The sequence below is a fragment of the Camellia sinensis genome, chromosome 1 (assembly GCF_055761805.1).
Source record: "Camellia sinensis isolate YWXY chromosome 1, ASM5576180v1, whole genome shotgun sequence".
NCBI classification, from domain to species: domain Eukaryota; kingdom Viridiplantae; phylum Streptophyta; class Magnoliopsida; order Ericales; family Theaceae; genus Camellia; species Camellia sinensis.
Window position 1 is genome coordinate 46,641,401 of NC_138961.1, and position 72,089 is coordinate 46,713,489.

The 72,089-nt window shown below is 35.5% G+C and overlaps 2 protein-coding genes and 3 long non-coding RNA genes across 6 annotated transcripts; 1 reads left to right on the plus strand and 4 right to left on the minus strand.

The window, feature by feature from the left end:
* Positions 1–14,290: 14,290 nt before the first annotated feature.
* LOC145795080 (uncharacterized) lies at positions 14,291–18,796 on the minus strand. Its single transcript, XM_082877885.1, has 5 exons — positions 17,729–18,796; positions 17,421–17,645; positions 15,623–15,961; positions 14,480–14,565; positions 14,291–14,396 (listed from the first exon to the last, which is right to left on the minus strand). The coding sequence occupies exons 1-5, from the start codon at positions 17,837–17,839 to the stop codon at positions 14,291–14,293; spliced, it is 867 nt and encodes a 288-aa protein (XP_082734011.1). The 5' UTR covers positions 17,840–18,796.
* Positions 18,797–18,992: 196 nt separating this feature from the next.
* On the minus strand, positions 18,993–19,344 carry LOC145793874 (uncharacterized). Its single transcript, XR_014333940.1, has 2 exons — positions 19,270–19,344; positions 18,993–19,165 (listed from the first exon to the last, which is right to left on the minus strand). It is a non-coding gene; the product is annotated as an uncharacterized LOC145793874 (long non-coding RNA).
* Positions 19,345–20,699: 1,355 nt separating this feature from the next.
* LOC145793879 (uncharacterized) lies at positions 20,700–22,213 on the minus strand. Its single transcript, XR_014333941.1, has 2 exons — positions 22,075–22,213; positions 20,700–20,949 (listed from the first exon to the last, which is right to left on the minus strand). It is a non-coding gene; the product is annotated as an uncharacterized LOC145793879 (long non-coding RNA).
* A 1,121-nt stretch (positions 22,214–23,334) lies between these two features.
* LOC145793884 (uncharacterized) lies at positions 23,335–24,485 on the minus strand. Its single transcript, XR_014333942.1, has 3 exons — positions 24,239–24,485; positions 23,807–23,864; positions 23,335–23,519 (listed from the first exon to the last, which is right to left on the minus strand). It is a non-coding gene; the product is annotated as an uncharacterized LOC145793884 (long non-coding RNA).
* A 13,277-nt stretch (positions 24,486–37,762) lies between these two features.
* LOC114291987 (xylan O-acetyltransferase 1) lies at positions 37,763–43,476 on the plus strand. 2 transcript variants are annotated; one of them, XM_028235880.2, is made up of 6 exons: positions 37,763–37,954; positions 38,065–38,594; positions 38,705–38,876; positions 41,013–41,212; positions 41,854–42,012; positions 42,774–43,476. In XM_028235880.2, exons 2-6 carry the CDS (start codon positions 38,110–38,112, stop codon positions 43,120–43,122), a joined length of 1,365 nt encoding a protein of 454 aa, XP_028091681.2. In that variant the 5' UTR covers positions 37,763–37,954; positions 38,065–38,109; the 3' UTR covers positions 43,123–43,476. The 2 variants fall into 2 exon arrangements, with proteins under 2 accessions (XP_028091681.2, XP_028091678.2); XM_028235877.2 differs by lacking the exon at positions 37,763–37,954 and having other exon boundaries at positions 38,012–38,594.
* The last annotated feature ends 28,613 nt before the right edge of the window (positions 43,477–72,089 follow it).

Here is a 72,089-nt window from a genome sequence, read left to right on the forward strand (position 1 = left end):
TGATGTTTTATTAATAAAAATTTAGTTACGCTTGTTTGAAATAGTCAGACTAATTATGTCTTTAAATTGCATACTTGTAATTAAAAATGGCACTTTTTAGACTGTTCCAAATTCGGAGGCTTTTATTGATTATCTAAATTGAAGCAAATCAATCAATGTAGAGCAAACAAATAATATGGGTAACATCTTGTATCATTGATTGTACATATGCAAAGTAATATACATTTGAGATTAAAAAAGAAAAGAATCGACACTAATAATAAAATTTACAAAAATGGGTTAAATTCCAAGGCCGGGGTAACCTTTTGTCGTTCATGTCTACAAAGTGATATGCCCCTGCCTCGGCGATGGAATCAATCTGATAAGGGCCGTCCCAATTGGGGCTGAACTTTCCATCGGCAGGATTTTTGCTGGCAGGTAGTACTTTCTTTAGGACCAACTCACCAGGGGTGTATCGACGAAGTTACACCCATTAGTTGTAGGACTTCGCCAACTACTGCTGGTATTGTGTCATCTTTACAAGGGCCTAATCATGAAATTCCTCAATTAAATCCATATTAAGGGCAAACATCATGTCATTTCGTCCAAGATCGAACGCCCTTGATCAAAGAGTCGGCAATCTGATTTCTAGTAGTACGATTGCCTTATTGTTGAGGCATAAGGTGAACGGTGTTTCCCCGGTGGATCGTCTCAGCGTAGTTCGATGCGCCCACAATACACTTGGCACTTCATCAACCCATTTGCCCTTTGCTTTCTTGATCTATTTCTTAATATTGTCCAGGACCACTTTATTAGAAGCCTCCGCCTGTCCGTTGCTCTATGGATAAGCTGGAGAGGAAAAGTAGGGCAGAATTCTATACATGTCGCACAACTCCCAATAAAGGCCATAATCGAACTGAGTGCTATTATCCGAGATGAGTGCTCTTGGAATGCCGAATCGAGTTATAAAGTTTTTCCAAATAAAACACTTTATATCGGTATCCTAGATATGCGCCAATGGTTCTGTCTTAACCCACCTAGTGAAGTAATCTGTGGCAATGAGAAGAAATCGTTTATTACCTAGGGCTCTTGACAGAGGTCCCTCGATATCTAGCCCCTACTAAGCAAAAGACCAAGGGCTAGTCAAGGAGTTCAGTTTTTTGACTGGCAGATGTATTAATGGTGAGAATTTTTGGCACCGCTCATACTTTTTGACATAGTTTTCAGCATCAGTGCACATAGTCGGCCACCAGTATCCTCGAGTGACGGCCCAGTGAGCGAGTGATCGCCCCCTGGATGAGCACCACAACTTCCCTCATGTATTTCAGCCAAGAAGTCCTCAATCTTATCAAGATGGACATACTCTAAGTAAGGTACTGGCAGAGATTTTTTGTATAGCTTTCCCTCGGGGGCCAAATAATACCTCATGGCCTTATTTTGAAACTTATGGGCTTCTTTCTTATCCTCTAGTAATTGCTTTGAATTCAAGAAATCAGCGATGGGGTCCATCCAACTCGGTCTCCTATGAATGATATACATAACAGGATTAACTTCGAGGATACTAATACATGACTTAGGGATGAAACCCATTTCAATGGTTCGTTAGTTTAAAGTCTGAATTGATGGCCGAGGCTAAACAGGCTATGGCATTAGCGTGAGAGTTTTGATCACGAACGATTTGATTAAGCTCATGTCTATCAACTTTGTCCAGCAAAGACTTAGTTATCTTCACATAGGCTGCCATGCGATCGTTCTTAGTGGCGTATTTCCCCTTTAGCTGGTTAATCACTAATTTTGAGTCACAAAAGACATGCAACCGTTTGGCTCCCAGCGAGCTATATAGGCTGACAAGAAGGGATTCATACTTGATCTCGTTGTTAGATACGCCAAAGCCATGTTTGATAGATTGTTCAACTACTACCCCCTCGGGAGTCATGATAATTACTCCTACCCCAATACCTCATTGGTTGGACGATCCATCACAATATAGTTGCTAGATGTCCCCTACATACATTTGCCATTTCGGGTGAGGTTGGAGGCTAATTGGTCTAGCAAAATGATTTCGACATCGCCTACTAGCCTAGTGAATTTGGCAATGAAGTCAGCCAAAACCTGTCCTCTGATGGTCGTTCTGGGTGAGAATTGGAGATTGTACTGTCCGAGTTCCAAGGCCCACTTAGAGACTTTTCTTGAAGATTTTGATCAGCGCATCACCGAACGAAAGGGGTGATCTGTTAGCACCTTAATAGTGTAGGCTTGAAAATAGTGCATTAGCTTCTTGGCTGCCACCACAAGGGCCAGAATCAATTTTTCCAAGAGTAAATATCGAGTCTCCGTGTCGACCATGAATTTGCTCTTATAAAAAATGGGTTTTTACTTGCCAAGTTCATCACGAATAAGAGTGTAAAAATGGTCTTTGGTCCATAGGCGACCCGAAGCCCGCCCACTGCTTGGGTTGGGCCCGCCCTGATTAGGCTTAGGCCCGAGTCCAGTCTGAGACCATGGGCCTGGATTTGGGCCTAGGCCATTATTTTGAAGCCTAGCCTGGACAGTGGGCGCAACCCGCTCATGGCCCACTCAAAACCCAGCCTAAGGCTGGACCTGTCTGAGGCCCAGTGTTAGTTTTGATAGAAAAAAAATAAATTTTTGGTGAAAAGGATAGAAAAAAAATTAATAAAAATGTTCAAGCCCTATTCAAGCTCGAGCTTAGGCCCAAGCCCACTGGCCCAGACTGAGGCCTAAATACCCCTTAGGCCTAGGCCTGGGCCTAATTTTCTAGCCCATGGGCTGGCCCAACCTGGCCCAAATTTTGGCAGGAGCTCGCAAGGCTCGACATGGGCCGGGTCGGGCCAAATTTACACCACTAATCACGTATCAGAACGACGCTTACAGCATGAGTAGATACCACAAACTATAGGATGAGAATGTAACTCAGCACAAGAGTAGAAGAGGAATGGAGCCGAGGTATGTTTTCAGTCCTTCCAGGGCCAATTGACATTTCAAAGTCCACTTGAATGATTTCCTTTGTCGAAGTGTCTGAAAGAACGGCCTATATCGGTTAGAAGATCGGCTGATGAATTTGTTGAGCATCGTAGCCATGTCTATTAACTTTTAAACTTGTTTAATGGATCTGGGAGAGCTGAGTTTTATAATAGTCTTGATCTGTTTGGGATTAGCTTCTATCCCATGATGGTTGACAATGTAACCAAGGAATTTGCCCGACCTAATGCCAAATGTCTACTTTGAGGCGTTGAGCCTCATTTTGTATTTTCGAAGGACATCAAAAGTTGCCTTGAGATCGGCTAAATGGGTATGTTTTTCCTTAGACTTCACCACCATGTCATCGATGTAAACCTCCATAATCTTGCCGATTTGATTTTTGAACATGATCGTGACCAATCTCTAATAAGTTGTCCCGACATTTTTCAGTCCAAAATGCATGACCTTGTAGCAATAGGTTTTCCTTGGAGTGAGAAATGTTGTATTGTTCTGGTCGGCAAGATCCATGGCAATTTGATGATATTCCCGGTACGCATCTAGGAAACTCATGCTTTGATGGGGAGTTATAGCATCCACCAGTTGATCAATTCGGGGTAAGGGGAAGTAGTCTTTGGGACAAGTCTTGTTTAAATCTGTGAAATCGATGTACACACGCTATGTTTCTGTTTTCTTTTTCACCACAACAGTATTGGACAACCAACTGAGTAGGTGATTCCCGAATTGCCCTAGCCTCCAATAATTTGTCTATTTCTTTAATTACGGCGGAGGCATGCTTGGTAGCTGAATGGTGGCTCCTCTACACAACTGGCTTGGCCTTGGGATCGACATTGAGGCAGTGTATGGCCACTTCCGAATCTACCCCGAGCATATCATACGAGGTCCAACCAGAAACATTGATGCTGTTAAGTAATAAGGTCATTGGCTCCTGTCATTCGGCTACATTGAGGCTAGTGCCGATCATAAAAAACTTCTCAAGATCATTAGGTATGACGACTCGATCCAAATCTTCCATCACCATTTCGGCTAGAACTTTTCCTACGCCATCAAGGCCTTCTTGATCTAGAATTTTGATCGAATTGACCTCGAGCTCTTTTGGTCTCTTTCCCAAGGCTATCATATAACAATTCTTCATCGACATCTGCGATCCATGAATTTGTTCGATGCGATATTGAGTCAAAAAGTGAAGAAATAGACGATAAGTGCCTGATTTCATTGCATAGAGCCATGTTCGGTCTATAATCATGTTATAGGAGAAGGGAAGCTTGACCACTAGGAATTTTACATCTAGTGTCCGAGTGCTAGCTCACACTGGTAGCACGATCTTCTCTAGGGGGTATTCTAGGTTGGCATTAAAGCTAGAAAGAGGGTATTTAGCTGCTGCGAGATCTTCATCCTTGAAGCCCGAGCTTGTGAAATGTCTTATAATACATAATTTCGAAAGTACTTCCTTGATCAACCAAGATACGTTCAACGAGAATTTATTCACCTGCAATTCAATAACCAGAGCATCATCGTGGGTAGGGCCAAACCCTCTAAATCGGCGTCAGAAAAACTAATTTCATTAGTTGGCGCTAGCCGTTGCCGCTTTGGCTGCCCAATAGATTGTAAACTGGACTATGATGATTCTGTTGTCGGATACAACTGAATTGTATTTACCCTATTCAACGATGGAAGATTGTAAATCATGTGGATCTGGCCGAGTAGAAGACTTGGGCCCTATGATTAACGCATTGGTCGGGGCAGCCTTCTTTGGGAGATAATTGGCCAGGTGACCTTCCCGCACCAATTCTTTTAAATGATCTCTCAATGCGCAACACTTGTAAGTCGTGTGGTCATGATCTTTATGGTAATCGCATCTTTAGTCTCTCATCTTTATGTCCGGTGGTCTAGGCATCTTAAGCAGGCCATTTGAAGAATGTACAGTGCTGAATTTTCAACAAGACCTGGCTAATCAGCTTAGATAACTTCGTATATTTCTTATATGACCTCCGTGGATGTTTGTTGTTCAATTGATATTGCTCGCGACACTGGTGTGAATTTCTGTAATTATCGCTTCTTGGCCTCCCACATGGCTCTAGGCTCATTCTCGGCGATGTTGTTTTGTTTGGAGGCATAGCAGCCAACGGTTGTGTCCAAATTAGAGTTGCTGAGTCAGTAATTTGAAGCGTAGCTTGAACTCAGAGTGTGTCATCCTCCACCTTGCAATATCCTTTCACTTTCTTCATTAAAGCCCAAATTGTCTTTGGTGGTTTGCGAGTCAGAGTGCTTCGAAGTGGGCTGTTCGGCTTTAATCCCATTTTAAAGGCTGTGACTGCCATTGAATCGTTACAATCATCATTTACTAGGTTGAAACATTCCAAGTACTGCGCCGAGTATTCGCGCAAGGTCTCATTTGGTCCAATCTTCATTAACCACGGGGAATCAACTTGTTTAGGTTGTACCTCTTTGGTGATGAATTTGGACCGAAAAGACTTTTGGTGCTGATGGAAACTCTTAATCAAGGACGGTTCAAGCTTACAATACCACCTAACTACCAGATGTCCTAAGCTGCTAGGGAAGATTCAATCCATGAGAGCCTTATTATCTGTATGCAACGTCATAGCTTGTTTGTAATGACAAACATGATCGGCGGGATCTGACTTGCCGTCATAAAGGGTGAATGTCTATGCCTTAAAATTTTTAGGAAAGACGACCTTTGTTATACGTCGTTTGAAAGGATCATGCTTGTGTTCTGAATTCGAATCATCATCTCTCTTTTTACGCATGCGTAGTGCTTATGGAGAAATTCCTCCATTTGATGAACTAGACTCCTCAAGTCGACCTCAATTTCTAGGCTCCTCCTAAAAGAAGTCTGATGTACTACTACTATCATCATGCCTCTGGGGTTGACGTTGCTGCTTCGTTTTCCTCCTACTCCGTGGTGGCATTTGCTGTGATTTTGCCATTTCTTGGCGTAGGTGCTCATTGTCAGCCACCATATTTTCCAAATGCTACTCATTCCGCTTTGCTTGGCTTATCAAGGTTTGCATGGCGTCTTCTGCTGATGTTGAAAGCAAAGAAGGGGTTATGGATCGAAGTTTAAGGACCTTCGTACAGGAGTATCTTTCGGACCGAAAATCATTCTAGTTACAACATTGTCGTTTCCAATGATTGTAGGATCTTGAGTTGGGTTTGTCGTGGATGAGTTTGAATATTCCCATAGATGGCACCAATTATGGGGAGTGGTTTGAGATGCTACCTGAAACAGAAGAAGATCTCCGGTCGGCAATGCTGAAATTAGCACTTCGACGAGCAAGTTAGTTTCTTTCAAAAAAGAATATTTAGTTTCTTAGAGTTCAAGTTTTTTAGAACATACCTCTTTTCTCTGCCTTCTCCCTCTTTTATAGAGTCATTCTTCTTGATATTTTCTTCTGATTTTCTCTTGTAACTCAGTCTTTCATCATCACAATGTCAGGGCCCATCTCTCTACTATACTTTTTAGAAAAGGACAACCTGGGTCCACCTAATGAGGTCATGTCGACTTAGCCGATATACTTAGCTCAAACGCATGACCTAGGTGCCCTTTACTCAGCCTGCGTTTCAGCACATCTACATTTACTCAGCAATGAATTGTTTGTATCACGATTTGCTCTCCATACCCAAGGGTTAAGCATCGTGATGGCCAGTAACTGAATTTACCTCCGGCCAATTCTTGAACAAATTAATAAATGCGAGCGGAAATAATATTTAAGTGAGGGTACCAAAATAATCATCGGAGCTTCTACTTTTATTATAAAATTTATTGACCAAAAATGCCAATATTTACATATAAAAATATTGTAAAAGTGTTGTGTGTGTCTATTCTGCAGCCTCGCATCTAAGACTTTCCAAAAGCTATTTCTAAATTGCATTGTTTCCTGAAAATTGATAAACAGCTATAAGCATATGGAAGAGTGAGAAATATTATGTCAAGAGTATAAGAGACACAAAATAATCATGAATAGTTATGTAACTAAAATATTTAAGATAACTTAGTTTGAACAAATAATCATTTAAGTAACAAAACAGAGATTATGTAAATAAATAACCATAACCACAGTACTGAACAGAACAGAACAGAGGTCGCAGGAGTGACAGTCAGAATAGAGGTACGGATTCAATAGGTGGCACGTACGGATTGTAGAGGTGGCTCCCACAATAGTGTAGCACTTATTTCCGCACAGCACTTTGCTCCGCACAGAACAGAGGTCAATAGATCCATGACAATAGAGGGCCACGAAGAGACCAAAGAGAAGCCAATGGTTATTTTAAGTCCCCCAAGGCATTGGACTCCCGTGGTATAGCGATCCCGGTTGTCCCTTTACTGTTTTGTTGCGTTCCGGACTTGGGTTCCTTGATGTTGGTGGTGGTATACCTTGTTGTCATCCTTTAATTCCGCTTGAATGAGTTTTAGGATGTATTGGGCAGAGTTGTTACAGGTTAGTTGGGCTTTGGTTTCAATTCGTTGTTGCTCAGTTTTTAGAAGGTCCGCTCGAGCGGGTCTTCTTGCGCTCGAGCGGAGATTGCACGCTCCCAGTATTTTGGTGTTCTGCAGAACTTCTGCAAACATGTTTTTCACGCTCGAGCGGGTTTCTTTGCGCTCGAGCGGTGGCGCTCGAGCGGGTAGTACTTTTGGTGTAAGTTCTGGGAGGGAGAAATCTACGCTCGAGCGGACTGGTTTTCGCGCTCGAGCGGATGTACTTTATTCTTGTGTCTTGGCGCTCGAGCGGGCCTTCTTGCGCTCGAGCGGGCCTAGTTTTTCATTCTTGACGCTCGAGCGTTGTGTTCTCCGCTCGAGCGGGAATGTCGTATATCAGTTGGCAGCTGGGCGTTTTAAATTCACTTTTTACATTCTCTCTCTCTCTCTCTTACTTTCTAAAAAGACATTTTGAGAGTTCCTCTATCTAGAAACTCCATTCTCTCTAGGCTTTGATCTAGTTAGAGAGTTTCCTTTTCCTTCGGCCTTTGTAAGAGTTGGGTTGATCGTCGAGGGCTACACTTTAATCCGAGAATATTGGGTTTTGGAGCACGTTGAGTTTCTTCACCTTCTTTCTTTGAGCTCCGAATTTGAGGTAGGAATTCTTACTCACTCTTATGGTCTTTGACATAGATTTTTGGTTATTTTGATAAAGTGTTGAAGTTGGGTAATTTTGGGTCTTAGGATTTCGAAATGTTAGAAGAGGGTTTTGTTATTTTGATTCCAAGAATGTGTATTATGAGTTTCAAAATAATGATATTGTTGTTGGTTGTTGATATATAGACCATTGGGTCAATATTGGGAAATGGGGTAGAAAACCCTAATTGGTCATATAAATTAATTGGTATGATTAATTTGAGAAAATGGTGGTTATATGGAATTGAGTTGGAAATAATGAAATTGACTCATTATATAGTAGAATAGTGGAGTTGGATTTGTTAATCGCTCACTTTTGAAAACATTGATATTTTATCTGTTGGAGCTTTTTTTATCTGTTTAGAAATAATTGCTTGGACTACCGGTGGAGGGTAGTTTTGATTGTTATAGACAATGCATGATGATTAGGCAAACTAAAACTAATCAATTGGATATGTCATAGAGTATGACAGTTGATAGAATACATTAACGTTATGTATTGATTGATTGTGTATATGACCTTTGTCTATATACGTTGTGTGTGCGGGAGGAGATAAAGGATGTACTCCACGGTTTAGGGGAAGATAGGGGATGAACCTCTAAACCGGATGTTGTTTGGCAGAAGATAGGGGATGGACTCCACTAATACAGCTCATATGCTTGTCAGATGATGTGTTGATATAGCTTATATGCTTATCTATGGAAGTGTTGATACAACTCATATGCTTATCTTTGGAAGTGTTGATATAGCTAATATGCATATCTGTTGGAATGTGGATACAGCTTGTATGCTTATCTGTTGAAATGCTGATACAACTAGTATGTTTATCTATTGCAAAATGGGAAATGTCTAATATGAGTCACTGTCTCATATAAGTGGTTGGCTAGGTTCTGAGCCGTTGATGTAAATTGTGAAATTGATAAGAAATGGAAACTGAAATGAAACATGAACATAACGGTCATAAAATGGAAATGGATTATGAATTGATTTATGGAACTTGAACATTTATCAATTGCTAATGTCTTAGTTATTACTCATACTGTGTTTAGCATATTTCTACTGGGCGTTGGCTCACCCTATATGGGACATCATTTTCAGGTACAGGTAGTATGCTACCTCCAAGGACATAGCTTGGATGATGATGAGAGTTGAAGACTCTTTTGTTTATTTTGTTTGTATTACATGTATATCAAGCCAATGGCTTATTTTGTATAGAGTTAGTACTCTTCTTTTATGTAACCAGGTGTTGACTTGAAAATATGGTATTTGATTTTATTGTTAACTTGTAATACTATTGTAAGAACTACTCTAATGAATATAAATAGTTGGTTTCTTTTATATAATTGCTTGTCTAGTGATGGGTTTTATGCATTATTTTGAGGATGTTACGGTACTTACAAAACATAATTGTTTATAAGGTCATAGTCAAATATTCTTTAAAATATAAACAAACATATCCATGAGTTTCATTTTAACAAATAGGGTTCAAAAAATAATCCACGTAATTAAAATATTAGTATAATTTATAATAATTTATAAAACATAACTTGTATAAAATAAATATAGTAAGTTAAAACATACGTAAAATATATTTTGATGACTCAAGGTATAATATAACTTACCTTAAAAGTAATACCTTATTCTTTCTTTCCAATACCAAAAATTCTTTCGACTTCCATTATTTTCTTTCCCTTCATTTCTTTCTTTCTTTCCCTTTCTTTTTTTTCCTTCTTTCTTCCTTCCTTTCTTTCTTTCTGAGTTGAACACTCCTTCCTATTTATAAGGAGGTAAGGAGCTAAGAGTATTCGTACATTAATTATATAGATTCATACTTCTCTTTAATAAATATTTAAGATAATTATATTTTAGTCTAATTTTTTAATATAATTATATAAATAAATTAATCCTTAATTAAATTATACTTTATCGTATACTAACAGTAAATTAATTATTTATTTTACTTCCACACCCATTATTATTATTATTATTATTATTATTATTATTATTTATTCTTACTTTTATATTTATTTATTTATTATCTTTAACTTTAATTTGGCCCAACTAGTATTATGATTCTATATTTCTATTAATTTGGTCCCAAATAATAATCCCTAATTAATCTCATATTTGATAATCCAATGCCAAATTAGATTCTGTATTTATTATTATTTATTTAATAATATATTATCACATACAACCATAATACTAGTATAAACTTTAAGGGACAACTCAAATTTGAGTCCAATAGGCTTTGACTAAATCTAGTTCATCAAAGATGGGTTTAGATGTGCCCTGTTTGCCATTTAGATGTTAAATTTACTTGACTCCCGCAATATACTTCGAAAATATTTTATAATTTTCCTATACCATTACCAAAATTAATTAAATAAATAAATATAAACATATGGAGTTGGCAAAAATAAGATGTATAGCAGATGTGATAATGCTATTTTAGGTATGGATGAGACATTGCAAAAGGTTTGTCACAAAACCTTAATGACACTCGAACCACTTTGCTATCTCTCTCTCATTAGCTTAATACCTTTGATTTCTCACCTCAAGATTGGTTGAAATCCCTCATATCCTCAACATTTCACATGAGTTCGCAAGTATGGAAATTTGAACATAAAATCCGTAGAAGTGATAGCATAGAGATAGGTTGGTGGCCTAGGTTTGTCGTAGTTGATAAAAAATTATTAGATATTTTTAAAGTAACATGTAATATTGTTTACATAGTATTATTAATTAATATGAAATCACAATACAAATTAAATGAATTATCATTTATCTATTAAATTACTCAACAAATGTGAGTCGGTAAAAATTTTCACTATTTAATTAGTTTAAAATACTATGTAAAACAATATCACGTAGTATTGCAATATCGCGTAACATTTATGTAAATTGATATCTCACTTTCAGAAAGTAATTGACCGAAGCATAGTTTCTGTGGTTTCATCTTTTACCTAATTGGAAAGAATCCACATATTTTGATTGCAAAATTGGTAGCTAGTCAGAAAATTGGATAGGAAGCTAATAGCATAGTGTGAACTTTATTTCTTGAAGTATTGTTGATGGCAGTTTGAAAAGTTGCCGTCACTTGGAAAAAAAGCAAATGTGTCAATGCTCATCAAGCCAAACACCAAAAAGAAGTGAAATGATAGTGATGAAGTACATGGATAATGTTTTGACCTAATCACAACAACAACAACAACAACAACAACATAATAATAATAATAATAATAATAATAATTAAAACAAAAAAAGTACATGGATAATGTTTTGACCTAATCACAACAACAACAACAACAACAACAACAACAACAACAACATAATAATAATAATAATTAAAACAAAAAAAGTACATGGATAATGTTTTGACCCAATAACTACAAAAAAAAAAAAAAAAAAAAAAAAAGTCTTTTTTTTTTTTTCTCAATCAAAAAGCGAACCACAATTCATACACTCAAAAAATTATTCAGAATTTAACTAAAATTTAAATATGTAGATAAAGTTTATTTTGCATATGAGGTAAAACTCTAATTAAGTTTTCATAGTATGTAAATTTTTTATCTACTTTGTCTTTTAAACAAATCATAGTTAAGAGCCTTAACAAGGATTTTTTGATAAAATAAAAATTGAAAACTAAAAATTAAGACTTCTAGTATTCATGTTTATAATTTTTATTTATTTATTTATGCTTATAAAAAATTTTAAAATTAAAAACGAAAGTTTATTTGGTGTCTACTTTTGTTTTAAAAAATATATATAAGCAATTTATAAAATTTACTAAATTCTAGCAAATATATATATATATATATATATATATATTCACTTATTTTGGAAAACAAGTTTTCATAGTTCCTCACTGCAGGAAATGGGTGATTTAACAGCTTTTTTTGAACGCCACGTTTTCTAATATTTAAAGACGTTTTATAAACGTTGCATTTTGATTTAATTAAAACAGTACCATTTAACTACTAGAAGTCGTTTAAAAATGCCTTCAAATGTTGTCCCACTCTCACGCACTCTCTCTCCTTCTTCAAGCCCTCATTCTAAATCTGAGAAACCCTTTTTCTCACTCTCACTCTCACTCTCACTCACTCAAATCTGAGAAACACAAATGTATAAATCTCTCTCACTCGCTTGCTCGCTCTCTCTCTTTAAACCCTTTAGGGATTACAATTCAACCTCAAAGTGAACCTCGCTCGCTCTCTCTCTCTCTCTCTAAACCCTTAAAGTGATTTCGATTTAGTAGAGCAAAATCAATTTCGTAGGGCGGAATCGATTTCAATTTCGATTTGGAAGATACAATTCTACCTTCTTTAGCTCGGTGATTTTGAAGTTCTCCCTCTCTCTCTCTCTCTCTTTCCCTCAGTTTCAAAGCTCCACCACCACCGCCATTTGCATCGTTTACTAAGACAAGCACTACTGTCTACAATCTCGATTTCGATGTCAAAGTTCTCTCTCTTTCTTTCAAGTTCTTTATTTTGTTGATTCTTCTCCCAGGGTTTACAATATTGAATCTCCTTCTAGGGTTTGGATCAACTCTCCTCTTGCCTGACTTGCCCCTTACGATTTCAAGCGGTAAATTCTCTCTCTAATCTTGAAGTTCTTATTTAATTATAAATTTGTTGTGAGAGATTTGAAGTTGAATCCGTGTGTTCATTTGATTCGAATTTGAATATGAATTTATAGTTATCAAATCCTGAAATTCAATATTTGATGCTATGATGCTGAACTTGAGTGATTGCTTCCTCATGAATTTACTTGAGTATTGTGTACTTATCATCTCTAAGTTTATATTGCAAGGCTTCTAGTAGTTCTTGATATCATTGCCAATTATAAGAAACTATAATTGACCACCTGCGCTTGATGGGAATAACTTCCATATAGAAGAAGAAGAAGAAGAAGAAGAAGAAGACCTTATTTGTCTCTAAGCTTATCTCTATGCATTAACAGCTGTGTAAGTGAGTTTTGGTTTTAGATCTAAACTTGTCATGCATGCACCATAATTGTCAAAATATAGCAGAATCTTATAACAACACTGCTGGAAAATTCACTTTTAGCGGCGTTTAAAAAACGCCGCTAAAAGTATTAAAAACGTCGTTAATTTTTTTTGTGGCGTTTAGTACCAAACGTCGAGTACGCGGCCGTCGCTATAACTTTATGGCGTTTAAAAAACGTCGTTATATTAGTATAGGCGGCGTTTTCAAAAACGCCGCCAAATGTCCTACCCTAACTGTACTGTGACGTCACTCTGACATTTAGCGACGTTTTTGAAAACGCCGTCATAGACATTTATTCATTTTAAAATCTAGCCGTTGGGATGGGATATAGTGACGTTTTTTAAACGCCACCATAGCCTTTTTTTAAGTTTTAGATTGTGTTAATTTTATATGGTTGAACAAAAAAAAACCTGGCAAACAATTATTAAGAACTAATAATTAATGTTTATTAAAATAATAAATAAACTAAGCTTGAAAACAAAATTAAAAATAAAAAACAATGCATTACATACCTAAGAATAGAAACAATTCAGACTTTAAATACATCAATTAAAATCAAAATGGTCTATATGCTTGTCTAATAACTTATCCTGGTAAAGTCAAAACCATGCTGTGAAGAAATTACAAGAATTGCTTCCTTTTGAGGCTTATGATTCAACCTCACATGGACATGAAAATAATATTTATGGCTACAACCTTATCCCTACTCCATAGGAAAAGATAGACCATGCAATACAAAAAGGCAGTTAACCGCATTTCAATATCTAAAATCAGGAAAATGGAGGTAATCAATTTTAAATGTTCAACTAGGGCTAAGAACTTTCTATGAATTGCCATTAGACCATTGATAGAAGACATATATGTTCAAAACATGGTTCAACTACCATACACTATGCTTCTTGAAGAAAGAATTCAGTTAACCATTTTTGCATAAGCAGTTAATTCCCACTGTTTACATACCCATAAGACGAGAATTCAGTTAACCCTTTTTGCATAAGCAGTTAATTCCCACTGTTTACATACCCATAAGACGCTTGTAAGTTTCATTTTTTCCCAACAAAATATTAGAGTTGGCTTCTTGCTTCTCATGTTTGGCTATAATAACCTTTTTCTGAAAATCCAATGGTATATCCTTAGGTAGCTGTGCTTGCAATTTGTCTTTGTCTGCATTTATTGATAGTTCCACACATTTTGGATCTTTACTGATGCTTCAACTCTCGTTCTTGATAGTCTCTGCATCCTAAGCCATAGAACATCTAAGGTTTTCTCTAACATCCTGCACAGATTAAATCATGAGACACCAATCATACCATAGAAAGCATAACTTAATTAAGTACTTACATTCGGAAAGGCGGTTACTTGCTCCATAAAAGCATCAAGAAAACCTTCCATTGATGCTCGTAAGCTGCAACAGAAGTAAATCGAATTAGCACATGGAGAGCGTTCTGACAATTATGTAAAAACTGAAAACAAATTAATTATACATATACTTTGGAAAATACCAAAGGAGCTATATTTGACCATCACCAGCAAAACATCTATAATTGGTTCATACCTTACTTTTAATGCCTTTGGTATGCTGTGGAAAGGTGCATGATTTTATAGATATCCATAAAAGTAGATTAGAATTAGTAATCACCAAAAATTGGCAGAACAGCTTATGCTTTCTTTATTCCATTTGTTTATAAACGAGTGATATAGGATTTCAGCAGCTAATATGCAACTCAAAACTCTAGAAGAAAGCTCAAATCTCTACCATTTGGGGTTGAATTCTAGTTAATAGTGATATAGGATTTCAGCAGCAAAGAAAACAAATAGATCCTGAAGTGTGCATACCCACTTCCTATTATCATCCTAGAAGAAAACAAGCTCACATTCAGCAATTCGATGGATAAAACTTAGCCCAGCTACTAATTATGGGGCAGTCTTCTACCTGGAAAAGAGAAAACGGATCCACACACACGACATAACTGATCAGAGTACTTGGTTTGCTTAAGAAATTTGAATAAATAACCAAAATCTTCTAAAGCATATGAATACCTACATCTTTCACCTTTATGTGCTTACAGGACTATATAAGAAATTGAATAGAATCGTATATATCTTACAACACTGCAATCAAAATTCAACAAAGGGCCTTCCAAGCAACAATAGTCCAATCCGATCAATTAGGGTTTTTTCTTTTTTAGGTATAGTTTAAATACATGCAAAACATCACTTATTGTAACATAACAATTAAAAATCAATCTGAACTACACTCACTGACTGATTAAGAAAGAAACACAAAAAAATGGGTTCTAGTAGCAGCATATTAATAGGATTACTCCATATTTTTTAACAACAGTTCCTACCAAACTGCTTAGTATTGATCAAAATCTCCAAATACATCACACCAAACTCCTTATACTAAGTACAAAGATCAAACCCACCTATCACATATCACCCTCTAAATCAAATTCATTGATAGAAAACTCCCAAAAGCAAAAACAATTAAAATCAAACAATGTTTTCTACAACATTTAATTGAGTTCTACAACAATAATGTTTGAAGAAAGATAAAAAGCAGAGTGAAGAAAGATAAAAAGCAGAGTGAACAAAGAACTGAGGCGGTACAATAAGAGACAGTACCATTTTAAGCTCTTCATCAGTGTTAGTTGAGACCAGTCTTTGCTGCTTTCCCAGTAAGAGATTGGCCACCTTCTTAGGAGTAGTATTATTATTGTTTTTGATGGGTTTTGATAAGTCCAAGAACAACCCAAAAATGAAACCAATGACTAGACCTGGAATGAAATTCTCTGGCTTGAAACTCACTGCAAACCATTCTCTTTCCTGTTTCTGCTGCTGTGAGTGAAAAAGATATACAGAAAACAACTAATTAGTAAAATTGAAAACAAGAAAATCAAGAAAACAAACAAACAAACAAACAAAAACAAAAACATGAATGAGATTACCTTGTTTGAGAGCTGAGAAGGGTTTTGAAGCGAACCCAACATTGGGGAAGAAGAAGAAGAAGAAGAAGAAGAAGAAGAAGAAGAAGAAGAAGAAGAAGAAGAAGAAGAAGAAGAAGAAGAAGAAGAAGAAGAAGAGGAGGAGTCGATGTGAAGAGGCTAAGGAGATTATTGGGTGAGGTGAGTGGTGAGTGGTACGCGGAAGAAAGAATACGACGCCGTTTTATGGAACTTGTGGCCTACTGGACCTTTTTCAAAGAAATACATTTGTTGGAAAACATTTCATGGGCTGGCCCAACACAGCCCAGAAAAAGGTTGTTAAGGTTTTACATTTTATTTTATTTTATTTATTTGTTTTTTAAGATTTGATACAAGTTTGGATAATATGTAACCTTACTGAAAAACTCACCTCACAAATAAGTAATAAGCAAAGGAAATGGTAAGTAACTTTTTTGTCCATACATCTATAGGATAAGTTTACTCTTGCATGTTAACAAGCTATTCTGAGAAACCAGTGATGGACATAGATTTATTGAGTGGAAAGTGTACAAAAGTATGCAATTTCCTCCATGTGGTCTACAACAACAACAATGTTTTGTTAAAATTTTAATTTTAACTTCTTTTTTAAAATAAAAAATCAGGCCGTGAACTTTTTCAAATTTCTTGCCATACACAAGACCAACAGGCTCATGAGCTAAAGTAGAGTACCCATCGGGCTGAGCTCAAGCATAAATGTTTTTACAGCTCGATAAGCTCAAGCCAAGCTTGAACATGTCCAAATATAACCAAGCAACACCAAGATACTTTGTAGCCCTGTGTCTAACATGACTATAAAAACACAAACAGTACCTCTTTCACAATAAACTTCAACATGTTCGAGAATTTTCCAACTGTGGGACTCCTTCTGGTTTCTCAAATACCACAAATGTTTGTCCTGGTGAATCATATGGAAGAGATCTTAGAGGCCTTGTTGACACTTCAGTAAATTTCTCGGTGTCAGAAGCATCCATAACAACGGTGACCTGGCAGTAAGCACAAAAAAATTGAGAGATTATCCCAAAAAAATAATTTCAAAATAAAGGAACTACTACTTTTTTTAAGATGGTCATTACATTTTCCAGTAATTGCTCGGGAATTGAATTTGTGCAGTTGTACTGGAACACCACATGCCTATCAAAAATGTGCTGAACAGCATTAACTGCATATTCTGTTTCAGCCTCTGTAAGCTCCATAGGTGCCGAAGACTGGTACAGGAAACAAAAATTTATATGAAAAAAAAAAACCTGAATCAGCAGATTATCAACAATAGTCAAAATCAGTATATATAATGGAAGGAGTGTCTGGTAAAAAACCTTGAAAAGCTTCCCAAAGCTCGAGAACTCTGGGATAGAGGAAAGAAGCTTTTCATAAGCATCAACAGTGGACGTGGGAGCAGTTGGAGCAGCACCTAAACCAGTTGGCTTTTTACCAAAACCAGTTGGCTTTTTACCAGGGGCCTTTTTCTCGGCAAGTGGAAGAGACTTAACCTCCTTAGGTACAGAATCAATATCAAAAGGCTCTTCTGAAGGTTCTTGAACCTGTATTGAACAAACAGGTGAGAATATGATAACAAACATTGCACAATGCATAAAGAGACTGACAACTCTCTGGGAACACTCACGTAGTTCTTCAAACTCATCTCCAGGTTGACTAATGGCACATCCAAAGACCCAAAAAGGAAGTTCTTCACATCTTTATCAGTTTCAACAATTGCACCATCAACTTCAAGCATATTCAGATATAGAGTAGCCCTATCACGAACCTGCAAACAAATGGTTAACCATTCCTCTTCTCAGAATAAAGAAAACATAGTGAATTATGAGATATCGCAAAATTCACAAAGGTGAAGTAGCCCATTTTCTTTGGCATCTGGGATGTCTCTTATAAGGATAACAATTGAATCAACAATTGCTTTCTTGTAATCAAAACCGCCCTCTTCCCTCAAAATATTGCTTAAGAAATTCATCCTTAAAAAGAAGGAAGACAGAAAATAAATAAGAGTTGCCCAAGAAGAATAAGCATAACATGAAAAATAAATTTAAAAAGTAAAATGGACCACGTATGACATAAATACATGAAACCATGGAATTCGGTTGTCCTTTCAAAAAATCTGTTCTTTTGAAACCATGAAAATGACTCTATCTAGCTCAAGTGTTTTATTGGATTTTATGTTCTTTTTTATTGTTGTTGGTATGTAGCTCAAGTGTTTAGTTTTAGTGAGTTATATCAATGAATTTTCAAGTCCATAACAAACCATTCAAACAACTGATTTGAATTTAAGTTTTCATTTTACCATTCAAATAGGGGATTTTTGTGGTTGGATGCCTCAGAAAATAAAAATGCTCAAAGACTAACATAAATAAATAAAAATCCTTGTACATCATACCAGAGGCTTAGAATAAATATCCCACCTTCACAGACTAACATAAATAAATGAAAATGATCGAAGGTGCTAGCTAGCTTTGCTGGTGAAGTCCTTGTACATCATACCAGAGGCTTAGAATAAAAATCCCACCTTCACAGACTAACATAAATAAATAAAAAGGCCATCTATTATATATGATTTGAGAATTGCAAGTATACATCTTCTCATAATTGAAGACTTGATAATAAAATAATTACATGTCTTCATCTATATGCTAAAATTAAAGTTTTACACAAACCTTATTTTAAAATTTTCTGGAATTAAGAGGAAAATCCATAAAATGATCTACTGATCAGCAATGAGATGGTTGAAATGAATAATTATGTACAACTAATCTTATAACTATGTCTCAATCATCAATTCACTGAATATAAAAAATTAAATGCATGGAATGGACTAGTGATGAGCCAAACACATGATTTGTTTCAGCTTAGAACTATTAAGAAAAAAAGCAGTCATGTAAATTGTAACAGTGATTTCCCTAGGAGATAATAAACAAAACATCAAAGTATCTCCAAGTAAAATACACCACAAGAGATGCCACTTGAATCTAAGTACCAATAAAAGCTAGAAGTTGAACCTCCATTTCTCCTCAGAGATGAACGGTCTGTATTCGAAAACCAAAGTCTTACACTGCCCAAAGAATTGAAATAACAGAATCAAAAAAAGAGAGGAGCATAAATTGGAGTCACAAAATGGATTGTTCATCTTACTTAAGCTACTAAAATGTTTCTAACCTTTTTGACATAGTTCTCCACAGCATCACATGCTTTCAGAAGCAGCTCAATTATCTCCAACTGAACTAAAAGGCAAAAACAAAACTAAATATCCATGTGCATTGAGATAGATTGTGAAATATTTATGCTTCAAGACACATATAAGATAAATTTACGAGTTTGAACTATCACTCAATATCATTTACCGTCCTCAACTAGAAAGAAAATGTTCTAGAGATAGAAATGAGTTTTAGACATGAAATCCACATTGAAGAACAAAATAAAGTCACAAAGGTAATTTGCAGTTGTAAATTGAAAGATACAATTTATAATTGTATTTCTTGGAGATCAGCTGATGATTGGAATTCATTAATCCTATTAGTGTTTACAAATTAGGCATGTGAAACTTGACAATGCCTAAAGCTCGGGATTATGGTGAACAAACAAGTTTATTCAAATCCAATGGCATTTATGTCAGTTACTACCTTTTGCTCAAAAGGGATTAGCCGAGCATAGGTGTTGTGAAGGATATCAATGATCTCCGTCTGAGTCTTGTTGTCCTCGAGGTACTCAATTGCCATGGTGCCTGAGGCAAAAGAAATTCAATTTAACCCAAAAAGCATTGGAAAAAGAAAAACAATATGAAAGGAAAACACTCAAACACTACAGGAAATGTCACTTTTGGCGACCAAAATATTGGTCGCCAAAAGCCCCATTTTTGGTCGCCGAAACAATTAGCGACTAAAATATTTCGTCGCCAAACTAGTCGCCTATACCCTGTCGGCGATAGTATTGGCGACTAAACTATTTTGGTCGCTGAAAGTGAATGTTTTGGCTACTAAACTCTGGTTAGTCGGCAAAGGTTATCTTTTGGCGACTAAAATATTAGTCGCCAAAAGTGAACATTCGGCTACCAAACTCTGAGTAGTCGGGAAAGGGCATGTTCTGGCGACTAAATATTTAGTCGCCAAAAGTGTTCAAATAAAATAAATTAAATTTTCAGCGACTAAAACTTTTTGTCGGGAATAAGTTTTAGTCACAACATTACTACATTTAGGGACTAAAGAATTTAGTCGCCAAAAATATTGAATTGTTAATTTTATTAAACTTTTGGCTACTAACCATTTAGTAGCTGAAAGTCTTCATTTATTTTTATCTACTAAATTTTTAGACACCAAAAATCTTTGGATTCTTTATGGCTACCAAATATTTAGTCACTAAAAATATTGATTTCCTTTTTGGCTACCAATTGGTTAGTCACTAACAAATTCACTTCTTCTTTTTTTTTCGCTACTAAACATTTAATTGCCAAAAACTTTATTTAGTTTTTTTTTTATTATAATTAATTTCTTCACAACCTGTATTTATTTCGTACAACCTGCACCCTATATTTAAACAAAATAATACATATATCTATTTCTATTTCGTTTCAACAATACAAAAATTTGATCTTTTAACATCAAATTCTATACAAATCTGAATTATCCAACCCAAAATAATAATTCCATACAAACACATGATGGGAAAATTCTACATCAAATGTCATTTACAGAATATTTTGAAAGTGTAAACATGATGGGAAAATTAAATTTATTTACTAAAACACTTGCTTAATTTAACAATGAAGCCATTGATGTAAACGCTTCTCATCCTTCAAGCTTGCTTCATATAGTTTGGTACCTTTCTTTCTGAAGACACCAACTGCAAAATAAAGCAAATGTAGTAATGCAATCAGAAAATCAAGAAATGGAATGGAAAGATGCAAGAACATTTTCCAATACACCCATTGCCCACGTCTTATAAAACATTGTAATAATCGCACCTTCAAATATAGTAGGAAGCTAAAAATCAAATATAGTAGGAGGCTAAAAATCATTAAGTGATCTATAAGTAAATCCACAACTATCAATCATTAATCTAAGATGCAACAAAATTTGGTATTTTCTCAAGCATAACTTAGCAGTCAAAATCATTAATGCATAACTAAAAAATATATATCATTTGACCATATTACTACAAATATTCGATTAACGTAATTTTTTTTAATAGTAGTCAATGAGCCTTGCATAATAAATAATTTAAATTATTAAAATTGTCTGAAATGGACTCAGTCGAGCTCTCACAGCAGCTTGTTGAATTCGATGTGCTCAAGTTTAGACCAAGTAGTAGAAATGGGTCTTCAATATGCAGAATGCCCAAAATTGACTTATTTTCATATGATTAAACTAACCAACACATTCAAATAAGTACAAGAATCTGAGTGAGTTAGAGCATAAAATTGTCTTCAATCCACCTAGTTCTAACTAAATATGAATAAAATATATGGGGATTCATCAACGAATGAGAATTTAACCACAACATATCTCATCAATAAATGCATACAAACAAACACAATGGTGAGATTATATCCAAATTTTTGATGACCATGTTCCATGGGGCTTGGCTAATTATGTAGTGGTTTGATTTGCTATTAATGTCTATCTCTCAATAAAATCACAATACTCTGTAACAGAGTTACAATGGTGTACATATATTGGTGACCATGTTCAATTGTGAAAGCAGATTGAAACAGATTCAAACACTCCATGTTCCAATTGTTTCTGATAAATTTGTCACTTGAGCATAGAATCAAACACTTGGTGGGCAAAAAATTTAACAATCCACATATCAAACAAACAATCACCTAAACCAATGATCCAAATTCAGAGTTTATGATCTAAATTTTCTAAATAATAATAGACCATAGATAATGAACCCAACAAAATACAAAAACCCAGATGAATGAAACAAATGGCATTACTAATCCGTAAAAAAATAAATGAAAACCTGGAAGAGTGGGCATGGTGCAAGAAGCGACGGGCTTGGGCGACTTCTCAACCTCGACAAGGTACGTACGGCAGTTTCCGGCAATGGAGAGGCGGGTGTGGTAACAGAATCTGGGAATTATCCAAAAAAACTACAAATCAAACTCCTACGAAAAAAAAAAGACAATCTGTAAAAATAATTTTCTTGTAGAATATTTACTCTTAGAATGATTTTTGGGGGAATTGTTGTTGGCCAACATTTGTTGTAACTAGGTTCATATATTTTTTCAATTTTTTATTACATATTTACTGTCGAGCACAAATATTATTGAAAACTGGTAACCATTACTCATTGGGTTGTTAATGTTAATATATGTAATAAAAAGTGCACATGAAATTAAAAGTGCATTCAAATTTATAACTTAGCATTATTTGGTTTGAGTCATGGTGAAATACTGAACATAGTTAACATAACACCAGCAACAAGAAAAATTGAAAATCAGATAATATGAAATTATTCTATAATACCCAAGAATAACACACACATGAAAAGATTAAGCACAGATCTGGGCTTAAAAACATTCATAATGCTATTTGTAAATATATATATATATATATATATAAAGTAATTCAAATGTGATGCTGGATGATCTCACATTATGGATGAACCCAATGTACAAAACTCCCACTAAAGTAGGGTCTGGATATACAACCTTACCCCCCATTATGGATCTGCAAATCAAATATTGTTTGCTGGATGGACAAAATTTATAAAATTGTATGACCTATTCAGTTTGGTTGGACACCCATTTGAGTGAAAGAAGTAGAGATCTTTTATAGCTAATCATTTCAAGAAGTGTGAGATCTCTCAAATTTCAATCTAGAATTCAATTGGTATATCCCTTAAAATCTTTAAATTACAGAGTTATTAAAAGTGCTTTTGAGTTTCAATAAAAACTATATCCCAAAGAAATATTTTTAGTTATGAGGTTGTGGATGAGAAAAAGAGAACATAGGAAAAGGCCCAATCTAAATTAGTTTGAGATTCTAGGTACCACAACCTAGTATTTCCGTTAACCAAAAACACCATATAAGACCACTAAAAAGCAATAACATCATCTCCATATAAACAAAAACTCACTGGAAGCATTTAAAATTGGGCTCATTTCATTTTGAACTTATAAAATTCAAACCACATCTAAAAAAAGTAATAACAGTTACTAAAAAAACTACAGAATGTAGAATAGAAAGTCCTAAGTACTGACAAAAAAAAGACTCTTACCCAGTCCAGCCCGTCTGGAAAAGGGTCAACCACAAAAGTTGGAATCTCCTCCATCAAATTGTCTGGATTTCTTGAATGCAAAACCCTAGTGAATCCTCCCATATCAGAACCTGGCATGGCTTTAACCTTCTTATACCAATAATACATGATCTGGCACTGCCACTTGCTGTAAGGTGCATCTGTGGCTGAGAATGAAAAAATTATAAGGAAATATTAACCCAAAGAAAAGGGACTGGTTTCTAAAATTGAACCAATAGGTGATTCTCCAGTAATTATCAAAAAGGTAGAGTAGCTTATATTCTAATGTTGCTTTAACTAGTAATTTGGTCTGATTCTAATAATTTTCTTCACATAAGAAGCACCTAAGGAATTTTAAATGCTCCTCACGTAAGAATGAAAGCAAAATCTGCTGATTCTTGTTGTGATTGAATCATTAAAAAGTAATATAGTACTGATAATTGTCAAGGCTGACCTTTCTTCTTCTCCTTTTTTGCCCCTCCAATAATGCTCCATTTGTTTGGGAATGTTTTCTGCATTACGTAAAATCTCAAGCTAAACTTATTTATGACTGATGCAGATACATTCTGATTGTTGTAACTGATCAAGTATTTGTAAATCCTTTGCCAAACTTGGCATATGGAGACTAACCAGTTGCATTCCCATTTTCTACATAAAACCAAGTAACACCAACAACAACAGAGATAACCACCAAGCCTCACAGCAGCTAATCAATCAAACCACAACCTCAAATCAGAGCATACCAGCATACCACAACCTCAAAACAGAGTAGGAACAAATCGTATTCAACAATTTATCCAATTGGAAATCACAAAAAAATTGAGGGAAATCGTATACAAATCTTTATTCACAAAGAGTGTACATATATATATAGAAAAGAAGATACCTGGTGCGAAATGGATGGAGAAGAGTGCTTTCGGTGGTGCCACATCAGTGAAGCAAAACGAACGGAGAAGAGGGCTTTCGGTGGTGCGATTCAAACGAAGAGAGAGGGCTTCCGGTGGTGCGATTCGAACAGAGAGAGAGGGTTTCCAGCATTGCTCGGGTGCATGTGAGAGGGCGAGGAAGAGATCGGTGAGAGGGTTTCACGAGCTCAAACTAGAGAGAGAGCGAGAGACAGACTGGGTGAGATTAGGGTTTTTTTTTTTTGGGAGGGGGGGAATGGGAAAAAAATAAAGGGGGGAGCGGGAATGGAAAAAAATAAAAGGGCGGGACTGAAAAATTAAAATAAAAATAAAAAAATAATTAAATAAATTTATTTTTTGTTAAAATATATTTTTTTTGTGGTTAATGAATTTTTTTTTTAATTTTTTTTTTAGTTATTAAGATTGAAAATTTATTTGTTTCATTTTTATTTTAGTGAAAAAAAATATTATTATTTTTTATTTTGTAGAAATAGGGGTAATATATATTTTAATGAAAAATATTTTCCACTAACATAAAAATTAATTTTCTGTAGTCAATGAAAAATAAAAAATAGACACAGAGAGAGAAAGAAAGAGAGAAGAGTGATAAGTGAGAGAGAGAGAGAGAGAGAAGAGTGAGAGAAACAAACAGACACAGAGAGAGAAAGAAAGAGAGAAGAGTGATAAGTGAGAGAGAGATAAAGAGAGAAAGAGATATATATAGAGACAGAGAGACAGAGAGACAGAGAGAGAAAGAGATAGCGAGAGACATATAGAAAAATAGAGAGAAACAAGAGATGAGAGAGATATATAGAAAGAGAGCGAAAAGAGATGAACGAGAGAGAGAGAATAGAAAAATAGAGAGATAGAGAGAAGAGAGATGAGTGAGAGAGACAGAGAGAGAGAAAAGAGAGATGAACAAGAGAGACAGAGAGAGAAAAGAGATGAGCGAGATAGAGAGAAGAGAGATGAGCAAGAGAGACATAGAAAGAAGACAAATGAGAGAGATAGAGAGAAGAAAGATGAACGAAAGACACATAGACAGATAGACAAATAGACAGAGAAAGAAGAGTGATGAGTAAAAGAGAGAAAGAGAAGAGTGGTGGTAGTTGAATGGCATTTGCAGTAGTGGTAAATGTGGTAGAGAAGATGGGTGGTGAGAGAGAGATATGAGTGAGAGACGAATAGAGAAAAGAGATAGAGAGACAGAGAAAGAGACAGAGTGATGAGCGACAAAGAGACAAAGTGATGAGCGAGCAAGTGTGCCGTCGCAAATAGTTTCGTCTCATATACCCACTTTTCTTGTAGTGAGGAATGAGAAGGAGTTGTGTGTGAGAGTGAGATGAGAAACGGAGAAGGGTTAGGCAAAATTTTGGGGGGAATCCCAATTTGAGAGGGAATTTCAAATTAAGATAAAAATTTTGTGAAAATATTTGCTGCTAATTTTTTTAGAGATGTGAAAAATAGATTAGGCTTGTTAAATTAATATTTTTTAATTTTATTTATTGTTTATACTTTTTACTTTATTGGAGTTTTATGACTCAGTTTGTGAAAAAAAAATTACAAAATTTAGAAATATTTAGAAAGTATAAATTTAAAAATAAGTCTTACAAATCAGATTTATTTACTCATAAGTCAATTGTGAATTTTTTTTACACACTTAGCCCTCGTTTTGATAATGAAATTTTTTTAAAACTTTTTAAATATATGTTTTGTGTCTGTAAAATGATTATTTTTTTAGTACTGGTAATAATATTGAAAAATTTATTAAAATGATAAATAATTGGGATATTTTGTCTTTTATTTGTGAATTTTGATTTATTCTTAATTTATTAGTGTTATTGAAATATGATGATGTAAAAAGTATAAATAGTTTAATTGTACTTTTTAAAAATAATAAATTTATTATTAAAAATTAAATTCATTAGACTGACCTGTAACTATGCCTTTAAATTTTTGCAATGTAAAACTATCGACAAACAGCCAATAACAAGTTGCCCATTTTAGCATACCTTTCGCGTGAGGGCCCAATTATTACAATTATTAAAAATAATAGTCTATTTTTAGAATTTAATTTCTTTTTATAATACAATTATTACATTTTAAAAATATTAATTTTTTAAAATTACCTTTTGATAGTATATTTTTTTAGAAATATCAATTGTCATAATTGTTCTGTTTGTATTATTAATGGATTTAAAAAAAGGACAAAATAAGAAATTCATATTATTTTAATAATTAATTTTTTAAAAAAATTAATATTTTTAGATAATAAAAAATAAAATAAGATATTAATAATTTTGGATGGTGGGTGTACAACCTAAAAATAAAAATAAAAATAAAAATAAAATAAAAATAAAAATAAAATAACTATTTTGTTTAGTCAAATTTTCAAGTGGAGACTAATGGTATTGTTATTAATAAAATAAAATAACTATTTTGTTAATTTTTTTATTTTCATTCGGCTACCAAAAAATGTAGTAGCCAAAAGTAGGTCATTGGCGACTAAAACTCATTTTGTCGCCGAAACTTAACATTTGGCGACCAAAATTTTGGTCGGCAAAGATTAAAAAATAATTTTTTTATTTTCATTCGGCTACCAAAAAATTTGGTAGCCAAAAGTAGGCCTTTGGCGACTAAAAGGAATTTTGTCGCCGAAACTTAAAATTTGGCGACCAAAATTTTGGTCGGGAAAGATTAAAAATTAATTTTTTTATTTTCATTCGGCTACCAAAATATTTAGTAGCCAAAAGTAGGTCTTTGGCGACTGAAACTCATTTTGTCGCCGAAACTTAACATTTGGCGACCAAAATTTTGGTCGGCAAAGATTAAAATTTAATTTTTTTATTTTCATTCGGCTACCAAACAATTTAGTAGCTGAAAGTACGTATACAGCGACTAAAAGAAATTTTGTCGCCGAAACTTGACATTTGGCGACCGAAAGTTTGGTCGGGAAAGATTAAAAATTAATTTTTTTATTTTCATTCGGCTACCAAACAATTTAGTAGCCGAAAGGTACCTCTACGGCTACTAAATTTTTATTTAGTCGCCAATTGTCATATGTTTAGCTACTAAAAATTGTTTTAGTCGCCAATTGTAATATCTTTAGCTACTAAATTTTTTTTAGTAGCCAATAATCAACATTCCCCTACTAAAAAAAATTAGTAGCTAAAAAGTTGACTTTTGCCGACTAATATTATTTTTGGTAGCCAATTCCGTGACTTTTGGCGACTAAATTAGTTTTGGTAGCTAAAAGTGGTCGGCAAAAATGCTTTTTCTTGTAGTGAAATCACCAATATGATAAACTTATTGACAGTAATAGATGAAAATAACAAAATATCGTAACCCACCGTTCTTAGATGATGAATTAATGAACAAAAGGCACAAACCAGGACACAGGTTTTCATAATGGTAGGACCAACTCCTAGATGCATACAAATATGAAGAAGTGAATGAAAGCCAAATCATAAGACAATGACTAATATTTACCCAATTTAAAAACTCAATTAATATAATTTCAATGAATCATATATGTATTAGATGAAATCTACTATCCATTAACTTCTTCGTTGGATCATGTTCATGTTCTTAGGTTGGACCAATCAATTGTAAGGTCAAAAAACCTTAGCAGGTCTTTGATCCACAAAGTTTTCCTTGCTTCCCTAAAAACACTTCTTTTGATGACAATAATTTGAATTGCGAATTCTCTAGCTCAAATAAAAAATAAAAAATAAAAAATTCCCAAATGGTACAAATAGAAAAAAAGATCAGAACTAAATTTTGCAAAACATTGAGTAATTAAATTCCCTCAAAAATCAACAATCAAAAAGAAGACTATACCCAAAAAAAATCCCAACGAGTTTTCAGATCTCAAACAAATAAAAACTGTCAGATCTGAAACATGTATTTTAGAATGAAAATCTCATATCTAAAAGGATATTGTTTCGAATGAAAATTTTTAATGAGGAAAGAATATACACTTTCGAATGAGAAATTTCAAATCTCAAACAAATATTTTTGAATGAGAAATTTCAAGTCATAAATATATATTTTTGAATGAAAAATCTCAGATCTGAAACATATATTTTTGAATAAGAAATCTCAAATCTCAAACATATTTTTGAATGAGAAATCTCAGATCTGAAACATAAATTTTTGAATGAGAAATCTCAGATTTGAAATCTTAAACATATGTAAACCCTAGGAGAAGAATCGATGGAAGGAAGAGCTTGAGAGAGAGAGAGAGAATACGAAATTGAGATTGTATACAGTGGTGCTCACCTTAGTCAACGATGCAGATGGTGGTGGCGGTGGAGGTTCCAAATCGAGAGACAGAGAGAAAAAACTTCGAAATCGAAATCACTCTGAGGTTGAATCGTAATATCTGAGAGTGAAGGGTTTAGAGAGAGAGCCAGCGATCGGGTGAGTGAGAGATTTGAGGGATTGATTTCTCTGAGACTGAAGGTTTCCCAGATTCAAAATGAGGGCTTGAAGAGAGAGAGAGAGAGAAGGGTTCTCTGATTCTCACAGAGCCAAGAGAGAGCGAGGAATAACATTATTGTAACACATGTGAAGGCGTTGAAAAAACGACTTGGATTCCCTAAACGGTACCGTTTTATTCAAAATAAAATGCGACGTTTATAAAACGTCGTTAAATGTTAAAAACAGTGACGTTTAAAAAAGCGCCGTTAAATAAACGCCGTTAAATCCTATATTTCCTGTAGTGCAAGCATCTTTGATAGTCTAAACCAAATCAATCTCTCTCTTTGTCTCTCTCATTTATGTTCTATTAACCCATTTTTGGATGGACATCATCAATATTCAGTGATAAGAAGAGATGATAATTTAGGAAAAATGGGTAAAAAAGGATAACCAGATCAATTTGGGTAAGTATAGGTCTCTTGTCGTTTGTCTAGAAATAGAAAAAATAAGGGATTTTTATTTATTTATTTATAGGTCTCTCGAAGATAAATATTCATACCTTTTTTTAACTGTTCCACAAAACCTATAAAAATTACGAAAGCCTTGTAACCTTGCATATTCTCTGATGGTGAGGACCCAGTCCTACTCTGGATCTAATGCTGCCTAAAACAATACTGATAACCTTGATATTTTTCCATTTAATTTAATCAAATAAAAAACACTAGCTAGAAAGGTACCTGATTGCGAAGATTATGAAAATTAACTACTCATTTTAGATTTCCCTTGTTCAAAATTGAGGACATAATATGGTTACCTATAAGTAAACAAAGCATAATTTCGAAACTAACATGTATATATGAATAAAGATCAAAACTATCTATATTACAGCTCAGAAGCCTACTAGATTTAGCCTGTGGCGGTGCCAAACCCATTCATAATCAAGAGGAATAAGCAAAGGTCCTCACACAGAACCCTTTGTTTCATAAACATTGTGTGATTTATTAGGTAAACTGTATATTTTTTTTAAACCACAGAGGAGGTGAGTGTAATTTACTCAAGAAAGAAATGAACTGAAGATTTGATTACCACAAACCTCATGCTGCCAATTAGTGTAATTAAAACCATGAAGTCACATGACATGGTTTTTTTCTATGTTCTTTGGACCGTAATGTCTACAACTAAAATTTTATTGTCTTGAAATTTGTATTTACACTTGGCAGCATATTTTCTTGTACTTGCATGCATCAGTTAAAATCAAGTAGGTTGGTGACTCTGTTTGGTGCAGTTTAACATGACCTCTCTTTTCTTTTGTTTATTTTTTAAATTTGACTTTTTTTTGTGCTTGCTTCATTTGAAGGCATAATAGTTTGGTCTTTATTGATTTATTTAAGAGAGCAATATATTTCTTGAATCTACCATAATCTATCAAGAGTATTGTAGAAAATGAATGGAAAATGTTTATAGCGTTTCTAGCTTAAACCCGGCCCTTTGTATGTTTTGAATTCGGGTTTCGTTGTCTTTTATAGTCATTCATGTCTTATTTTCCCTTATACCTCTTTAAGTTTGGCTGTTGGGTTGTGTTGGTTACGTTTGGAGTAGTTTGGTAGCTTGTTTTTCAAACTTTTGTTGCCCAGATTTTTGTCCCTCACTCGAGCAAAGCTTCTTACGCACAAGCGGTCTTTGTGACCATCCAATACTTTGGCAGGTTTGCAAAAAAATACTGAGAGTTTGCATTCTTCGCTTGGGCGAAACTTCTTAGGCTTGAGTGACAACCTCTGCCTACAAAACTATTAGGAGTTTGTATTCTACGCTCGAACGAAGCTTCCTGCGCTTAAGCGGTAAAACTTATTGTGTCTGGTTGCTCAAGTGACACATCTTGCGCTCGAGCGAACTGTGCATATATCAATTTGTAAACAGCCCATTTTAAGTCACTTTTTCATCTCACTCTCTCTCTCTCTCTAAAACTCATATTTCCCTTAAATATACCATCATCCATTGATCTCTACACCTTAGTCCCTTTGTTAAAGAGGTGAAGCTCACCTAGAGCTTTCATTTGATCGGAGCAAAGTCCATTTTCGACTTGATTGAAGTTTCAACCTTGCTCTTGGTTGTCTCCTAACTTGAGGTAGAGATACTTTCCATACTTTTTATGAGTTTTAACTTAGTTATTTGTCATTTCTAAACCATATTGCGAATTTGGAAGATTTAGAACAAATCTAGAGTTTTAAATAAAAATCAAAAGAGGGGTTTTTCAAATAGGTTCTTGGAAATGATTTTGATATTGGATGTAATGTTGAGTTAGGTGAAAATGGTTGATTTTGATGCTTGGGGTTGATTTTGAAAAGAGTAAGAATTTGACCCTAAATGCCTGAAATGTCGGTTTTATGTAAATAATGAAATTGATGTTGAAATTATGAAATTGGATTAGTATTGACGAGGATGGTAGAGTTGGATATGTATTACCACTCACCTCTTGAAATTTGGAAAATGTATCTTTATGGAATGTAAATTATTTGTTTAGAAATATCTATTTTGGGCTATCGGTGAAGGGTAGCTATGAGTATTGTAGAAATTGCATGTGAATTAGGAGGATTGAAACTATTTTCTCATTCATTTGCATTGAGCATTATCTCACATTTATACATTAAAATGTTTATCGTTTTGAGAAAAAAGGTGAAATTGGGAAACATGATTTGTGTTGTTGAATTAAGTTGGCTTAAGTGTTCAGGGTAAAAGTCCTGAAAACCACGCGTATATATGGGTGCCGATTCTGCGGACAAAATTTTCATGAAATGGCAATAGTAGTGCTTTTATAGCCTACATTTACATAGGTCTCGGCTTACGGTTTCCTCGGGACGAAATTTTCGAGAAAGGTTGTATTTGTTATAGATATTTTCAAAGTGTGATTCACTGTCCTATTTTCGATTGAAATGGAAATGATTTATGAATCATGATATTCACTTGGCATTGTATGGTTTTTGGAAAGGGATAAAAAAATGTTTTTGGCTTGAATATCGCATATGCATTGACCTTATAGTTTTGTTAAGATTCATATACTGTATTGGATTATTTATATTAGGCTTTGACTCACCTTATGTGGGAAAAACATTTCAGGTGCTAAAGCAAGTCACTTCATTGTAAGTTCATTTGATACATTCAAAATATAAATTTTCCAAGGAGTCACAACTGCTTCTGTACAAATGTAAAATATTGTATCTGAATGCAGCAGCAAATAAGTTAACAGCGCATGCCTTAATGTGTAATAAATCAGATTGATCTGAGTACCACAAAGGCTAGCCCAACCAGAACCAACAAAAAGTCTCTCAAAGCTTGCTCAAAAGCATAAGTTTTTTAAGAGGCGTCTAAGGAAGAGAGCTGTAGAAGAAAGGGTTCAAGTTCTCCTGCACGATCATGGTTGCAGCGAACTTATTCAATCCATCGTCGTGAACCTTTGGATTATGGTCGTGATGGAGAAATAAACGGTTGGAGTCACCCACTTGATTTCCTTCACAGCAATGCTGACAATGACACTAGTGCCACGAGATCGTAGGACCAAGGCAACATGAATAGCGCTGAAAAGTTTAATGTGGGTGGTTTTGATAATGCTTTGGAATGCTTGGAGCATAAACAGCTTGCTGAGAACCACACAATTTTCCCAAAAAAGTGATATTTGGCAGAAATATCTTTTAAAGAAAAGGAGCCCAATTACGGACTCATTTGAAAGCATGAGAGGCAGATTGTGTCATCTGCAATTGCAGTTTTTGAAATCATATCTTTTTGCTTGTCTTGTTGAATTTGTTATTTGATAGGATTGCAATATATGTGTAATACAATATTTTTTCCTTTTATTTTTTGGTTTATGCTTGTTGCTTGATTTTGGTTTAGAATAATCATGTCATGTTTACCTAAATCTAGTCAATATATCGAAATAGCAGCAAAACTTTATCCATATTATTGCTATTTTTCAGTTCCATTATAGGTATTTTTTTAGTTAAATCTAACAAAATTAGCACAATTTCAAAAAAAAGAAGAAGCTATAACGGCGTTTTCCCAAACGCCACTGTAGTGGCAACAGTTATATTTTTAAAATAGGACAAAATCTATCACATTATTTTTAAAACGTCACTAAATATTGGATGATATCATTTTATCGTTATTTATCATATTTAGCGGCGTTTTCAAACACGCCACATATACTAATCTAACAACGTTTTTAAAGTACCATAACGTTACAGCGACGACTGTATCTCTAGCGTTTGGTGCTAAACGTTACAAAAAGAATTAGCGGCATTTTTTACACTTATAACGACATTTTTTAAACGCCGCTAAATGTTAATTTCCAACAGTGCCTCCATCTCCCCTCTGGCCACCACGCACCACTGACAACCACTTGTAGCCACCTCTTTTGGCCATCGTCGCCGGAGACTATTTTTGGCTGGTCTCCCTACTCTTGCTATTGACTAACTTTCATCTCCGACCACCCCTTTCACTGGTTTTCAAAATAAGATTTTGAAATTATGTGTGTATCAAGATGGAGTAGAGCCATAGCTGACTCTTACCCTATTAGGGTTCTAGTGAAGTGGATGGAAAAATATGAAATCCGAAGAAGATTTTGCATGATAATGTTTTTGTTTTCAAGGCATTAGCCAAAGATAGGGGGTGTAATTTTGGCCCGACCCGGCCCTGTTCGCCCATCCAAGCTCGAGTCGGGCCCATGTCGGACTTTGCGGGATCCCATCAAAATTGGCTAGGTCAGAAAATTAGGCCCAAACCCAAGCCCAAGCCCAGGCCCAGGCCCAAGAGTGTTCCGGTTTTAGATGGACCAGTGGGCCAGGCCTTGGGCTTTGGGCAGGCCTAAACAAATTTTTAATTTTTTTTAAAAAATTTTTTTACCAAAATTTTATTATTTTTCATTAAAAATAACACTGGGCCTCGGGCGGGCTAGCCTTGGGCTGGGCCGAGCTTCAAAACGATGGCTCAGGGCCAAGGCCTCGAGCTGGGCTTGGGCCTGGGCCTAAATGGGCCGAGCCCACCCCGGGTCGCCCACGGGCCACGGGCCATTTTTACACTCCTAGCCAAAGATTATTTATACTTCTCTGTGACACTTTTGTTTGAAAACACTCACAATTATTAAATTATTAAAAAATTCAAAATATAATAATACTGTCAAAATATGATTCAATAAATATAAATATTTAAAACAAGATAAATACTAATAAGTGTTACTACCTTATTATTTAATATTAAGATCAGAATTAAAATTGTTTTACAATTTGATAAATAAATAAAAAAGGAAGGGTTAACTAATTTTGAAATCAATCAAAGGTGTTTTGAAGTAATAAATATTACTTATTAACAAAACGTTTAAAACAATGGTTTGACATCTCTTATATTCACATTTTAATATGAGAGCATTTGAGGTGCGTGTGACCATATCACGAGTCATAATCTGAATCGTTCATTTTGTAAGGTTTCAATATATATCATGAAAACAATTAGTTCGATCAGTTAATCAAAATATTTTCATTTTATCACATTTGTTTTCAAAAAAATGGAGGCCAAATATATTTTTGAAAATAGACCATCTATTTTTTTAGAGACAAACACCATAAAATAAAAATATTACGATTATCGGATCGACTTAATTTTTTTCATAAATAATATACATTGAAAATTATATAAAATGAACGGTTTAGATCATTGAAACAAAACTCATAGTAGGTCTCACTGATCCCTCAAGTTCTCTTATATTAAGATATGAACATAAAAAAAAATCTAATCCTAAAACAAAAACACAATTCGGATTCGATGCCTCCGTTGGCCCCAACAAACATAAAGAACCACAAATTAATTAGATTTTTGCAACTATGGTAACAGATGGGGCAATACCTCGTGACAATAATTTTCCGTATTGGATTCTTGTCTTCGTGGTATATTCATTTTCTAATGAATAACTCTACTAGCACGACAAAAAAATTTCATTACACACTTCATTTGTATATATTTTTTATTACAATTTTATTTTTTATGAAATTATTAATTGATTCCTAAATCTTAAAATTCAATACACAATTTCTCATCCCACCCACCACTCTTTGCCGTTGCTATGTCAACCTTCCACCTCCAACAACACCCTTATTAGGAGTGTAAAAATGGCCCGTGGCCCGTGGTGGAATGGGCCCGGCCCGTTTAGACCTGGTTCCAAGCCTAGTCCGAGGCCTTGAGCCTGAGTCATCGTTTTGAAACCTGTGGCCTTGTCCATTGGCCCACTCAAAAGCCTGGCCCGAGATCTAGTATTATTTTTAATGGAAAATAATAAGTTTTTGGTGAAAAAAAAAAAATTTGTTTAGACCTGCCCAAAGCCCGAGTCGAAACCTGGCCTACTGGCCCGCCCATAGCCCGAATACCCCTGGGCCTAGGCCTAGTTTTCTAGACCGTGGCCCGGCCAGGCCCGATTTTTGGCAGGAGCCCGCAAGATCCGACATGAGTCAGGCCGGACCAAAATTACATCCCTACCCCCTACAAACCGCAACCCCAACCCTCCTTTCCTTGCTGAATCAAAACCCCCACTACTTGTTCTTTTTTTTTTTTTTTTCTTCTTCTTCTCCTTCAAATTCTAGATTTGAATCTCTTCTCTCTCACTCTCAACCATCTGATCAGAATACCTAGCTATGAATTTGACTTTTTACCGTGACAAAATAAACTTTAATGAGCCCGTCTCACAGCTGTGTGATTACAAGGCTCATGCTCCATAACTTGTTGCATATTATATATGTAAGTTACAATTTAATTTGATTTTTTTTATTGCTATTCATTGTTATGTTTAGTTATGTCCTAATGTCAATTAATTTTGAATTAAAAACTTTCAAAAATTTATCATATTTAAGATAGTTAAAGGTAGATTTTGGTCGAGTTTGTTGGACAAGTTTGTATTCTGGATTTATTATTTTGGTCTCTCACATTTTCATCTGCACATACAACCAAGACATATGTATGTAGAATGTTAAAATATTGTTTAAATTACTCAAACTTAATTAATATACTCTAAACAAAGATTAGTCAATTCAATATCATTTAGTTTTTGATTAAATGCCTAAAAAAAATTAATGCATTCAATAAATAACGTTCAAATACTACACTTAATGTGTGTTTGAGAAGAAAAAGATTAATACATCAGATCACTAAAAATAAAAATACACATGACATATACTTACACCTTTTGTACAACAGGATTTTCCTGTTTGACGATACATTATTGATAGATGAAACCATCTAATTTACCTCAAAATTTTAAAACAGCAAAAATCCGTGAAAATTTTGATTTTCTTATCACTAAATATAAAAATAATCACTTTATTTAGTTTGACAGTTTTAAAAATAGTAAAAATTTGTGAAATATTAGCAAAATATAAAAATTTAGTATATTGTTATCTTTTATTTATTGAATTTAAAAAAAAAATTAAAATATTTTACTTTTTAGTACATTTAGATTAAGTGAATTAAAAAAAATGTAACTATAATATTAAGAAAATTCGCTATAAAAAAAGGGATAAATTACCAATAGATCGTAATAGTTGGAGTTAATTTCCATTAAATTCTATTGAAAATAAATTCTAGTAAAATCCCCGTAAAAAATAATTTTTTGTAATAATTTTTTGCGTGTCACTAAAAATTAATAATTAGTGGCTTTTTTATCACGATTTTTATAAATTGTCGCTAAAACTTATGATCAGTGACATTTTTCTGTGATGAATTTTTCAAACTGTCACTGAAAGTTGAAAATTAGTGACTTTTTTTAATTTGTCACTAAAACTTATAATTTGTGACATTTTTTATGATACAATTTTTAAACTGTCGTTGAAAATAATAATTAATGACTTTTTTAATAATATTTGATAAAAAATATCATTAATTATCATAGGACCTATTGGCCTTAAACAAAAGGACAAATTACACCAATGGTCCCTATAGTTTGGGACTTGTGTCACTTTGGTTCATGACCTTTCAATTGTAACATATTTGACCCTAAATTTTGAATTTTGTTTCAAATAAGGACAATTAAAGATACTATTGTTCAATTTCAAGGGCAAAGCTATCAATTTGATAAAATATAAACTAATTTGACAAAAATAAATGTCAAAAAATATTTTCAAATTTTAAAAAATTATTTTTATCCACCAAAGATAAAATTATGTAAAATTAATAAATCTTTTACATATTTATTTATTTATTTATTTATTTTTATCAAATTAATTTATATTATGTGTTTGGATAATGATCATATAATTGGTAGTTATTTTTATTTTCATTAAATTGGTTTTTATTATTTCAAAAGTCAAATATGGCGATAACTCTGTTATTATTATTAAACCAATCTATTGAATAAAAAAAATCCAAAAATAAAAATATTTCATATATTAAATATATCGATTATACATTAGAAGCTTAACAACCATCCATTACAGGATCATAATCCAAACACATAATAAAAATTAATTTGGTAAAATAAATAAATAAATAAATAAATGCGTAAAAGATTTATCAATTTTACATAATTTTATCTTTGGTGTGTAAAAATAATTTTTCAAAATTTAAAAATATTTTTTTTGATATTTATTTTTGTCAAGTTAGTTTATATAATATCAAATTAACGACTTTACTCTTGAAATTAAGCAATGGTCTTCAATTGTTCTTATTTGCAATAAAATTCAAAATTCAAAATCAAGTGTCACAATTAAAAAGTCAAAAAATAAAATGGCATGAGTCTTAAACTATAGGGACAATTAGTATAATTCATCCGTAAAAATAATAGAATTGAAAAACTCAAAATGTGGAAAATTGGAAGGTCCCAGGTTTTAGTCCTCAGGTTTGATATGTCTCTGTTTTCTGGGTGAATTGTGTTGAGTTCGATTATCTCATCACACAATGATCTCATCCATCAACCACAACAAGAGGCAGGATCTCAATCAAAATTCAACAGTCAATCGAAGTTGTTTTGCGCCTCAAGATTCAAGCCTTACCCTTCCGTATGGAAGGCAGGTGACTTATCCACCTGACCACCACCCCGGTGGTATGTGGCGCGTGATTGGAGTAGTTCAATTCACTCCTCTGATGCCCCTCTCTGTCTCTCTCTCATAGATAAAATATATATGGATTTCAAGAACAATCTGAGAAGGATAGCAACATTTGAGCCACCACCAATAACCAAACCAGTTTCTTGAAGACAACCCATCTCACCAAATCCCAACTAAACAAACCTAACAAATCCAATTCATGTTTCTCTCTCTCTCTCTCTCTCTCTCTCTCTCTCTCTCTCTGTTATGTTACTTTTTCTCTCTATATTTCCAAACCTCTCTCTCTCTCCCTCACCACTCTTCTCATGCAGGCACCTCGCCGGAAAACACCACTCTTCTCCTCCCAACCACTCTCAATGAAGAACTCCGGTGGCGGCGCTACTGGCCGCAAAACCACCAACCTCTCTGTATTCGTCGTGGTCTTCTCTATATTTCTATTCGGATGCTTCATGTACAACGAAGACATGAAATCCCTCGCCGAATTCCCATTCTCAAGGTCCAAATCTCAAGAAATTCAAGAAAAAGAACAACAACAATCTGATCAGAACAACCCAGTTCAAGAAATCATCAAGAACGATCAAGTGAACTCTGTTTCTATGAATTCAAGAACCCAAGAAAGCGAATTTCGAGTCGAGGAAGACGATGATGAAGAAGTTGAGTTGCCACCAGAGGATTGTGATCTCTTCAAAGGAGATTGGGTTTTAGATAATGTGACTCATCCAATATACAGAGAAGATGAATGTGAGTTCCTCACAGCTCAAGTCACTTGCTTGAGAAATGGAAGAAAAGACTCACTCTATCAGAATTGGAAGTGGCAACCCAGAGATTGTTCTCTGCCCAAGTACCAATTTTCTTTCTTGAATTCCCCTTTTTTTTTTTTTCTCTTCTTTCTCTTGTCCAATATTCTGTTATTGGTTTGTGTTATTGATGATTGGGTGTGTTTGGTTGAAGGTTTAAAGCAAGATTGTTGCTGGAGAAATTGAGAGGAAAGAGACTAATGTTTGTTGGAGACTCGTTGAATCGGAACCAGTGGGAATCCATGGTATGTTTGGTTCAATCTGCTGTTCCACGAGGGAGGAAAAGCTTGTCAAAGAATGGCTCTCTCTCCGTTTTTAGAATCCAGGTCTCTCTCTCTCTCTCTCAAAAAGATTACAGCAATTATGTTTTCTTAACGCTGTGTTTGGTTGGGGGTTTTGGGAAGGGAAATGGAAAGGGAAATGGAAATAAAAGGAAAAGGAGAAAGAATTAATAGAATTCCAAATCCCAACTATGTTTGGTTGTGTTGGTTATAAAATAGAATTGATGTCCTAAAAGGTATCCTATTTTTTTATTTATTTCTCACCCCCTTTCTTTTCTCATATATTTTTTATTATAACCAAACATAAATAGGATTACATTTCTCATTCCTTTTCCAAATCTCACCTCAAAAACTCCAACCAAACACAGCATAAATGTCACAGTAGAAAGGTGGCTCTGATGGTTGATTTGATTTAATTATTTTTCTTGACACAATGATTACTAACATGAGCACATTATTCTCTCTTTAGATTTTTAGGTGTTGATCCTAACCTCCTCCATTTTTTTTTTTTTTTTTTTTTTTTTTTTTTTTTTTTTTAGAGGGTAAATTAGAAATACATCTCTTAAGTTTTAATTAAAATATGAATTGTTCTTTGTGATTTTGGAAATTACATTTCACCTCCTAAGATTTTTAATTTTGTAACAAATCTCTCATTTTATTAATAAATCATCAAGTTAATTAACAGTTTTTAATGATGTTAGAAATATGTTTCAACTAATAATGTAGATAATTTTATTATTATATAGGAGAGCAATTATGAATTTTATTTTTTTAGTTAATTTTGTTAAATAAAAAATTCTAATAAGATGATATTTGTAATTTTTTAAATCACAAAAGATAATTTATATTTTAAATAAACCTCAAGTAATATATTTGTAATTTATCTTTTTTTTAATAGCCATTTTTCAATGGGGACCTTTGCGTTTCTTTTTCTAGCCAATTTCTTTGCCATGTCCTCGAGTTCAAACCAGAGCTAGTTTAGAAAGAAAAAGTGAAAGAAAAAGCGAAATAAAAGGATTATTTTTGTTTTTATATTAATTTTATGATTAGGGTCATTCATTTTTTGTTGGGTTTAGATTATATATTTGAGTAGAAATTTAAAAATGGAAGGAAAAAAAAAAGTAAAATATAAATGAATAAAATTATATTTTATTTATATTTTCTCTTTTTATTTTTAAATTCTTATCAAAATTCATAATCAAAACACATACTTAATATTGATGATTAATTTACTTGGTGGGAATCACATTGGCTTCACATAAATAATTAAACGGAATGGTTAGTTAATTAAAGAGAAGCTAATCTTTTTAACAGTATTTAGTTCGTATTTATGTCAAGTTTGGCAACACCAAAATAATCTATCTTTTTATCTTTTTTCCATCACATCACTTCTCTACTTTTCTGCACATCTTTTCGTAAAAAGACAAAAAGTACACTTATTTAAGTTATCCCATTGAAATAAATGCTAATAGATTATTTTGTTTAAATATTAATTCTTATGTTGGGTTCAATGAAATAGAACGAAAGGTACATTATCATTTACTAATTGATCATCAAGGCAAATGGCCACTCTATCATTTACATTATCACTTTTTTTCTTGGATACCTCATTTGTTAAATTGTAATTTACATTTATTTTTCACCTAATTGAGGTTTGGTACTGCTTAGTGGGGTGCATACTCCAAGTTTGGTACTGCTTACTGATACAGCCTCTGTTTGGCAAGTTGATTTTCAGGCTTTTTTGACTATTTTAGCCACAAAAAACAAAATAGGCTATTTTAGCCATAACAAACAAAACATCACATCCAACCTATAATCATTACATTCTTCTCTCACAAAAAAAGTCAAAAAAGCCAAAAAGCCAAAAAGCCCTTCCCAAACCAAGCTTTTTAGCCCAGGCTAAAATAGTCAAAAAAGCCAAAAAGCCAAAAAGCCAACCTACTTCCCAAACCAAGCCACAATAAGGTTGAAATGTGCATACTACCTAATTTGATGACAAACTTGGATTTAGCCATTCAATTATGTATTTTTCACCTAATAGTTGGAAAATGATATTATCTTATTAAACTGTACATGTCATACACTCACTGGCAACATTAGTTGATTAGGTGGACAACTCTTTGATTTAAAAATTACTCATAAACTAATCATTATTAATTTTATAATGTAAAAATTTTGCAGGATTATAATGCTACAGTTGAGTTTTACTGGGCCCCATTTATAGTGGAATCAAACTCAGATGATCCAGATATGCACAGCATATTGAATAGGATCATTATGCCTGAATCAATCAATAAACATGGTGAAAATTGGAAGGGTGTGGATTTTCTCATATTTAACACATACATATGGTGGATGAACACAGGTGCCATGAAAATTCTGTAAGTTCCAAATCAATTCCTTGCAATGCCTATCTATTTAAAATGTTTATTTCAAAAAAACTCGTTTTGTAAATTTTTTTACAAATTGAAATTGATAATCAAAAAATAGAAGGTAAATGGATAATTTTGTACAGTTATACAAGTTGCTTATAGCATTTTTTTATTTTATTTCAAGAATATGTATGAGACTATTTGATGCATCTTTTGAAAGAATAATACTTTTTAGTCGTCATTTGGAAATAGACTTTTTTTAGTTGATTTTTTAACTATTTTAGTTTGGGACTAAACCTTTGTTTGGTTGGATTTTTTTGGCTTTTTGTGCCTTTTGTAAAAGAGAAAGTGAAATGATTATTGTTTGAATGTGACATTTTATCTTATTGATTTATTTAATTTTTTTTTTTTTTTTTGGGTACTTTTTTATCTAAAAAGTTAATTGCTAAACAAGCTTGCACCAAACCAATCCAAAATCACCTCTCTTTCAGGTTCTCAATAATTAATGAATTTAAATTATTTTTACTTCAAGCTATAATTAAATATTGCACAAAAACTATATATACAAATAAACAATTCTTGTAGTAAGCTAATAATGTGGGTTTTTTTTTAAAAAAAAAAATTCATTTTGGGGGGGCTGATCGAAACAGACGAGGATCGTTCGATGAAGGGGCCACCGAGTATGATGAGATCCTACGGCCTGCAGCCTATGCAAGAGTGTTGAACACATGGTCTAACTGGGTTGATGAAAATGTGGATCCCAATCGTACCACAGTCTTCTTCAGCAGCATGTCTCCTCTTCATATCAAGTAATGTTCAATTTTATTTTTATTTTTATTTTTAAAAATTTTTATGGGTATTGTTTGTTAATAAATTTGTTTTAGCCAAAATCAATGCATTTCATTCTGTTATAATTATTATTATTAATTAATTAATGAGTAGTCACCTTCTAGGGTTATGATAAATTGAATTCATCGTCAAAAATTTATTAATTGTATCAACTCACTCTTTTGTTCTTTTATAGATGCGTCTAGAAATTTCGCTTCTTTGATAATGTTTTTAATTTTCTGTTTTTTATTTTAATTTTATAAGATATAGTTTAACTTTTAGGAAAAGTCAAAAAGTTATTTTTATTTTTTAAAAGGTATTTTGTACCAAAAAAAAAAAATAATGTTCTCAATTTTATTATTGTTTTTTTTTTTAAACACAAAAAATCAAAAACTAAAAATGAGAACAATACTAAACAAAGATTTTTATGGAATACGCGTGGTAAAAGTTTTCTTAGGATTGAATAATTTTCTGGATTAAATATAAAATTCAGAAGCTTGTGATAGAATGACTGAAAATTTGAATCATGAGCTAATCATTAATTAATAGTGGGACCATGAATCTTAGGCAAGATTTGATCTAGATGTTAATTTAATCTTGGTTGGTAAACCACTATATGATTTCTCTTTTTTTTATGATTATAATTTTGAAGAAATATTTCATATTTTTCATTAATAGTGAACCTTCTAATGGTGAATTGTTAAATACTGATTAAGTGAATTCAAAATTGGTAATGTAATAGGAGCTTGGACTGGGGCAACCCAGATGGAATCAAATGTGCTTTAGAGACTATGCCAATTCAAAACATGTCGAAGAAGCCGAATGTGGGCACAGACCGCCGGCTCTTTGTGATTGCAGTGAACGTGACGCGGTCGATGAAAGTACCGGTACATTTCCTCAACATAACAAGGCTCTCGGAGTACCGGAAAGATGCACATACCTCAATTTACACCATTCGTCAAGGGAAGATACTCACCGATGAGCAAAAGGCCGACCCAGCCATATATGCAGATTGCATCCATTGGTGCCTCCCAGGCTTACCCGACACGTGGAATGAGTTCATCTACACACGTATCATTTCTCACTCTTGACACGTGTCAATTGGCTCTTTTTCCTTTTCTTTTTTTTTTTTGTTCTCCATTTATCCCACAAATTGTATTTTAACTTTTGTGGTTTGGTGTCTATTTCTGTACCATTCTAGTTTTTTTAGTCTGTTTATAGGGCTGGTCTGTTCATTTTTTGGTTCTTCATTGTGAGCCCATTTGGATGTAGTGGCAATTGAGTAAGGGAAGTATATCAATCAATTGGGCTCAGAAGAGGGGGGGGGGGGGGGGGGGGGGGGGGGGGGGGGGGGTTGTTTAATAAAGTGCATACGAAATTGTAAGTACGCCAGCATCTTTCTTATTATAATTTCCAAGTTATTTATTTATTTATTTTTCCTTTGACATAATGGTATACAAATAAATTTTGTATGCATAAATTTTATTTAGAACACATGGCAGTGGTATTATGAATCGAAGTCACAAGTAAATGTTTTAGTTTGAAATGAAATAACAATAAGATGTAGGAACTTATTAGCATGGATGTTTAGCAACGGAATTTTGTTTTGTTACAAAACTAATAGTAATAATAATTAAAAAAGAAGTTGTATTTTTATACCTAAATTATTTCTTTTTAGAGATGAAATTTATTTTATCCTTAAATTTTTGTCTCTAAAATACCAGGGATGGTTGCCATAAGACAATTAAGTTCCATCAAATATATGTACATATAATATATGATAGACATCGAAATACATATATGGAAAATTTTTAAATGAAATTGGTGAAGCTAGTATAAAATTGGTCAACTAAATATAAAAATTACAATTTAAATTTTTTATTGGAAAATACAATTAAAGTTTTGTGCGAAAAATGTGTTATTAGTTCAGATTCATTTATACATTAAAAAAATAAGAATAATTTTTTACTTGAAATTTTTTATTTGATGTATTGGTGAATTATTATTGGTTCATTTATTGAGAAAATATAACAATTTTTTTGTTTTTGTTTTTGGACTTGTAACCCTGATAGCAACAAAAACATGCGACTTGCAATTTTCCAATAAAAATGGAGGCAAATTTGATGTGGTCATTTGTACAGTTGTATGAAAACTACCATTCATAGTTAACTCATGGGTGGTTGGGTGGCAAATATTTAAAAATAAAATTTAAGATTTTGAATTCTAATCATCCAAAAAAATTATTGAAGGTTTATATAATCATTAATTTCAAGGTCATGAAATTAATCGCTGTGCACGCAAATTGTTCTAGATATCCCGCTATCAAAAAACATTGTGCCTCACAATCAATTCCATCAATTTTTTTAATATCTTGATGGCAATAAGAAAATGATCTCACTTTTGCAATAAGAAAAAAGACAAGATATATTATCCTAAAATCACATCACTTTTTCAGGATAGATTATCCATTTTCTCTTATTTTGGAAATAGAAAACTTACCAAGGCAAAAGAACGAAAATTGCAATTAATTCTCCAAAACTAGGAAAAATTCTGATGATACAGCGTGTTTCAGATGGAACGGGTCGGATTGATCCATGCTACCCAAACCGGTGTGTCTCAGGTACCAAGTTCGCAGGGAGACCTGCACAAGAGTTCAATGGGGAACGGAGAGTCCCCCAGCGAACTCTCCGACGAGCAAGTTAGAAAAAGAGATGGAATGTAGAGATAGATTAGTGACAGAAAAGGTTAACATTCTTCTTATCTTCGATGCCTGCTTATATCCTCTGATAATCATTTTGTTGTCCCTTCCGATCTATCATCTTGGCCGAAAGTCTATGCTCCAGCTTGCCTTGTTCATGGTGAGGCCGTTCAGTCTCGACGGGGAGGGTTATCGCAATAAATGTTGTAAGGGACTTCATTAATGGCTGATGTGCAGTACAATAACTTTGCAGGATCTTTGTCTGCTTATGTGGCTTGTCCTTCTCTTGCCACGTGTTTAGATGTCATTGAATCTTAATGCCATGTTGAGCTCCAACAACGTTAGGCTTTAGTAGTTGAATTACGTATTGGACCCTAAGTGGTGGGCTATATCCTTTATGGGCTTACCCGTGTCAGTAGTCCCTCATTCCCAAGTGCAGATTTAGTCCAACGAAGGGAATAAAGAAGAAAACAGTAGTTGTGAGAGATCGACGGGGCGAAGACCGACCGTGAGGAGGGCCGACCGCGAAGGGTGACCAAGGAGAGGGACCTACCGTGAGGAGGGCCGACCGCGAAGGGTGACCGAGGGAAGGGACCGACCATGAGGAGGGTTGACCATGAAAGGTGACCGAGGGGTGGGACCAACCACGAGGGGGGTCGACCGCGAAGGGTGACCGAGGGGAGGGACTGACCGTAAAGAGGGCCGACCGCGAAGGATGAGTGGCGGTGCGCGGGGCTCGAGAGGCGGCAGGGCACGTAGTGAAGTGAAGTGAAATAGACAGGGAAGGGGAAAAGGCTAGTGAATCGTGGTAGTACACGTGGCGGAATCCCGTAATGGGAAAGATTAGGCGTTGAGCAAGAAATGAAACGATAGGTCAATATAGAGTGTTTGAAAATGAGGTTTTGAAAAAATTTTGAAAATTTTCTAACTGGAAAAATTTGATCTTGACCCTTGGAATACAGGTAAACCTTGGGCTTTTGGTGTTATCTGCTTTACTTATCTTTTTGCAAAAAATCAAAACGTTCCAGAAGTAAACTCTTTTGTGTCGAGTGATACACATTTGCAACATTTTGTGAACTATCTTGTACCAGCGTCTGAAGCTATACACAGGCATACCAGAGAGATGGCTCGAGAGGATGTGCCCACCATGAGACTAGATGCGTTGGGGGACGACGACGCGGTAAACCTGGCGGAGCAATACAGGACGAAGAGGTGAGTAGGAAGTGAAGGGGAACCAACGGGGCGACCCCGTTCGTCCACATTGATAGCAGCTGTGAAGCCAATCAGTCAAGTAGAACCAAACCACTGGTATACGAAGGCCGACAAATCGACTTTTACAGCGGAAGAGTTGGAGGAGATGCGCAGGAAGTATCAAATTCCCGCGGAGATAGAGCTGAAATTGCCGACGTCGAAGGAGAGGCCATCCGACGCCCGACCGGGAAAGTTTGCCCTTTACGAAGAGGCGCTAAAGGGGGGGTTGAGGTTGCCACTTCCCCGGATAGTAGTGGACGTGTTGAATCGGCTGGAGGTGGGTCCAGGCCAACTGATGCCGAATGCGTGAAAGATTTTGCTGGCATGTGCAAGCGCGTGGCCGCGGGCAAATGAGGGGGCTGCAATGACGGTGGATGAGTTTTTTCCATGCTACAAGGCTTCGGGCCAGCAAGAGACTTGGGTCACCCTACAAGCGGCGGCAGGGAAGGGTCTAATGGCGGGGTTGTCATCGTCAGTGAAGGGGTAGAGGTCGCAATGGTTCTACGTGTCCGCCAATGGAGGAGTAGGAGTGCGCACAGTGTGGAAGGTGCCAACCAAGTTGGTTGAGTCAAGGTTGGAAGTGGAGGCAGAGGAGAGGGTGAAAAATCTGAAGGCATGGAGGGAGAAGGAGGGTGCCAAGTGGGACGACCTCGTGCAACCCTTAGCCTTGTTTGCCTCAAGGCTAGGCCCTTAGTCGACTGATGGAGATCTTGCGCCGGCAGAACTGGAGGTGAGGAGGAAGAGGCAAGAGGTGGAGGACAGAACCACCTTCGCCAAGGCCGATCAGTACAAAGAGGCGAAGTTAGGCCGCCCGCCCAAACTGATCGCGAGGGAACGAGTCCAACCGCGCCCCAAGCCTCTAGGGGAGAAGGACTTGAGCAGTTTTGAGCCACGACCACCTCCAGTGGATCCTCTAAAGGAAAAGAACAAAAAGGAGGAGGAGGTGGAGGCTGTGCTGAAGAAGAATAAGAGAGTAAAGAAGAGAGAGGAGGGGCTAGCCTTGAAGATGATGAAAGAGGGGATGGCAGAGGGGACTCCCGAAGTGGGGATGGAGAGTGGGGCGACTGGCCCTGAAACGCAAGTGAAAGGTGGGGCGACTGGCCCTGAGGAGGGGGTAGAGCAACAGCCTAATGGGGGGGCCTACTCCCCAAGGAGAAGGAGAGTAGGCCAGGTTGAAGACCGTCATTTACCACGCTTCAGTAATGCCCGGGGGACTGGAAGGAGAAGGAGGTGAAGCCAAGACTACTGTAGATTGGCTGCTGGGAGTAGTGGAGGACGCGACTGTGTGTTCGATGGCAAGTTTCACTGAGGCCGAACTGCTAAGGGGGCTGTGCTCTGCCCAGATGGAGGTGACGACCTTAGCAGGAGCTTTACTGAACAAAGTGGAGCGCGCAAAAGGTGAAGTTCAGCCACTGAAGGCAAAGCTGGAGGAGGTGAAGGCCCAACTTGAAAGTTTAAAGAGGAAAATCAGGGGCTAGAGGAAAGCCGCTCAGAGTGCGTGCGCTAGGGGGCTGGAGTATGCCCAAAATGCCAAGAAGATGGAGGTGTTGGCGATGGTGCAGGGCTATTCAGCCGACTGTGCTAATGCTGAGCTGCTCGCGACCAAGTTAGAGCTGGAGACGAAACGCCGCAAGGTGGTGTCGCTCAAGTTCTAGTTGGCTGGCGAGCAGAAAAAGCTGAAAGAGACCTAGAAAGCCTGCACCGTCGCCAACGAAAGGTGGGATGAGGCCATGGTCTGCAATGAAGATCTTCGTGCTCAGTCGATCAAAGAAAAGGAAGAAGCAGATCTGAAGATTGCTGAGTTGGAGAGGGTGTTAGCAGACGAGCGGGCCAGGTCTTTAGTTGAGAAGGCAGGGTTGGAGAAGACCTTGGAATAGGAGAGAGCCAAGTTGGCATCTGAGAGGGCGGCGTATCCCGACCTATGTGTTGTAGCAGTAGAGCAATTCAAGGGGTTCGCCGACTTCCAGATGGCCATTGATGCCACTATTGCCAGCAGGTTGGCGAGAGAGGGGGATAGGGGGGCTGGCGCGTCGGGGCTGACCGTTGGAAGTAGGAGTGAAGAGAAAGTGATCCAGAGCTTCCAACGGTCGGACTTCTACAAGCATGAGATGGCTGAGTTCTACGACAGCGGCTGGAAGACTTTCAAACGTAAAGCAGAAGAGCTGTTCCTAGACTTGGACTTCAGCAATGTAAGAATAGATGAAGACGATGTGGCCCAGACCCCCCTAGATGAGGGGGTTGACGAAGAAGACCTGGTCTCAAGCGAGGATGAATGATTGGTGTAAAAGAAAAAAAAATTGCGTTTGGCGTGTTGTTGCTTGTAAATGAAATTTTTGTTGTTGTTGTTGTTGTTTTTGTTTTTGTTTTTGTTTTTTTTTTTTTTGGTTGTGTAATTTCTGTGGTGATTTTATGTGTAAGTTTGTAAATAAAATAATGACTTATGCGTTTTCGTCCTGTTGTCGTTATTTCTTGTAGATCTGAAAAGAATGAGAATGGGCATTTAAATAAGGCTGGTGTATAAATCATAGTAAAAGTTAAGAACTATTGAGCCAGTCTAACTTGTGAGAAAACCATGACACAAAGAATGTGAACAATAAAAACATTGAAATGTAAAGGTCTTAAAGTGTGAAGTTTTAAATCATGTTGTAAGAGTGTAAAGTGTGAATTAAAAATGAAAGTTAAAAATGTAAAGAATGTTAAGAGACGTGAAAGAATGGACCTAGATTTTAACCAAGTATGACAACTATGTGATAATCATAAAGTTGCAAGAATAGTCTTGGCCGAACTCTTCATTCATGCTCAGTTTGGCTTGAGCCATAAATAACTCAGTCTGGCTGAGGCTTTAAGTAACTCAGTCTGGCTGAGCCCTTCGTGCTCAGTCTGGCTGAAGCTTTAAGTAACTCAGTCTGGCTGAGCCCTTCGTGCTCAGTCTGGCTGAGGCTTTAAGTAACTCAGTCTGGCTGAGCCCTTCGTGCTCAGTCTGGCTGAGGCTTTAAGTAACTCAGTCTAGCTAAGGCTGCAAGCAGGGTGTTATTGAAATACCACGTAGATAACTGAGATATGAGATCGTTGTCATTTAAAGCGTGACCCATTGATCACAAATTTATACCATGTGAGAAGAGGACAAAAACATCCATGTGTTTAGATTGTCAAAAAGAATATACAGTAATTGATCGATACAAAAATAGGGTTTTATTGAAAATAACGCTTCAAGTGCTCGGTGTTCCATGGATGGGGGAGATCTCGACCTTCCATATCCTGAAGTCGGTAAGTGCCCGGATGAGATCTGACCTTAACAACGTAAGGTCCCTCTCACTTGGCTGCCAGCTTGCCCTCAGCCAGATTTTTGGTGGCAAGAGTTGCTTCGTGCAAAACAAGGTCCCCTATAGCGAACTCCCTCAGTCGGACTTTGCGGTTGTAGTGTGTTTTCATTTTCTGTTGATATGAGGCCCGCCTGACAGCAGTGGTCTCTTGGAGCTCTTCGATTAAGTCTAAGTCTGCCCGACGCAGTTCTTCAGTTAGTTCTGGATTCGGGTGCAGAACCCTCAGGGTAGGCAGACTGATTTTCACTGGGATGACCACCTCAGCACCGTATGTTAAGTGAAAGGGGGTCTCCCCAGTGGGGGTTCGGGCGATAGTGCGGAAGGCCTAGAGTATATTTGGCAATTCCTCAGCCCAGAGTCCTTTAGCAACTCCCAACTTGGTTTTGATGATCTTTAGAAGAGAACGGTTGGTAACCTCAACTTGGCTATTGGCTTAGGGATGACCAGGGGAAGAGAAACATGGCTGGATTTGAAGTTCTGCACATAATTTCCTGACCTTAGCATTGTTGAATTGTTTTCTGTTGTTAAAGACGATGGCTTGAGGGACGCCAAATCAGCACACGATCGACTGCCAGATGAATCTGGTTGTGTTCCGCTTGGTAATTGTGGCGAGGGGTTCCGCCTTCACCCATTTAGTGAAGTAATCAATGGCAACGATTACGAATTTGGTTTGGCCTCAGCCGGTGGGCAATAGGCCAATTAAGTCGATCCCCTATTTGGCGAATGGGTAAGGACTACAAAGTGTGATCAGTTCTGTAGGAGGAGCATGATGGATGTTGGCAAAGTGTTGGCATTTATCACATTTAAGCACGAATTTAGTGGCATCTTGATTGAGAGTAAGCCAAAAGTAACCGGTACGAAGTATTTTGTGGGCTAGTGACCTGACACCCAAATGATTACCACATACACCCTCGTGGACTTCTCTCATCACATAGGTCACTTGAGCAGGATTGAGGCATCTCAGGTATGGGCATTAAAAGCTACATTTGTACAAGAGGCCGTTGATAAGAATGTAGTTGGACGACCGGGCCTTGACTTTGGCGGCCTGGTGTTTATCGGCAGGCAATTCCCCATTTGTCAAAAATAGGAGGATGTCTACCGCCCATGGAATAGGTTCATTTTAGAGGAAGTGGACCTGCTGCTGGTTTGGGGAAATGGCAAGATGGGCCAGGTATTCAAGGCGGACGCCATGGCTGAGGTCAGGTTGGTTGACTGAGGCTAATTGAACCATTTCATTTGCCTTAGAGTTTTTCGTCCGGGGGATGTGCTTGATGTGGAAAGTGTTGAAGAGGCGAACAAGGGAGAGTGCAATATCCCTGTAAGCTCGCATTGTGTCTTCCTTAGCGTCAAATTCCCCCGTAATTTGTCCGACAATGAGCTGGGAATCACTGAACACCTGGATATGGCTGACACCAATGTCTCTGGCTAGGCGGAGACCTGCTATCAAGGCCTCATATTCAGCATTATTATTGCTTGCGTCGAACAAGAAACGGAGAGCACACTTGAAATAACCACCTTCGGGGGCGGTGAGGATGCGACCAGCCCCACTGCCTTCTTTGCGGGATGATCCGTCGACATTGAGGGTCCAAGAGTGGGGGTCTTCTGCCTCAGTGTGGGATTGTGGCGGCGGGGGGGAGGAGGGGCCGTGGTTGGAGTGGGATTAGTGAATTCCAGGATAAAATCGGTAATAGCCTGCCCTTTGATCGCCGTTCGAGGTCGATAAGAGATGTCAAATTGGTTGAGCTCGACCGACCATTGCATAAGTCTGCCAGACAGCTCTGGTTGTTGCATTATCTACTTCAAAGGTTGGTTAGTGAGGACCACTATGGAGTGGGCTTGGAAGTAAGGACGGAGTCGTCTTGAGGTGGTGACCAAGGCCAATGACATTTTTTTCTAGCAATGGGTAGTTCTGTTCGGCGCCCCTAAAAGCCCGACTAATGTAATAAACTGGGCGCTGTACTGAACTGTCCTCCCTGATGAGGACCGCACTGACCGCGGTGCTCGACACGGCCAAATAGAGAAAAATGGGCTCACCCGTGAGTGCCTAGGAGAGTAAGGAGGGGTTGGCCATGCACTGCTTCAATTGTTGGAAAGCCTCTTCAGATTCGGTCGTCCACTCGAAAGCCTACTGAAGAACTTTAAAGAAGGGGAGACACTTGTCAGTTGTGCGGGAAATAAAGCAGTTGAGGGCGGCGACTCTGCCAGTAAGTCTCTGAACCTCCTTAACCGTTCTGGGTGACTGCAGTTCTATCAAGGCCTTGATCTTTTCGGGGTTAGCCTCGATGCCCCGCTGACTGACCATGAAACCCATGAACTTCCCAGATCCTGCGTCGAAGGCGCATTTCTCCGGATTGAACTTCATTTTATACTTTCTTAGGGTGCCAAAGGTTTCTCGCAGGTCAGCCAGGTGATCAGATGAGAGTTTGCTCTTGACTAGCATGTCATCGATGTATACTTCCATGTTTTAGCCTATGTGATGATGAAAGACGGCGTTGACCAACCGTTGGTAGGTTGCTCCGGCATTTTTCAATCCAAATGACATGACACGATAATGATAGGTTCCCCGGTTGGTGATGAAGGAGGTGTGTTCCTGGTCAGACGGATGCATCAAAATTTGGTTGTACCCAGAGAAGGCGTCCATGAAGCTGAGCATTTGATGACCGACCGTGGCGTTGACAAGCAGATCTATGCGAGGAAGGGGATAACTGTCTTTGGGGCAAGTTCGATTGAGGTCGGAGTAATCGACGCAGAGCCGCCATTTACCGTTGTTTTTTCGGACGAAGACCACATTCAACAGCCACTAGGGGTAGCCCACGTTCTTGACAAACTGTGCCTCCAGTAACTTATCTACCTCAGAGGCAATAAGAGCGTTGTGCTCTGAGTGGAAGATGCGTTGTTTCTGGCAGAAGGGTTGAAAATGAGGTTCGATACTCAAATGATGAGTGATGAAGGAATGATCGATACCCAGCATATCGGAGTGGGTCCAGGCAAACACATCATTGTGTTCAGTCATGAGGGTTGTAAGATCGGCCTTGGCCTGAGGGGATAGTTGGCTGCCGATCTTGGCTGTTTTTGTCGGGTTAGTGGGATCGATGAGGACCTCTACGTGCTCTTCCATTGGTTCCCCGCTGACCAACTCGTCTTCGTCTCTGACGTCTAGTCCTTCAATGATCATAGCCTCCTTTAGCTTGACCTCTTCAAGTGAAGCAACGTAAGATTCTCTGCCTACAGTCTGTTCTCCCCTCACTGTGCCGACCCCAAGGTCGGTGGGGAATTTGACAGCAAGATGAAAAATGGATGTGACAGCTTAAAAAGCATTTAGGGCGGTGCGGCCAAGGATAATGTTGTAAGCAGAAGGACAGTGGACAATGAGGAAAGTAAGCAACTTTGTGGTCTGTCGCGAGTATTCTCCGATTGTGATGAGAAGATCGATGGAGCCTATAGAGGTCACCCGATCTCCAGTAAAACTGACCAATGGGGTTTGGAGAGGGGACAGACTTTCTTCCCCGACCTTAAGCTGGCAAAAGGCATTTATGAATATGATATCTGAAGAACTGCCGTTGTCGACGAGAACCCGTCTGACTTTGTAATTGGAGAGGAGGGCAGAGATGACGAGGGGGTCGTCATGGGGGTAACGAATGCCTGTGCAGTCGACCTCCGTAAAGGTGATGGGCTCCATCCACTGCTTGGGCTGTTTGGAAGGGCGGTCCAATGTGGCAACTTCTTTATCTAAGCCCTGCCGTATTTTTCTGAGTTCTGCTCGCTGAGCCGAGCGAGATGGTCCTCCACAAGCAAGCCTGCCAGCAATAACTCTGATCTCTCCAACTGGGGGGGCAAGGTTGCCTTGTGCCCGAGGTTGCTGTGGAGGCCTATCATGGCCTTGGTTAGGTTGTGCGAGTTGTCGAGGTGGGATGCGCCGATGGTTGTTTTTGATAGGTTCAGTCATTTGCCTTTGCTAAGAGCGGGCTACCGTGAACCGACTGAGGCGTCCCTGACGTATCAAGCCCTCGACCTGGCCTTTGAGGTTAACACATTCCTCCGTATTATGGTCGTGGTCCTGATCAAAGCTGCAGTATTTGGACTGGTCTCGTCGGTTGGAAGGAGACCATGACGGTAGGGGCCATTTTAAGGGATAATCTCGCTGGATCTGGTTCAGGACTTGTTCCATGGGGGAATTGAGGGGTGTGTACCATTCGAACCGGCCGGGCGGTTGGGTTGGCGCCGATCGGTCGGCTCGGGCTGGTCGGTCGGTATACTGAGGTGTTTGGTGAGTGTACTGGATGCTTCTGGCTTCGATGTCCTTTTTTTTCACTCTGGGGGTCGGGTTTTTGGCTGTAGGATTTTGTCGGGCGGCTAGGGAATCTTCGGCATTCATGTATTTTTGGGCTTTGGAAAGTAGGGCTGTCATGGAGGTCGGGGGTTTTTGGAGAGGGAAAAAAAGAAATCAGATGATCGTAGACCGTCCATGAAAGCCATGAGGATGACCTTGTCGTCGTTTTCCGCTACTTGTAGGGCTTCGGTGTTGAAGCGGGTGACAAAGCTACGCAGCGACTCTTTCTCGGTCTAACAGATGTTGAGGAGTTGTTTTGCCAGACGTCGCTAGCGTTGGGCACCAATGAAATGGCTGAGAAAGAAGTCATTTAGGTGTTGGAAAGTGGAGACAGAGTCTGCTGGCAGTTGACTAAACCAGAGTCGAGCCGACCCCTTAAGTTTTACGGGAAAATCCCGACACATGTTCTCATTAGGGAATGCATGGAGGACCATGAGGGTCCTGTAAGTTTCCAAATGGTCGACCGGGTTTGTTGTGCCGTCGAAAGAGTCAAGCGAGGGCATTTTGAACTTAGGAGGTAAGGGTTTGTCCCTGATGGAGGCAATGAACGGCGAGTTGGCTGTGGTAGATGGTTTATTCTGTACGTTCTGCATGACTCCTTGGAGTTGGAGCTTCATGGCTCGGAGTTCTGCGTCCCAAAGAAGAACGTTGTCAGCATCGGAATGCAGCGGAGGTTGGACACTACTGGCCTCTCCCTCGGAGGTGGGTGCCTGGACCGATGGTTGTGGGGCCCGAGGTGGCGGGTTTATATCTGGGGGAGGGGGCCGCAAGCCTTCCAAGTTGGATGGGTAGGGCTGTTGGATGGGATGGCTCGGGGCTCGTTCTTGGTTAGAAGGGATATCTTGAGGTGGAGGAGGAGGGATGGGAAGGTCTCTTTGAAGCAAAGCATTGATCAGGACTTGGTTTTGCTCTGCTAGGCGGTTGATGCTGTTGGTAAGTTCTGTGAAGTACTGCGGCGGGTTGTTTGGATTGGAAGGGTCGGCTTGGTGGTCGGCAACATTGTGGTGAGAAGCCATGGATCTAGTTGTGACCATCCACCTTGGTGGGTGGCGGGAAGGGGTTATTGGGAAGGGGTCTCCGGTGATAATGAGCACAACTGGCGCACGGAGCAAAAGGATTCCCACAGATGGCGCCAACTGATGATACAGCGTGTTCCAGATGGAACGGGTCGGATTGATCCACACTTCCCAAACCGGTGTCCGAGGTACCAAGCCCGCAGGGAGACCTTCGCAAGAGTTCAACGGGGAACGGGGAGTCCCCCAGCGAACCCTCCGACGAGTAAGTTAGAAAAAGAGATGGAATGTAGAGATAGATTAGTGATAGAAAAGCTTAACCTTCTTCTTGTCTTCGATGCTTTCTTATATCCTCTGGTAATCATTTCGTTGTCCCTTCCGACCTGTCATCTTAGTCGAAAGTCTATGCTCTAGCTTGCCTTGTTCATGGTGAGGCCGTTTTGTCTCGACGGGGAGGGATTATGGTAATAAATGCTGTAAGGGACTTCATTAATGGCTGATGTGCAGGGCAATAACTTTGCAGAATCTTTGTCTGCTTATGTGGCTTGTCCTTCTCTTGCCACGTGTTTAGATGTCATTGATTCTTAATGCCATGTTGAGCTCCAGCAACATTGGGCTTTGGCATTTGAATTACGTATTGGGCCCTAAGTGGTGGACTATATCCTTTATGGGCTTACCCATGTCAAATTCAATAAACCTTAATATGAGCCAGGTCATTAGTTAATTATTCCTATAAGCCTCTATTGTGTATGTGATTATATATATCCATTATGAGGTTATTACACCCTCACAACAAAATTGAAATTCGGCATTATTGTCATGAAGTATGCAAAGTAAGTAAAAATGAATTCCATAATATTGCATAGTGTTGTAGCACAATGGTGCAGAAATTAGGGCACAAAAAAGTGACTTTATTTATTTATTTATTTTTATCAAGCAAAAAGAGTAAGTGACTTGTAGGAAAATAGTTATATAGTCTTGAATTATCATATGACATTATTTGTATGGCATTTTTTTTTTCAAATTAGAAATTATAGAAAGCGACTTGTGGTTGATAATTTCAACTAGACTGTTCTGTCGGATTACTGTGAGTCCATCAAGGAATCTAGTTTGAAAATCTAAATCATTCGTCTTGTAGGATTTTCGAGAAAATTATTCATACAAAAAATCACATTAATTGAATAACCGTAACCATATGATTAGATCACAATTATGTTAAAAAAATAATAACAAATATGATTTTAGAGCAGACCATCCATCATTTTGAAGACATATATGATTTGATCATGTGGTTATAATTAATCAATCAATATGATTTTAGATATGGATAATCTTCTTGAATAGACCTATCAAATGATGGTTCAAATTATTGAGGTGAGTCGCATGATAAGCCCACAGTAGCTCAACAATACCGTCCCGTTGAAATTATCAACTAAAGACTGACTAAGTCCAAATTATAAAATACACCAAGTGGGTTATCACTATTTTGTAACTAATTAAGAAAGATGGATCAATGTTGTCCCAGTCATAAATTTTTTTATTACATAATTAGTTAAGAACAGCACGGAAATAATATCACATAATATTACTAAATAATAGTTTCATGGTGATTTAGCAGTGATAGATCATGCAAATGTAAATCAATTCCATATTAAAACAAATATGCTACTTTTTCCACTACTATTAAATTTAGGACGTTTAATAATAGAGATGCCATAATATTTAATTACGAAAACGAGATTAGCTAAGGACGTGCATTAAATTATTTTTGCATGCATACTTGGTTCTATTTATAAATTGAGCCACCATCTCAATAGCTTAAAACCAAAGAGAAAATTAATTTAGTTTCAGTTTCAGTTTCAGTTTTTTTTTTTTTAGTGTTTTTGTGACAATGTCATCAACCAGTCTATTTGCATTTGAGTTTTCTCTTCTGGTATTGCTTGATGGTGTTGTTTTAGCTGATTATAGAACAGCACTTTCCAAATCTTTGTTGGACTTTGAAGCGCAAAGATCGGGGAAGTGACCTTCTGACTAGCGTGTGCAATGGCGCGCTGACTCAGGCCTTAGCGATGGCCATGATGCTAAGGTATTTTAGTTTACGATAATTTGATAAATTTAAAAAAAAAATCATTCCTTTCACTTTTCAAAAAATTCTATTTTCTTATTTTTTGTAATTTTTATTTTTATTAATTTTTTTAATATTTTAAACAATTTTTTTAATTTTTAGGCATACTTAACTTAAATGTATCTAAAAAATAAAAAATTTGTAAAGAAAAACTTTTAAAAATTCACTAAATACCCAAAATATAAAAAAAAATACGATAATTCAATACATTGTTTATATTTTTATGTATTTATTAATTTTTTAAAATATTTTTTCACAATTTTTTTATTTTTTAGATACATCTAATGTGCATCTAGAAAGTAAAAAAAATATTTAAAATTTAAAAAATATTCACTAAAAATAAAAAAATTAAAAATTTTAATTTTTAAAAAACTTAATTCAAAAAACTCAAACCAAACACACTGATTAACTTTTAAAATTTGGTGGAATGTAAGCCCCATCGTTCAAAATTATTGTGATGCGTCACGTAACTTATTTTAATGAGAGAATAAATTCCGTACGGATGAGCCGTAACAAGTGTGATTCACAGTCATCCAATTATGATCAGAAGCGTTTTAACTTTTTAAATTTTCACTCATCCATTATCTCATCCGTTATTGCTAGAATCGGACCATTAACTATGATCAGAAGCGTTTTAACTTTTATTAAATTTTCACTCATCCATTATCTTATCCGTTATTGCTAGAATCGAACCATTAACTAAAATTGGGATAAATTATACTTTGTTCCTTATATTTTATCATTGTTTTATTTTGATCCTTAAATATTTTTTTTCTTACTTTGGTCTTCACAGTTTAAGCTTTTTTTTTTCTTTTTTTTTTTTAAAAAAAAAAATTATTCGTAAATTTAACTTTGTCAAAAATTAGACAAAAAATGTCACATTAATAACTACAAGACGTGAAATATATCATTATATTTAAGGGTAAATTATAGTAAACTCTCTTAATCTATGATCCATTTGCATTTTGTTTCCCTAAATTTTAATACTCAATCATTAATTACCTCAAAGTATTATCTTATTATAGTTAACTATTTTTGTTATCATTCTGTTAGAGATTTACACAATATCAGATTATGTGTAATGCATGATAGATTTATTGAATTGTTAAAACAATAATGCACTTGTCTAGTGTTCTCATTTTCATCTTGTCACTAAGAAGAAGGGGGACAAAGTATAAATAAGATCATTAAAAAATAGTATTATTATTTAAAAAAAAATTAATAACAAGTATTATTATTTTAAAAAATCAATAAGTGCGTGAGATACTTTATATATAACTTGATTCCGTTTAAATTACTAATAGAATTGTAATGAAAAGTGTCAAGTGTAGCAATATAATAGTTTGAGGTGATTAATTGTTTAGTTTTGAAATTCAGTGAGACAAAATATAAATGGGTAATAGTTTAAGGAAGTGTACCCTCATAGTTTAAGGAAGTGTACCCTATAGTTAACATAAATTTAAACTCAAATATAATAATTTTTTTATGTCAAGTGACAACCAACGTGATATTTTTTGTCTTAAAAAAAAAAAAACTTGAAATGTGAAAATCAAAAGTTAAGACCAAAATGAGAAAATGGTAAACATAAAAGAGGCAAAATATAATTTATCCACTAAACTGAATCGCCATACAAATAATAATAATAATAATAATAACGAATAAATTATAAATATATCTCTTGAAATTTGCTTAAAATATGAATGATTTTTTGTGTTTTCAAAAATTATATCACACCCCTTAAAGTTTATATTCGCATAATAAAGTATCTTTTTTGTCAATAAATTATCAAATCAATAACACTTTTTTTATGATATTATAAACATATTTTAATTAACAATTCATGTATTTTTATTGTTATATATATATAAAAAATAGATATGTATTGTTTTTTTTGATAATTCTATTAAATTAAAAAAAAATTAAAAATGGGAGCAACCTGTATTTTTAAAAATATATATTTATAATTTATTCAAAAAAATAAATAATCCATGATTGTCGGAATAGAAACCAGCTCATGTCGGGAAAGTCAATTACAGACAGAATAATAAAGAGTAATTGTCTCACAATGATTGACTTGTCATCAGTTAATTGGCCAACCGTAAACCAGAGAATTTACGGGCCATCCGTGTATAATTCATTCTCTTTTGGTAATTGTCTCTATTCATTTTTCAGGCTTATGTTTGAAGATAGTGCAATTTAGGTTTGGCCCAAAGTTAGTTCAACCAGAACAATTTTAATGCTTGAGCAGCATTATATTAAATTTGGTCTAAGATTTAAGTTAAAAATTTGCAAATTTGAATCAAATTGGAATAGGGTGTGGGGAAGGGTTCTCATAGCTCAAGAACTCTAAATGTTTTTAATATATAAAATAATTTTATAATATTATAAATTACATGTATTTTTTCTAACCGTTTGGATTAAATATACACAAAACCCAAATCATTTTGTTATTATTATTAAAAAAAAAATTTATCTATTTTATTGTTTTTGTTTTATAAGGGCATTTGGTCTACAAATCTAATTTTAAATTTCTTGGGTCTAATAGCTCCGATGCTAAATTACTCTATCTATAAAGACATGATTCTGTAAAATTACCAAACCACCCCTTCTTTATTCACTTTCTACATATACGATATACACAAAAAAATTCTCTATTGAGAGGGTATTTGGGATGATCTAAATAAATATAAAGACATTTACACACAAGTCCTAATTTATGAACTTATACTCTATTAAATCGTAACTAAGATTTTTTAGATGGAAAATGACTCAGAGCTCGAAACTGAGAGGCTCGAAACGGCTCGAATTTTTTTTTCCTTTTCAAGCAAAGGAGCTCTGCACAAATAGAGGGAAGAGGAGAGGAGAAAGAGAGAGAGAAGAGAGGAAGAAGAGAGGAGAAGAGAAAGAGGAGGAGGCAGCACCACCGCCGCCGATCGTCGCGGCACCACCTCCTCACCGATCGTCGCAGTCGCAGCACCACCGCCTCCGCCGCGCCTCCGCTACTGGTTGAGGCCCCCTCCTGTCCAGTTCTCCCTTCTCCCTTCTCCCTTCCCTTCTTCTTCTTCTTCTTCTCCTCCCCTCCTCTTCTTCTTCTTCTTCTCCCCTCTTCGTTTCTGATTGAACAAAAACACAGGAAAAAAAAAAAGGACACCAAAACGACGTCGTTTTGGTGTCGAGCCAAATTCGAGCCAAAGAATTTCGAGCTACGTAGCACTGCCGTTTTTAGACTTTCAAGTCCTATTGATTTTTTAATAGTTAGAATTAACCTTCAAATAATGATTGTTATAATTTATAATTATCTATAAGGGAACATGATGGTTTGACATTTATTTTGATTTTCAAAACTTTAAAATATCAACTTTCAAATTGAAAAAATTAAAAAAAAAAATTATATGCAAAAAAAAAAAAACTAATCTATGTATTTTGGTTTCAATTTTCTGAAAATTGAGTTTTTTGTTTTTCATATATTTTTTTTATTTTTACTAAATATTTTTAAAATTTTAAGCAATTTTTAAAATTTTTTAGATGCACCTTATTTAAATGTATCTAAAAAGTAAAATATTTTGTAAAAAAATATTTTAAAAAATCAATAAATACACAAGAATACGAAAAATGTATTGAAGTCTCATTTTTTATATATATATTTTTGGTATTTAGTGAACTATATAAAGATTTTTTTCACAAATATTATACTTTTTAAGTGTATTATGCTAAGTGTATCTAAAAATTAAAAAGATTGCTTAGAATATTAAAAAAAATTGTGTGAAAATAAAAAAATACGGAAGACAAAAAATTTTAATTTTCTGAAAAGTGAATCCTGAAAATCTAAACCAAACAAATTGAATGTTTTTTTTTTTGGAAAAATTTGAAAAATTTGAATTCTTTTTGTGCAAAACTGAAAATTGTGTCTATAAAAAAGTACAATGATGGAATATTGATGTGCAAAACTAAAAAAATAAATAAAAACTTTTAAAATGAAAAAACTGATAATCTTTTCAAATTTAGTGACTTCCCCCAAAATATGCAAAGACACTAAAGCATATGCGACTTCTCCCAAAATATGCAAAGACACTAAATTAAATAGTTGCACTTAAGTTTAGTGAATTTTTAAAGGCACTTTACGGTCCACACTGAATAACCAATCTTTTATATTGATAGAAACTTTACAAAAATATTAGAAATCCACTGAACTATATATCAGTAGGAAGCTTTATAAAAATGGTTAACATCAACGATATACTTTACAAAATATTTGCCATATAATGTCTTCAAACTTATTGTTTTACAAAAAGTACTTGGACGCCTCTAAAGTGATTGGACGTCTTCAAACTTGTTCTCCATTACATTTTGAAATATCCATGTATCAATTTCTGTGTATTTTTTCTAGTAAGAAGCAAGCACAACAATCTAATATTTAAAAAACAATAACATTAGCATATTGAAACAATATGAAAAAAAGATATTGAAACAATATGGATTGAGGATACCTTATTACAATTCCATCGGAGCAATGTAGTCTTATTTATCCTCTTGAGCTCCATAGCATTTTCAACCCAATCCTACAAAAATTCGATTTGATCATAATTAAAACACAATTTTCATTAAAATACACTTTCAATTTATTTCCTTCTTCCATCATTTGTTTTTTTTTTTTTTTAACTTTAGTTACTTCCCTCTTCTATTTGGAAAATTTTATATCTTTGTAAAAGTTCTTTTATAATGTTTTTAAGTTTATTGTTTTTTAAGGATGCATAATTTATTGAAAATTAGTAATATTAAGGATTAAAAGCACCGTACTCATCTTCACAAACTGTACAGTAAAAAAAATTACACATAGATTATGCATGCTTCAAAATATCACATTCTTCCATGCTCCAAAACAAACTTCAAAAGAACTATACCACTTGTGTATTTTTTATTCCCTTTCTTGAGTAGTTTTCCTTTCCTTTTTCTTTAAGCTTCTTATAATATTTTCTTACCACAAAATATATTTCGTTTGATGGTGCACATCATAAATATTTGTAACTCTCTCAAGGATATAAAATAAATAATAATAACAACAATAATACATGGTTACAAATGAGTCGTGATTCAATCAATTGGGTCCAAAATCAATGGAGTTTAATAATTTAAAATAAATCTCCAACTCAGACTAAAGTATAAATAAATTTTAAAAGATTTAAGCTGGTCCCCACCATTCACATAATTAAATATGAACCAAAATGCTTAAGTGTGGGCTAATCAAATAAGTCCCAAAAATTAAATTTATATCTCATTTAATACTCATGACCCAAGAATAAAAACTCAAATATATATATATTTATATATTTGACAAATAGGCCTTACAAAGTCGAAATCAACAAATAATATAATTTGTTTTCACCAATTTAAATAGAATGGCTCACGACACCACAACAAAAATAATAAGGGCAAAAATTCAATTTGATTCAACTCGTTATAACCTTCCCCTCTTAAGGAATTTCGTCCCCGAAATTCGCCTTGATAAAAAGAATAATGGAATTTACTCTTAACATAATCACTAGAGCCTTAAACTCTCAATAGCCATTTTCACATTGAGACATTCTTTCAATACCCCAAACACGTACTAAGCTCACTTTCAAGAATTTAACACTCTCTTACCTCTCAGAGTAAAAAGAAACTGTAACCAAAATCAAAATTCTCAAACTCACTTTAATCATAAAGCTGTAAACACAACAATAACTCCTCAATGTTGGTACTACTATTTCTTATAGCTTGAATCAAATAAGAATGACGAACAATCTAATCCAATCAGCCCTACAATTGTGATAACATCTCATTCTAATTACATCCGCATTATTATTTTACCAATATGAAGTAACAAATTTTTAATAGACTCAAAAACAAAATTTCTACACCCACCATCCATGATATCAAGATACATTGTGTCATAAAAGCCACCCCTCAAGTTAAAACCACTCGTACTAGAATTTCGACAAACAATTTATAATAGAAGGGAAAAAATATAGGTGATTCTTGCAACATATAAAGGGTTAATCAAAATCTGTCGAACTCGTAATTGGAATACAACCGTACGCGCAATCCCACTTGAACATGTTCAAACACACCTACAACATTTGCTTACTCCACACAACTAACTCACCAGGTCACAGCAACAAAAGAACCCCACTATTTTAAAGAGCACTCAGAAAAGTATTCAGATGTTACACACCATTAAAGATGACTCACCACAAACAATCTTTTCCATAATCTAGTGCAACAATTTACTTGAAACCAATCCAAAGTGATTATCTTAAGACTCTTAACCAATGAGAACACCCTCTCTTCAAAGATACAATTCAATAATATATTTTGTAATCACAACCGTCACACAACAACTAACGCATCTCAATATTAAAACAAATCCGCATTAGGTTACCCAATTTGAACAAAACTAACACAAACGATGACTTAAAATATTTCATCCCATTAGAATCTCCATTCATTCCCTAATACAATCATATTCTTCCTTAAATTATTCCACACACAGAAAAATTCACAAATCACCTTAGCCCCAATTGCTTCGCCTAGAACAACAAGAAACACAGACCTTCATGAAACATAATGCAATCACGCAAACATACTACTCGAAAATTCTAAGCCACAATTTTAATTACCCAACCAAGCAACTTCTACATTATTTTCATTTACCAATCCACTCTATTTCTTTCACTCGACGAACCGACTAATATTTTATGCAAACTTGTCTACATCCCACTCACAAAATTTCAATCCAACATAGAATTTACCCGAACACTCAGACAATGCATTTCGAGTCCACATAGAATTCATCAAGATTAGATACACATTCTAACAATACTAAGATACCCCCAACAACAGTTAACTCAAAGCCACTCTCATTCTTTAAAACCCAAGCCATGACACTAACTCCAAAGTTACAACACGATTCTACATCACACAAATATTATGATAACCCACAAGATCAAATCCAAATTGAACAACTCTTACTATACTAATTCACTTATAGACAAGTATTAATACGGCTATTGAGGCCAGTTAAAAGAATATTCTATCTCTCACCCTAGAAGTATCCCGAACAATCACAATGAGACACCCGTAAAGATTAACACTGAAACAACTCTAAAATTCTCAAATTGTTAATAAATTGATTAGCCTCAAATTACAATAAAATCTCTCCAAAGGAAATTCAATGTACATCCCTTGCCAAAAGAAATAATTCTACACTTTTGATTTAGAATTCTAACTAAAATAATCTTTTTAGTACTTCAATCCAATCACTACAAAATCTGCTCCACACCTGAAAAATAAACAATTTAACTCGAGAAGTAATCCACCATAGCTTACTAAAGTACAAAGAAGATAAAATTCAATCCTCATAACTGCTCATGTCACAAATAACAACACCAATTACCATATTAAACCCACCACAAAAGACCTACACTACTCAAGACAAAAGATTACACCAACAAATACTCATAGTTTTAGTTACCTTGAAATCTTCTATGAAGTCTCTAGCCAACTCACCTCCACCCAAACTTTAAAAGATATAACCACAAGTTATAAAGCCACTCATTCACTCCAAGAAATCTTCTGTGTCAACAACGGTTATTCCAAAGCAATTTTCAAGACTAACAAAATGGCGAGGGCTCCGTCAAATAACTTCTCCTGAGATAATATCACCACAACCACGATGAAAAAAAAAATTAAGATAAGGAATCGTCCTCTATCAAGCAAAACTAAACACTTCTTAATTATGACCACCATTAACCACTCAATTCCAAATGCACCCAAATTAAACCCAATAATGCTATTAGATTAGCATACCAACATCACAAATTCTCACCACACTTATAGCAAAACAAGGGATCAATACAAGGGATTCACAATTCTTACACAAAGGATACAAAACAATCTTATAGCTAAGGACAAGGGAAACCAAAATAATCTTCATTTCAACTCGATGAAATACACTGTCACTACACACACCAAACTTAACTCAAAGTACTCACGTATACTTCTCATCTTCACAATTTCTAACCCATAAGTAAGAGTAACTATAACAGTTAATATCAATCACTCGAGATGGTTCAAGCACTAATTTTTCATGAAAGTACTCAAATCATAGTCACATTAACCATCTCAAGGCACCTAATCATAATTCTCATCGAATCACACCATCTTTACATGATCATTTCAAAAATTTCTTTAAAGACACTGGTTTGCTAACACAACTCCCGAGACATCAATTACATCATATCCCTAAACACTTATTGCACTTGAGTACATCAACAATCAACTCTAAGACAATTAACTCCACTAAACTCAAAAGCATTCAAAACTTGGCTACATATCCCAAAATGTCATCTCACAAGTCACTATATATATATATATATTTTTTACTACTAAAAATTCAATCAAAAAGCGCAACCCCAATCAAATTTAATCTCATTCCAATCTATCTCAAAATTATTTATCTCGTTTGCCCTCTAGGGATTTGCAACAAATTTACGAATAAAACAAACTCTCTACAAAACACATCTCTTACTACACGCTATAATTTCCATCATGCTAAGACTACGTTTATTCCCAAACACATACAAAATAATTGGCCTAAGGCCTATCACTAACCTCACAAGTAGTTAATCAAGCAAGTGAAACAACTCGACCATAACTAATTTTGTCTATCCCAAAAAATTTAGAATTAGTTTTAGGTGTTCTAATGTCAACAATCCCAAGCATATTATCTTAGATTACTTTAATTATCATTAAAGTCACAACTAAACCATATTATTACAACAAAGTTAGTCTCATACTCACTCTACTTCTAAGATTTTTCATCTAGCCCACTCCTACAAACTTGATATAAAGTTGAAAAATAATTAACTCCTCATAACAACAAACCATTCACCATGCAACACAATCTCTACCATTTTGAGTTCACACTCACGCCCACAATCATACAAATCGGTTAACCCACGTTTGAATACTAATTCCACAACATCTTGATCCATCATCCCAACCATATTAGTCTAACTTACCCCTTCTTCCTAGGAAAAGGTATCCTCCTGAATGGAAACAGCCTGGGCACCCTTGTAACAACCCAGATTTTTAATTATTCTGTAAAATTTATATTAATAAGGGGAATATAATTATTTTAAAAAATTAGGGCCAAAATGTAATTATAGGAAATTAATGATAAGTATAGATCTGAAAGATTTAAATCCAAATCTGAGGGAGATTGTCGTGGACACGTGATGGGTAATGACAGGGCTTGCCTCCCTATAAATAGGAGAAGATCAAGATCAGTGCAAAAGAAGAAAAAAAAAAGGAAAAAAAAAAGAAAAGAGAGAGAAAAGAGAAGAAAAACGCAAGAATAGTGGAGATAGGAAAGTAAGAAATAAGAAGGTTTGTGATAGTGAAAAGTAAAGGCTAAGGGTAAATATTAAGGTGACTTATATTATATCTTGAGTTACCATAATATATTTTACGTATATTTTGACTTACCATAATTTATTTTATACAAGTTGTATTTTATTAGTTATATTAATACAAGTTATGTTTTATAAATATTTCAGTTACATAGATTAATTTCTAAACTTTATTTGTTTAAAATGAAACCAATGGATATGTTTGTTTAAATTTTAAAGAATATTTGACTATAACCTTATAAACAATTGTGTTTTGTAAGTACCACCACGGGAGTCCCACGCCTTGGGGGACTTAAATAACCTTTGACCTCTGTTTGGTCACTTTGTGGACCTCTATTGTCATGGATCTATTGACCTCTGTTCTGTGCGAAGCAAAGTGCTATGCAGAGATAAGTGCTACACTATTGTGGGAGCCACCTCTATAATCCGTATGAGCCACCTTTTGAATCCGTATCTCTGTTCAGACTGTCACTCCTGTGACCTCTGCTCTGTTTTGTTCGGTACCACGGTTATGGTTATTTATTTACATAATCTCAGTTTTGTTACTTAAATGATTATTTGTTCTGATTAAGTGATCTTAAATATTTTAGTTACATAGCTATCCATGGTTATTTTGTGTCCTTTATACTCTTGGCATAATATTTCTCACTCTGCCATATGCTTATAGCTGTTTACCAATTTTCAAGAAACAATGCAATTTAGAAATAATTTTTGGAAAGTCTTAGACGCAATGCTGCGAAATAGACACACACAACACTTTTATGATATTTTTATATGTAAATATCAACCTTTTTGATCAATACATTTTGTAATAAAAATAAAAGCTCCGATGATTATTTTGGTACCCTCACTTAAATATTATTTCCGCTCGCGTTTATTAATTTGATCAAGAATTGGCCAGAAGTAACTTTAGTTGCTGGCCATCACGATACTTAACCCTTGGGTTCGAAGAACGGGTCGTGACAACCCTGATGGCCTGCCCCGCTTTATGACATCTTATATAAAAGATAGAATTTAGCTCAGAAGTAAGTACTCCACACTAGGTCTAATACGCTACATACGAATTAAACATAAACCTACACATACATCTACATCACATAAGGCAAACCATATAAGCACATAGCCATATAGAGCACATACGAGGTATGTGACAACCCTCACCACTGATTAGTGCTAATCTATGATTAAGCATGTTAACTGACTGATTGACTGAAATTCTGAACTGATTGATTTAGTATATTAGTTTAAATGCATTTCTATCTGTTGACCGTTAATGATCTGTTCATGTTTTATGTTTTAAACTGCAAATTGAAGGCCTTATCGGTGGCCGAATCTGAAATTAATTAATGCTTTATGTTAATTAAAATTAATGTGATTTTATGGTATATTTAATTTAAAAGTGATTTGGTATGATTAAATTGGATTAAATAAGCTAAATTACATTAGTTGGACTTATTTACTCTTTTGCCACCTAGTGGGCCACTTCACCAAATGTTGTTTGAAGCTTAGTCTTGCTTCATTCTTCACTTCCTCTAAGAGACCAACGTGAGAGAGAGCTTGAGAGTTGGAGACATTGAATTCATCTAGAATTCTTGCTTGAAATTAGAAGACTTGAAGAGAGATTGCATGTTTGAGCTTCTATATTTGAAATTGAAGACCTAAGGTAGGATATTCATCCTTTGGTTTATGCATATAAGTTGTGACTTGCATGGTCCATGCTAATTTTGAAGTTTAGAGCCAAGATATGGCTTAAATTGTTGAATTGAAGCTTGAATCATGCATACATGTGCATATCTTGAAATTTAGAGTTGTTTTCATGGAAATTATTGCATGCATGTCCATATTATTGTTATAATCCATGAATTCACCATGTTTTTGGGAGGGTTGGCTCATTTGATCTTGTGTTTGAAGCTTTAAATTCATATAAGCTCATGCATGTTACATTTGAGTCTTGTTCTTGAAGTTTATTTGAAAATGGTGCTTAATCGAACTACCTTTGGGCTTGGATTCTTCAAAGTGATCTTCAAAACATGTTATACTATGAGTTTACAAGTGTTTTTCAGAAAATTAGCCCAAAAGGATCGATTTTGGAACATTTAAAGTTGATTTTGAGCTTGAAGGTTCAATCTGGAATTTCCAGAATTTGGACACATGCTCGAGCAGGGAAATCCACGCTCGAGCGTACAACCTGTGTTCATGCAGTCCGCTCGAGCGGGAAAGTGACGCTCGAGCGGGAAATGCGTGTATCTAGTACTTTGCATGTGTTTATAGTCTGCTTGAGCGAGGACTTGTGTCTCACGCTCGAGCGGGTATCGAGCGCCCATCAAGCGTGAATTTCGTGCATCCAGTACTTTTGCGATCCGCTCGAGCGGGGAATACACGCTCGAGCGGAGCCCTTTTGTCTGCATGTCCGCTCGAGCTGATAAATCCACGCTCGAGCGGGACCTCTGTTTCAACAAAATTTTGAAAAGTGTTTAAAAGTGCATCTTTGCATCCTTATTTCATCATAGGCATTCTTAGGCCTGGTTTAAGGCATCTTAATGAGGATATTGATATAGAATCACACCAAGTCTAAGTAGGGACTAAGTCTTCGATTCCCAAGTATGTGACTTAGTGTGTGTTTATCCTGTAACTGTGTAGGGTTGGCATCCGAGGACGCACACTAGCTTATCTGTAGCCCAGAACTCTGTGAGTAACAATGTTGTAAAGATATGTTCAGTCACGAATATTTTCTGAATGACTAACTATACTGCTTTCCGAAATGATATTTCTTACTAAATGAATGCTTGTTCTAATTACGAACTGTATTCGTGGCATCCATAGCAATTTACTGTTACTGTACTGTACTGCTACTGTCACAGAGATCTCTGTCGGTCCCCATGTTGGAACCACTATTGTTTACTAATATGATGGCCATCAACTGACTGTTCAGTCTGTTAAGACCTATTGTACTATTTGCTATTGGATGTACTACTTATGACTGCTATGATCAAATAACTGATATACTGTTCAAATGACTGTTTTAAATACTGAAAGGACATTCATTCTTAACCCCTTTACGCATATGTTATTCACTAGGCTTTAGCTCACTGTTTATATATATATATATATATATGTAGGTGTCCAAGCACCGGATCGGAGCTAAGAGCGTGGGGTTTAGACTCCCTTTTTTGTCAAGCCAACCAACGTGCTTCACTGCGAGGTTCCAAGTGCTGCCAAGCTAAGGCTGCTTCGGGGTGTTTTAGATTCCCCATTTTCTGTCTCTATTTTGTATAGACTGTATAGACTGTTATTGTACTGTTATGGTAGGGATTTGGTCCATAACCTGAATACCTGTATATAACATATGTATATACGTTATGGTTTGAATGTGTATATGTATGAGAAGTCTTTTTGCATATAGACTGTCATAGCTCATTGAACATCTTTGATTACTGTTTTGGCTTCCACCAGCCCATGTACCCTGTATTATTGTTATTACTGTTAAGTAGGCCTTCGGTAATCACGGATTACTGGCCGGTTAGGGTGCTAAACCCATAGGGGCGGGTTCGAGTCGTGACAAGGTACCCTTCCAAGATATTGGCTCATTTCAAAAACATTCAAAGACTTCCAAATACAAATAGCATTGATCAGGTGCTTTTCTAAAAGGACTTCTAAGAATCTCATGAACGCAAATCACATCTTAGAAGTTTTCCCGATACCCATATAGTCATATAAACATGTTATCACATAATACATAAGATATACAACATTTCTAATGAGCGAAATGAACCCACTATGGTAAAAACCATTTCCCGTGAGCCCCAAGTATTCAAACCCGGTAGCTCTAATACCAAGTTATAACGCCCCAAAAAATATTGACCTATGATATATCTAGATCAACTCACAGGCATAATCTAAATCTCATTACTTCTCGTTATTTCATACAAGGACATTGAACAATATAGACATTTCAATAGTCAACATGCATACTAAATCACCATTTTTCTATTAATAATATCCAACATGAGATTGCATAAAGAGAGACCACTTGCATTAATACATTCATCATCCTTAAGATATGAATTTTTATAGCATGTGATAATAACAAGTTAAAGCAACAAATTACAAATTAATGCCTTAGCGGCTACAAGTTCTAAGGCTTTGCCCGGTTACAACAAAGTGATTTTCAAATCCACACATAGACAGCCCTTGGCTTGCAAAGAAAACAAAACAAATAATAATTGAGCCTTGTGCTCCAAAAGATCCTCCACGTATTCACTTTGGCGGAGGCACACCACAACCACCTGAAAAATGGTTTCCACTAAGGGATGAGTATAAAGCCCAGCAGAGATAATCTAAATAAAGTGCATGGAGTTTAACGATATCATGAGGTGCAATGCATATGAGATGCCAATGCCAAAAAATCATAGGTTTTCTCATTTTGAAACTCTCATGCCATGCACTTGTTCAAAAGCATAACCAATTCAATTATCCATTTCATAGAACAAGGGGCGGTAAATACGACACTGGTAATCCTTAGGCTGGTGTCTGCAAGTAGGCATAACTAGCTCTACCAAAACCCCACTTTACAGGTGACTAACTGGAAAGGACGTGGTACCTCCTCCGCGCGTGTTTTCGGTCTTTCACCCCGGACACTCAGGCCAACTTAATCAATTCCAATCTACACCCCCTATCTAGACTTACCAAACGTATTTACCCCATAACTCAACACATTTCAAATATTCTCAATGAATCAATTTAAAGAAAAAATCAATTTCTCAAATCCAATGCGAGAATTAAATCATGAGATTATGCAATGTTCAATGTCATGCATGAATTTGCAAATATTTCAACTTACCTATTTCAAATGCAATTTCTACAATAATCAATACAACCCTCCATGGTTGCCCAAACAATTATCTCTATACAAAATATAAATTTTAAGAGACAAATATGACTCATCATCACATGTTTTCAATTATTTCAACATAAGAGTAACAATCACATGTTCAATCTCCTCTTTTGCAACTCAATCAAGAATTATAATATTCTTGCAAAAATTTCATCAATTATCCCTTTTATTCAAACTCAAGAATTCACCAACAATTTTCATAATGCAAAAAAAAAAATAAATAAATAAAATAAAATAAAATAACATAAGTTTCTTTCAACATTTCTCTATACCACAACATGATAAATATTTTTCATCTTTCTCAAGAGTTCAATATTTTTAAATTAAACAATTTCTAAAAAGAATCTTAATAGTTTCCAATATTCTCAACAACATTCTCATCAATCTCACTTCCTTTGAACATCCCCTTTCGCATTCTCATTTGCTCAATAAACACATACTTTCAACACATACAAATTTCTCATACGTTTAGCCAAACATCTAAGTTTTTGACATTTCAAGTTCCTAGGGTTTTATCAAAATTTGGGGATTTCTCATTTTAAAAATAAATTTCTCAAATTCTTGGATCCCACAACAATCACATTGAACAAGTTGAAAACTTAAATATATATATGTATTTGAGAATTTTTCCCTATTTGTACATTAAATATATTTTTAATAAAAATCCTAATCCCTTATCAAAATAACACATAATAAAGCAAAAATCCCAATTTTCGACTTTGTCGAATTTTGATCTCCACCGGTCAAAACGTTGCTCTCACCAAGCTCTTCACTTTGGTCTCAAGAACATAGGTCTAAAACCTAATAGATTTTGGTGGATCATAAATTTTGTGATAATCCTAAAAGAAATTTGAGAGAGAGAGAGAGGATGAAGCTCTCTACTTCAGAGAAAGGAAATCAAAGTAAAGGGAAAAAAAAAAAAAAAAAAGAGGAGGGGAGGTGGCCCATGTGCTGCCTCTCTTGGTAAATATATAT

Coding starts and splice junctions, on each gene's coding strand:
- LOC145795080 (XM_082877885.1), bottom strand. CDS start 17,839: ATGCTTGAAGTTGATGGTGCAATTGTTGAAACTGATAAAGATGTGAAG. Junction 17,646..17,728: donor AGATGAGTTTGAAGAACTAC/GTGAGTGTTCCC, acceptor TGTTCAATACAG/GTTCAAGAACCTTCAGAAGA. Junction 15,962..17,420: donor GCTTTGGGAAGCTTTTCAAG/GTTTTTTACCAG, acceptor TTTCACTCACAG/CAGCAGAAACAGGAAAGAGA.
- LOC114291987 (XM_028235877.2), top strand. CDS start 38,059: ATGCAGGCACCTCGCCGGAAAACACCACTCTTCTCCTCCCAACCACTC. Junction 38,877..41,012: donor TCTCCGTTTTTAGAATCCAG/GTCTCTCTCTCT, acceptor AAAATTTTGCAG/GATTATAATGCTACAGTTGA. Junction 41,213..41,853: donor ACAGGTGCCATGAAAATTCT/GTAAGTTCCAAA, acceptor TGATCGAAACAG/ACGAGGATCGTTCGATGAAG.